The sequence below is a fragment of the Nicotiana sylvestris genome, chromosome 9, assembly GCF_000393655.2.
Source record: "Nicotiana sylvestris chromosome 9, ASM39365v2, whole genome shotgun sequence".
In the NCBI taxonomy this organism is placed as follows: Eukaryota; Viridiplantae; Streptophyta; class Magnoliopsida; order Solanales; family Solanaceae; genus Nicotiana; species Nicotiana sylvestris.
This window is the reverse complement of record NC_091065.1, coordinates 5,241,841-5,313,608: the sequence shown is the minus strand read 5'-3', so window position 1 is coordinate 5,313,608 and position 71,768 is coordinate 5,241,841. Positions and strand designations below refer to the sequence as shown.

General features: G+C 37.3%; 4 protein-coding genes across 6 annotated transcripts; 2 read left to right on the top strand and 2 right to left on the bottom strand.

Moving 5' to 3' along the window:
• The first annotated feature begins 9,992 nt into the window (after window positions 1–9,992).
• LOC104214196 (BTB/POZ and MATH domain-containing protein 4-like) lies at window positions 9,993–18,713 on the top strand. Its single transcript, XM_009763840.2, has 4 exons — window positions 9,993–10,601; window positions 14,235–14,580; window positions 14,838–15,114; window positions 18,095–18,713. Exons 1-4 carry the CDS (start codon window positions 10,195–10,197, stop codon window positions 18,280–18,282), a joined length of 1,218 nt encoding a protein of 405 aa, XP_009762142.1. The 5' UTR covers window positions 9,993–10,194; the 3' UTR covers window positions 18,283–18,713.
• Window positions 18,714–23,344: 4,631 nt separating this feature from the next.
• On the bottom strand, window positions 23,345–28,385 carry LOC104214204 (transcription factor GAMYB-like). 2 transcript variants are annotated; one of them, XM_009763859.2, is made up of 4 exons: window positions 27,521–28,385; window positions 25,864–26,220; window positions 23,724–24,627; window positions 23,345–23,628 (listed from the first exon to the last, which is right to left on the bottom strand). In XM_009763859.2, the coding sequence occupies exons 2-4, from the start codon at window positions 26,215–26,217 to the stop codon at window positions 23,537–23,539; spliced, it is 1,350 nt and encodes a 449-aa protein (XP_009762161.1). In that variant the 5' UTR covers window positions 26,218–26,220; window positions 27,521–28,385; the 3' UTR covers window positions 23,345–23,536. The 2 variants fall into 2 exon arrangements, with proteins under 2 accessions (XP_009762161.1, XP_009762153.1); XM_009763851.2 differs by having other exon boundaries at window positions 25,864–26,255; window positions 27,521–28,384.
• Window positions 28,386–34,376: 5,991 nt separating this feature from the next.
• On the top strand, window positions 34,377–38,746 carry LOC104214226 (zeaxanthin epoxidase, chloroplastic). The gene is made up of 5 exons (XM_009763874.2): window positions 34,377–34,735; window positions 36,382–36,446; window positions 36,547–36,607; window positions 37,049–37,195; window positions 38,391–38,746. Exons 1-5 carry the CDS (start codon window positions 34,495–34,497, stop codon window positions 38,501–38,503), a joined length of 627 nt encoding a protein of 208 aa, XP_009762176.1. The 5' UTR covers window positions 34,377–34,494; the 3' UTR covers window positions 38,504–38,746.
• Window positions 38,747–39,778: 1,032 nt separating this feature from the next.
• On the bottom strand, window positions 39,779–56,841 carry LOC104214238 (serrate RNA effector molecule). Of its 2 annotated transcripts, none has more exons than XM_009763894.2 (12): window positions 56,267–56,841; window positions 52,799–52,914; window positions 50,492–50,549; window positions 46,686–46,760; window positions 46,453–46,527; window positions 46,326–46,373; window positions 46,087–46,155; window positions 45,198–46,001; window positions 45,067–45,115; window positions 42,819–43,096; window positions 42,531–42,710; window positions 39,779–40,370 (listed from the first exon to the last, which is right to left on the bottom strand). In XM_009763894.2, exons 1-12 carry the CDS (start codon window positions 56,701–56,703, stop codon window positions 40,310–40,312), a joined length of 2,250 nt encoding a protein of 749 aa, XP_009762196.1. In that variant the 5' UTR covers window positions 56,704–56,841; the 3' UTR covers window positions 39,779–40,309. The 2 variants fall into 2 exon arrangements, with proteins under 2 accessions (XP_009762196.1, XP_009762203.1); XM_009763901.2 differs by having other exon boundaries at window positions 52,802–52,914.
• Window positions 56,842–71,768: the final 14,927 nt, after the last annotated feature.

Below are 71,768 nucleotides of genomic sequence, written 5' to 3'. Positions count from 1 at the left end.
TATTTTATTTTGATTTCTTTTGGAGTAGTTTTCGTGAAAGCAAAAATCACGTGCTCATAGGTGGTTCGGAGGAGCCTAGTTCTACAGCCCTGAATGGACAAGATATGGTCCTGGTTGACCCTGTTGGTGTCATCGAGAGTGATTCCCCTCAAGGAACGACCCTACCCCTACGGGAGTGCAAGATGTCTGGCATGAAGAATCTTTCGATGCGGGGGTGCCTATCGAAGGCAAAGATGTGCTCGAAAGGCTTCCAGCTATTCCCGAGGGAATCCCCGAGATCGATGTTCACTCGTCTTCGGTGAGATGAGCAGGTAGTTTTTGCGAATCCTATTTGTCGTTCTGGCCTCTATCATTCTGTCCTTTGTCTTTCTAACTTGTATTTTTCATGGCTTCAGTCCAAGGTGCTTTATAGTCATACTTTCACCCGGTTTCAGGCTGAGGTGACATGTTATGAGCGTGAGAAGGCTTATCTTGCTGAATAGGTTGCCTAGTTCTCATTTGCCATTATCTGAATGCTTGCCAAACCCAATGTTTTAACATCTTGGATCTAATTCGTACAGTTTGAGAATGAAGGTGCCTTGCTGAGGGAGGAGCTCCGGACCAGAGACTCCGAACTCAAACGACATGTGAGAGATATAACTTCTGAGAGGGATGCCCTCCAGGAAAAGGTGGCCTCGATTGGGCATCAGCTTAGTGACGCGAGGGAGGACAGTAAAAAGTATAGAGGTCTACATTTCGAGTTAGTGGATGCATTATCCGGGATCAAAACTGAAGCCGAGGCGCTTATATCTTTGCATAGAAAGGATGTCTTGCGACAAACGCTCAAGCTGGGAGGGCGCCTAAAGAGGCCGAGCTAAAAATGACTCGAGTTGTGGAGCATGCTTGATTAAGATCTCGAAGGCAGGCTCTTGGGGATATAAACGCGGGAGGTATCAACTAGTATGTCGAGCTCGAGAGGCTAAAGACCCTAGAAAAGAAGGATGTTGCCTCGGCTGCTTTCAAAGGTGCGCTGGGCAGTGGCCCAGGAGATGATGAAAATGAAGGCGGAGCCCCCATAGGGGAAGAGGTCATCGAAGGACCTGAAGTTGTAGCCGAAATCGTTGGGGTGCAGCCTCCGGTGGAGCCATGTAGGCTTGATGACAGATTAGGGTTCTGTTTGGTTCCTTCTTTGTAAGGGTTTTTTCGGGCCTTGTAAACATGCCTCTGTGGGCCATATAAAAAGGATTTTTGTTTCCTACCTCTTCTTTTCCCTTTTGTTTTTTTGGAAACAATATGTGATATTTTTTGACAGTTGATCCGAGGCTTCAAATCTTGGGTTAGACCCTCGGTTTTTTGTTGTTGTCGAGTGATCTGTAACGGACAAAGGTTAGTCCCCGAGAGTTTCTCGGGTCAGATCTAGCTTTCATGCATCCGGTCGGCTCGACCTTTGATCTTAGTGCTGGTGATAATGACTCGTACGCATTGGGTCAGTACGCCCTTTTAGTATAAGCTGGCATTTGAGCTCTTATGCTTTTGCTCTTAGGCATTTTTATTTAACTATTTTGCATTTAGTCTTCGAGTCGGGTTTCGACTCTAGCTCATTTGACCCTCAAGTTTAAAATTTCAAGATGGCCCTTAAGCTCTAACGCATTGGGTTGATGCGACCTTTTATGTGGGCTGGTGACAATGGCTCTTACGCCTTGGCTCTTAGGCATTTTTAGTTAACTATTTTGGGTTCAGTCTCCGAGTCGGGTTTCGACTCGAGCTCATTCAATGCTCAAGTTTTTGGATTTGTGGGACCTGGCGATAATGGCTCTTACGCCTTAGGTCGATGCGACCTTTTAGTTAATTGTTTTGGGTTTAGTCTCCGAGTCGGGTTTCAACTCGAGCTCATTCGACCCTCAAGTTTTTGGATTTGTATGGGCTGGTGATAGTGGCTCTTATGCCTTGGGTCGATGCGACCTTTTATATGGGCTGACGACAATAGCTCTTACGCCTTGGGTCGATGCGGCCTTTTATAGGCTTTATTTTTTCCTCGTTAAGGACTTTTTTGAAATAATGTTTGCCCGACTCTTTGACGGTTCGATAAAAACCTCGATTACGAGTCATTATGTGGTGATCATCGAGCACCTCAGGAGGTTTGGATTGGAGGCTGAGTATCTCGAAGCCTATAATTTGGAGCTGACATGGTTGAAGCTCTTTTGCCTTTGTCGAGGGTAGCCTATTTAAACGGTTCTTTTCAAAGTAGATTCGAAGTAATGAAGGACTGTGATTTTGTAGTGACGGTCGGGCATCCCCGAGTCGCGTTAGTTTGGCTGGTACAGCCTTGTGACCATAGTCATTTGTGCTTAGCCGGAGCCATTTTTAATCCCGAGTGAGGTAGTTTCGGCATCTATATCGAGAGTATGCCTTTTTAGGGGTCTTACAAGTTTGATATATAGTCGTAACTTTGGGATCGAGTTTATGCCTTTAGTAAGGTCTTACAATTTTTACATGCCTTTGAGGTCTTACAGTTTTGAATACTTGGTACAAGTACGGTTCACGCCTTGCTTGAGGTCTTACAGATATTTCTGTTGCCTTATATAGGTCTTACGAGACCGAGGCTGCCCGCATGTAGTCTTATGGCCTTGGGTTTTGATAACCCGATGAAGATGGCGATTGTCGGCAATCCCTGAGTCATCGGGGGTTTCTTGGCTCGGAAGCCATTACTTGTGAACTTGGTATTGCCTCATCGAGGGCTTATGATTTTGGAGTTTCCGACCCGGAGGTCGTATAGCCTTGAGTTTTCAACGCCACTCCCCGAGTGTTCGAGATGTTTTTAACTCTGGAGTTGTTTTGTGATATCGTTGATACCTCATTGAGGGCTTACGAGTTAGGAGCTCCGACCTATGGGTCGCATTCTTTAAAGTTGTTGATGCCAGTCCCCGAGTGTTTGGGATATTTTTTGCAAAAATATCGAACTTCCTTGAGATGCAAAATGCTTTTGGGAAGTATTCATTGATTACTTGGTACAAGTATACATGTTTTTGTTGTTGCAGGCTCGGTTGTTCTAAGGGGACATGGTTCGTTCGACCGTTTGGCCCGGTATATTATTTTCCTACCAAGGCCCTTCTTGGCATATCTTGGCTTCTGTGAGTTGGTGACCTTCAGGGGGGATGCCCCCAGTATTTGAGGTTGATTGTAAAAGAAGCCTTGAATACTTGTTGAGTCTTCCTCAGGTAGCATATGGGTGTTGCCTCATTAAAACCTTACCGGTAAAACCCTTTTTGGGATAAAATCCGATCGAAGGAAAAGAGTGCAACGCATGTCTTAGCAGTAGTATCGTTTCAGTATTGATATATTCCAATTGCTTGGAAGCTGCTCGCCTTCTATGGTACCGAGCTTGTAGGACCCTTTGCCGATTACTCCGAGGACGCGGTACGGTCCTTCCCAATTTTGGCCTAGCTTTCCTTTATTAGGGTTTCAGGTGTTGATGGTGACTTTCCTTAGGACCAAGTCCCCAACTCCGAGATGTCGGAGGTTTGTTCTCCTATTATAATACCTTTGATCCTTTGCTTTTGGGAGGTCATTCGGACCAGCGAGGCTTCTTGATTTTCATCTAATAGTTCGAGGGCCGTAGGCATGTCCTCATTGTCCGAGCTCCTAGTGGTGTGTCGGAATCTAGGCTTGGCTCCCCGACCTCCACTAGTATCAGGGCCTCAGCGCCATATACTAGAGAGAAAGGTGTTTCCCTTGTGCTTGACTTTGAAGTTGTTCGATATGCCCACAACACTTCGGGCAATATTTCTCTCCATTTTCCTTTAGCGCTTCCCAACTTCTTTTTTAAGTTTTGGATGATGGTTTTGTTTGTGGACTCGACCTGGCCGTTTGCATACGGGTGGTAAGGCGTTGACAGGATTCTCTTGATTTTGTGATCCTCAAGGAACTATGTTACTTTGCTTCCGATGAACTGCCTCCCATTATCGCATGTTATCTCGGAAGGAATCCCGAATAGGCACATAATGTGATCCTAGATGAAGTTAATGACTTCTTTTTCTCTTATCTTCTCGAAGGCCTGAGCTTCCACCCATTTTGAAAAATAGTCAATCATAAATAAAATGAATTTCGCTTTACCTCGTGCCATTGGTAGGGGTCCGACGATGTCCATTTCCCATTTCATGAATGGCCATGGCGATAAGACCAAATGTAGTTGTTCGCCGGGTTGGTGAATCATAGGGGCAAATCTCTGGCATTTGTCGCACTTTCAGACGAATTCCTTGGTGTCTTTTTCCATGTTGTCCCAGTAGTAGCCTACCCTGATCACCTTTCGAACTAAGGAATAGGCGCCGGAGTGGTTTCTGCAAGTACCCTCGTGAATTTCTCGGAGTACGCAATCCATGTCCCCTAGCCCCAGACATACTACTAGGGGACCATCAAATGTTCTTATGTACAGAGTCTTGTTTTCATCGAGCGAGAACCGAGCTGCTTTGGTTCGCAGGGCCCTAGATTTCTTTGAATCCGCGGGCAATTTTTCGTCTTTCAGATAGTTAATGTATTTATTTCTCCAGTCCCATGTTAGGCTAGTTGAATAATCTCGGCATGACCTTCCTCGACCACTGATTTAGATAGCTGAATAATAGTCCCGAGGAGTAGGTCATCTTCTTCAACTAATGATCCAGGTTTGCGAGGGCATCAACCTCGCTGTTCTTCTCTCGAGGTATGTGGACCAAGGTCCATTCTTTGAAACAGCATAATGTGACTTGGATTTTGTCCAAATACCTTTGCATCGTGTCTTCTCAGACCTCGTAGATCCCATTCACCTGGTTTACAACCAGGAGTGAATCGCATTTGCTTCGATGGTCTCAGCTCACAGGCTTTTGGCCAATTCTAGACCTGCAATCATAGCCTCATACTCGGCTTCGTTCTTAGTCAATTTTGCAGTTTTTACAGATTGCCTGATCACGTCGCCCGTAGGTGACTTTAGGACTATACTGAGTCCAAATCCTCTCACGTTTGTGGCATCGTCAGTGAACAGGGTCCATACCCCAGAAGACGTGCCTGATTTTAGTAAAAGTTCATTTTCTACCTCGGGCACGAGGGAGGGCGAGAAGTCGGCCACGAAGTCTGCCAGAATCCGGGACTTGATGGTCGTTTAGGGTTGATACTCGATATCATACCACCCGAGTTCGATGACCCATTTGGCCAATTGGCCCGACAGTTCGGTTTATACAATATGCTTCAGAGGAGATACGTTGTAAGAACGCAAATATGGTGGCATTGAAAATAAGGTTTCAATTTTCGCGATGCGCTTATTAACGCAAGAGCTAATTTTTCTAGGTGCGGATACCTAGTTTCGGCATCCCCTAGGGTCCTACTTACATAATAAACAGGGAATTACGTACCTTGCTCTTCTCGGACTAGTACACCACTTACTGTTATCTTGGATACAGACAAGTATAGATACAACGTTTCATCCTCCTTTGGCGTGCGAAGCAGAGGTGGGATAGTCAGATATCATTTCAACTCCTCTAAGGCATGTTGGCATTATGGTGTCCATTCGAAGTTGTTTTTACTTTTGAGTAAAGAGAAGAAATGATGACCCCTATCAGATGACATCGATATGAATCTGCCTAGAGCCGTTGTCCGCCCTGTCAGCCGTTGCACAACCTTTACATTATTTATCATCGTGATTTCTTCGATGGCCTTGATTTTGTCGGGGTTAATCTCGATCCCCCTGTTTGATACCATGAAGCCTAAGAATTTGCCCGAACCCACTCCGAAGGCACATTTCTCGGGGTTAAGCTTCATGTTGTAACTTTTGAGGATGTCGAATGTTTCTTACAAATGAGTTAAATGGTCCTCTGCGTGCAGGGACTTAACTAGCATGTCATCAATATAAACTTCCATGGATTTACCTATTTTATGCTCGAACATTTTATTAACTAGATACTGGTACGTAGCCCATGCGTTTTTCAGTCTGAAGGGCATTACATTGTAATAGTAGGTACCATACTTCGTGATGAACGAAGTCTTTTCCCTATTCTCGAGGTTCATCTGGATTTGATTATACCCCGAGTAGGCGTCGAGAAAGGTGAGGGTCTCGTGGCCGGCCGTAGCATCGATCAGACGATCGATGTTAGGCAATGGGAACGAATCCTTGGGACACGCCTTATTTAAGTCTTTATAATCTACGCACATTCTTAACTTATTTCCCTTTTTGGGTACCACTACTACATTGGCCAGTCATTTATGGTTCTTTACCTCTCTAATGGACCCTATTTTAAGGAGTTTCGTTACTTCATCCTTGATGAATGCATGTTTCGTCGCTCAATCAGTGAGAGGTTATTTCCGGCGGGATTCCTGTCATATCTAAGTGGGACCAAGCGAAACAGTCGATGTTATTAATAAGAAATTGAATGAGTTCTTTCCTGAGTTCGGAGGTTAATCTCGTTCCTAGGTGTACCTTCCAATCTGGGAGGTGTTCGATCAAAACAACTTGCTCCATATCTTCAATTGTTGATTTTGTTGCATCCGACTCTTCGGGGGCAACGAAAGTTCGAGGAGCGAGGAAATCTTCTTCATCGTCCTCGGGGGTCTGTACGCTCCCAGACTCATCCGAGGTGGAGCGTATGGGAGTCGGCGTCTCCTGGTAAACCGCGAACATTTCTTTCGCCGCATGCTGTTCTCCGTATATGGTCGTTACACCATCCTTTGTTGGAAATTTTATCATCTGGTGTAGAGTTGATGGCACTGCCCTCATGTTGTGTATCCACGGCCTGCCAAGCAGTGCATTGTACCTCATGTCACCATCGATGGCGTGAAACTTGGTGTTCTGAACCGCACCAGACGTGTCAATCGGGAGGACGATCTCTCCTTTTGTTACTTCGCCGGCCATGTTGAAGCAGTGGAAGACCCGAGAGGCGGGTATGATTTGATCGAGTAACCCAAACTGTTCTACTACCTCTGACCTGATTACGTTAGCCGAGCTGCCTGGATCCACGAGCACATGTTTATCTCGAACGTTGCTTGAAATAAATAAAATTACCAACGCGTCGTTGTGTGGTTCTGCCAAGGTCTCGAGATCCTCTTCGCTGAATGCGAGGGTGTCTTCAGTCACGCAGTCTCGGATCGGCCCTTCTATTACAACAGATATTTTTATCCATTTGATCGTGGGTCCTTGGGGAATGTCGGTCCCTCCGATAATCATATAAACGACATGCCGAAGGATCTCTCTTTTTGCCAAGGTTGGATTTTTTCGAGTTTCCCTCTGACTTTCTCGACACGCTTCTTGGTGACTGCGAAGACCGGTGCTAACGTATTGGGCGTTGTGTGAGGTCGTACCCCTGGAATCAACTCTGGTGCATTCATAGGGTTTTGCGGTGGTACACCGACACCTGGAACATCTATACCCTTTTTTCATGGTTCTCGAGATTGTTATTTACCGAATCAGACATCTTGACCTGAAATTAAAAATCTTGGACAAGAAAAAGCGTGAAAAGTAACTTGTGTTATATAGTAAAACTAGCAAGAAAATAATTACTAATATTTTTAGCCCCACGGTGGACGCCAAACTGTTTACCGCGAAAATGGTAATAATAATTAAATTTGAATATGAGATTCTAAAAATACATGATCTATTTTTATGCTAGTTGCTAGGCAGTTGATACTATGTGAAAGACTTAGAAACTGGATAAGAGTTCAGAACAAGGTGATAACCAAACAGATAGGTAAACAATCAGGGCCTCGGGCTTATCGATTCCGGGGGCCTCGAGGTCGATTCTGATGCTCGGCTGGGAGCTATCGAGGGCAATTGATGGACGACTAACAGTTATAATAAAATCAATAATGGCTATTTATGGCCAATAATAAGCAATAAATGAAGAATAATAATATCAAAAGAACGTGTTAGAGGGTAGAGAGAATGTTCTTGTATATTTAGTATGGAGCAACAACCGTTTACAAAATGGCAAGGACCCCCTTTATATAGGATAGAGGAATCCCAACATAGTACAAACGTATTTATTACAAAGATATGGAGATGGGACCGCTAGTTGATGTTATGATGTGGGCCCAGACTAGCCTGACATACTTTATCGGCTCTAGCTGCACCCCTTGGGAACTCTCCACTTTTCCAATATAGTCGTTGGTCTGCATCGCCTCGAGGTCGAGCGTCGACATCCCTCGAGGGTGAACCTCAACCCTAGTCTTGAACCTTGTGAAATATGTTTACGGGGCATCATAATGACGGAAAATTGGACCCTCCGATTTTACCGTGCACACTCATTAAATTCCTTAAGAATTTTGGTAAACTGTATCAAAAAACATGTAAAATATGAAAACTTTTCCTCTCTTTTCTACACCGTTGCATTGTTTTTCCAAATAAATAAAGTGTCAAGTGTGATTTGCTCCGTTTGTTGAGTTCGCCGAATTTTTGTAATTTCGATTGCTAGTATTATAAAATAGTTATTCTGTTCTATCATGGGAGAAATTAATCCAAAAACTTTGAACAATCGTGAGGGGATTAAATTTCTTAAGGACACACAAACAACTTGTGGGTTCAGAATTATTTTCTATTTTATTTATTGAACTAACGTTTTTATGCTTTTTTGATTTTCTCAGGTATTGTATTCCCTTTTGCTATTATTTGGAACTACTTATCCTTTATCTATCGATTTTCTTTTATCTTCCATCTTTCTTCCTCCCTTGATTTCCTCTTATTCTACTTGCCCTTCCTGAGCCGAGGTTCTATTGGAAACAACCTCTCTACCTGCATTAGGTAAGGGTAAGGCCTGCGTACAGACTACCCTCCTCGGACCCCACTTATTGGGATCAAACTGGGTTTGTTGTTGTTGATTTTCTGTTTTTAAATACAGTTCACCAACAAAATTAACTAGCAAATATTATGTGATACTTATTAGTAATTTTTTTGGTTATGTATCTGATGTCTTGTACATCAAAAAATCTTATATTAGGGGACAAAATGCTTTCTAGCAAATGAATTTCATACTCAATACTTTAATTTAATTTTTTTAATTATGAATAAAAGAGTAGTTATCACTCTGTTAATAGGTCATTTGCTACGTATGATAAGGTGAGATAAAGAATGGAATTAAATTTATATTGTGTTTAGTTGACGATATAAATTTATCCCACGATAAATTTTACCGCCCGTATTAGAGAGCGTTAATATGGCGACCCCAAATAACATATTTAAATAGAAAATAAACAAATCTTATTTTTTAAAAATCCTATTTTGGGTGGATTTAAACTGAATTAGAATTAAGAAATAGGATTTTAGTGATAAGGAATAAATTAAACAAACAAACCATGGATAAATCCAAGCGACCTTTTCTTAAATTCAAGCGATCTTTTCGTAGGCGTTTGCCCCCGATTCAATCGGGGGATCGAATTGATTATAGAAACATGAGTTTAATTAGTCGATTTATTAGTGAACAAGGAAAAATATTATCAAGACGAGTGAATAGATTGACCTTGAAACAACAACGATTAATTACTCTTGCTATAAAACAAGCTCGTATTTTATCTTTGTTACCCTTTCTCAATAATGAGAAACAATTTGAAAGAACCGAGTCGACCGCTAGAACTACTGGTTTTAAAGCCCGAAATAAATAGGCTTACTTTTTCTTCACTTGAATCATAATTACAAGAATCTAGATTTGAGTATCGTGTCGTAAGAAAAAAAATGAATCGGAAAAAAAGATTTCTTTTTTTATTGAATTGAACGTGTTCATTCATTTTGACTACTTTAGCATATTTTCTCATAGAAATTTCTACTCTACCTTCCCGGAGTTCATTCTCCGGGGAACTCCATTTAAATTATTCTGGTGGATTCTTTCCAATCTACTTCCTTTATGATTTCGTTCGAAATCATATAAAGACAATTCCTATTTGATATAGCTATTTGTGCAAGTATTTTACGGTTAAGAAGCAACTGTCTCTTGTACAGATCGTGTATTAATCTACTATAACTATAGGATACTCCCCTTTCGCGAATTACTGCGTTTATCCCAACGCCACCCAATAATTATTGCCATCTTCAATCTTTTTACAGAACCCGAAACAAAAATACAAAAACCCTAACAAAATTTCTTCACAATCTTCCCAAATTTTACCCTCACAATTCCGATTAATTCCCTCCAACTCCTTTTCCTTTTCCCTCCCATGAACTTCCCCTTTCACAAACCCTAAAACCCCAAAAAATCCCCAATTCACACAATGTCGGAGCAGCCAATAATCACTCACGTCTCCGATACAAGTCCATTGAACCGGCCGACGAGCTCCCGATCCGTGACAGAAACTGTAAACGGTTCGCACCGGTTCGTGATCCAGGGGTATTCGTTGGCGAAAGGAATGGGAGTGGGAAAACACATCGCAAGTGATAATTTCACCGTCGGAGGTCATCAGTGGGCGATTTACTTCTATCCGGATGGGAAAAATCCCGAGGATACTTCGACGTACGTGTCGGTTTTTATTGCGCTTGCAAGTGAAGGAACGGATGTTAGGGCTTTGTTTGAGTTGACGCTTGTTGATCAGAGTGGTAAAGGGAAGCATAAGGTTCATAGTCATTTTGATCGGTCGCTTGAGAGTGGGCCTTATACATTGAAATACCGCGGCAGCATGTGGTAATTTTCTTTAACTCCGATAGTTTAGTTTTATTTCGAGGGCGAACCTCGGTACAATGTTTAAAAATTTGAAGCAATTTGTCATTTCTTATGTAATTTGGGTTGAATTTGAAGTTTTCATGCTTTATTGCTGTGTTAGTTGTTTCGTTCTTTTGGTTTATGTCAAAGATTGCTTTTGCAACTGCTATTTATGAGCATTCTGGAAAGTATTAATTACCACTTTAACTCCTGTAATTTAGTTTTAGTTTGAGGGCGAGCCTTCGGGCTATGGTAAATTGGCAGTTGCAAAAAAGGCTACTAGCTGATTTCTGTCTATCTGCCTACGCCTGCCTTGATAGGACAATTACCCGATATTTGTGCTGGTGGGAGATAGCGTGTACCCGGTGGAATAGTCGAGGTGTGTGTAAGCTAGTTTGAACTTAAAAGAAAGAAGAAAAATTGGCAGCATGTTGTGATTTCTTTAACTTATTTAGTTTAGCTTTAAGCATTGAACAAGTTTTCATGCGTTATTGTTGAGTTTACCTGTGTCATTCTATCGATTTATGCAAAAGGCTGAAATTTGTACTGTTGCAAGTGCTATTTATAAGCGTTGTGGAAAGTTTTAAGTCAACTTGTGTTAGTTGGAATTTTGTTCAATCAGTAAGTACGCCTCTATCCTTCTAGCATCTATCCAAAATGATCAAATTCTGCGTTATGTGAAGTTGCATGAGAAATTAGTTGGGATAGGCTATAATTTTGTTTCATTCGGCTTTATTCAGGGTTCAGTATTAAGAGGACCAAGTATAGTTAGATAATTTTATGCTGACTGTCTATCTACTGTAACTCTCCTTTTTATAGCGAGCTTCAGAACAGGCTATGCTTTGGCAAGCTTCCATATGCGGTGTTCGATTGAATTTTTTAAAAGTCAGGAAAATTTGTGTTTAAGTATTAGATGCATTTCTGTAATTTCATGGTGGACACTGATAATGTGTGCAGACTTTCTGTTGTAAGTAAAGCTGAGCACGTTAGTTTGTTTTTGCTTTTCTCTGTCTGAGAGGAAATTGCAATTATCTTGATAAGTAACAGTATGATTTTACTGGATATGTCTAGCCAAAATGTGGGTGATGGGCAGAATTTGAGGACCCGGTGCATATTTAATTCTGACATGAAGACATTATGGGGTTGGAAAGGGAAGAGCTGTAAGGCTAATAGAACTTTATTATGATTTGAAACTTCTTTTTCTTCCTTTAAATATTATATAACAAGTTCTGCTTAGTTATATAATTGGAATACAACCTTACCTTAATGTTTAAGCAGCATGTTGGATGCTTCGTTTGATATACCGATTTGATCTGAGCTCTTGGAAGACTGGTATGATTCAATTTAACATTTTGTTCGTTCGGGTTTATTGTGTCGTGGCTCTATAATTTGGATTGATTTCATTTTATCTAGTTCACTTGTACTGGATTTACGGAGCCTGCTTATATACAACATTATTCGGACTATTTGTAGATGGAGCTTCGATAACAGTTAGGTCTAGAGGGAAGTTGTGAGCATTACATTCATGCATAACTTCCATACCAAGGTTTTTCTATTCCAAGGCGGGAAGTTTCATTTTCCCCATAGACCTATTTGCATAATTCAATTAAAAAATTAAAAAATTCTATATTTCCATTGTATTTCCTAATTTAATTGAGCTGCTTCATCGTCTGTTATTTCCAAGCTATACATGACTGGTTAAAGGATGAAAAACAAGGACTAGAAGAGAAAGGAGCAGTTGGGGCAAAAACCTTGATATGGGTACTACACTAATCAGTAACAATGAGATGCATGTTGTGCTCTAGTGCTCTCTGTGTTTCCCTTAGGCATATAAAACATTCATTTAACAATATCCAACAAGATAAGTTGGTTTTATTTTAATTTTCTGTTCATGTTTTTATCGTCTTGTTCAATTTTTATTGTCCTTATAAACACACACACACACATATATATATGATTGTATTACCAATATATGTTTATACTCTTATTGTGGTGTGGTGTAAATGTTTGTGGGATGAATCACATATGTGTTGATAGGAGGGCCACATTAGCAGTGAAAGTTGAAACGTCAGTTACTATAATTAATAATAATTGTGAAAACATCAACAACAACAACAACGAACCCAATGTTATCTCACAAGTGGGGTATGGGGAGGATAGTGTGAACGCAGACCTTACCCCTATCTTGTGAAGGATTAATTGTAAAGACATAGTTTAATAAATAAAAGTATCTCCTCTTAAAAGCTTATGTTTTTACATGAAATGTTTCGCGCATCAACATGGTAAGCGCGTTCATTCTCGTAAGTGCATATCAAGTCCACATTTGAACTCCAAAATTCGACTTACACGTGTGGGGAGATGTTGATATGTATACAACCCCCACATTGGTTGTAAAGGGCATCCAAAATGTTCTATAAGGGTCTTGTGTTACTTCATCCATTGTCATATATTAAATAAGCAAAAAGAATCTGACTCATAAGTGAGAGAGTGTTTGAAGGGTCAACTAGAGACACTCTCACAAACTTGATGTTTTTGATGATGCGGGTTCTCTTCTTATTAGAATGTCTCACATTGGTTCCAAGAATGAGTCATTGTCTTCTTATATGGTCTTCGACAATCCGTCTTTTCTTCGGCAATCCTTCGTATATGGTCTTCTTAGAATGTTTCACATTGGTTGGGTAATATAATTTTATTGATGTTAGTCTTCGGTAATGCTAATTTTATGAGCTAGCTTTTTGGGTTAAATTAGGCCCAATGTCCATATTTTTTTTTAATATGGTATAACAGCTAGACCCATTCCAATTCTTAGTTTACCCAATTTGGGTCCCCATTTTACATATTTCATGCTCTAAATGTCTAGGCCTAGGTTTGTTGGGGGTTGTTAGAATGTCCCACATTGGTTGACGAAATGGGATGTCTCCTTAGACAATCCTCATTTCACGAGCTAACTTTTGAAGTTGAGTTAGTCCTATTTTTTAACTCAGCTCAAGGTGAACAGCCTTTTAAAGTAATTTGGATAAAGTGATCTGCTCAAGTATTTAACTGTTTTGATACATCATGAGGGTCTTTTCTGTTACCAAAGTTGCCCTATGCATGTAGTAGTTGATGCTTGCTGAGCACTGGCTACATAAATTGAGAAATATTACATGAGCCATATGTATAATGTTATATAACAGTAAAAAAAATATAATATAACAGTCGCTTGGATAATTGATACAAGAAGAAATGAATGGGAGGTAGAATGCTTGAATGTAGTCAAACCTGATCATCAAGGTGCACAGCACTAATTATCCTCTATATAATAAATCAAGACGTTGGCAGTTATCAAAATTTTGAGACATCTTATTTAGTCAGACATTATTTGTGGGCGATATTTGGTACTTGCTAACAAGTGGTGCATCTCCTTGATGGCACATGCTCTATTGTTAGGTTTTTTCCTTTCTTGAATTTTTTGATTCCTTGTCATGGCATTAATGTGAAAAAAAAAATACAAACTAGAACTAGTATCTAGGAGACCGTAATGGAACTTTATTTTTCCTTTTACTTTAAGCTTGATATGGTCTTTTACAACTGAAGATAAAAAAATTTATACTTGTTTATCTGTGTGGTATGCAGGGGCTACAAACGTTTCTTTAGACGAGCGATGCTTGAAACTTCAGATTTTCTCAAGGATGACTGTTTGAAAATCAATTGCACTGTTGGAGTTGTTCGATCTACGATTGACTGTTCGAGCTTACATCCAATCCAGGTTCCAGATTCTGATATTGGATCACACTTTGGCATGCTATTGGAAAATATGGAAGGCTCTGATGTTGTTTTCAGTGTGGCTGATGAAAAATTTCATGCCCATAAGCTGGTATTGGCTGCTCGTTCTTCTGTATTCCGCACTGAATTTTTTGATGAACTGGAGGGTGATAAGCAGGAGATTGTTGTCGCCGATATGGAACCCACTGTCTTCAAAGTGAGCATCAACATCTTTTTCTTTTTTTACTTATTTTAATCAATTTATTTTAAATTAGGTTTTCTTGTGCTGTCGAAGTAGACGATATTTTTCATTGCTTCAGATAGTGGCATTTTTTTCCATCTCTCTTGCTGTATTTGTTTCTCCAAAGTAACTTTTGTTTTTTTGGCAGAAAAGATTAAAATTCTCTTGAACAAAAAAATGAGATTCTCGCTCTCGCCTTCTTTGATATATCCTATTCTTGTGGCATGAAACAGGCTATGTTGCACTTCATATACAGAGATTCTCTTGTAGAAGAAGAGTTAGAAGATACTAGTTCTTCTTCTATTCCTTCTGTGACTGATACATTGACAGCAAAACTGCTAGCAGCAGCCGATCGGTATGATTTAACAAGACTCAGGCGGGTGTGTGAATCTCATCTTTGCAAAGATATTTCCGTGAACTCTGTTTCCAGAACTCTTGCTTTAGCTGATTGTTACCATGCCACAGAACTCAAAGCAGTCTGCCTTAGATTTGCTGCTGAAAATCTTGCAGGTATGAGAGATGTTATTTGTTGCAACTTGTCCATACACTACAGTGACTTCTGCAGAGTGTCCTGAACTGCTTAACTGAAACTTGTGCATTTTTCCTTGTCTTGGATTGAAACAAAATGAAAATTAATAATTGTTTAGCAAGAACCTTGTATATGTGGCCTTGTCCTTGGTGTTTTCTTTTTTGGGGGCGGTGGGCGGTAGGTTGTTTGTCATCTTTTTTGCTCCTTTGGAGCAGCTGTGAAGTAAAGTAGACTTTTAGGCTTGTAGCATGTTCAGAGTATCTATTGAATCTATCTTTGTCTGTATAGTTAACCATTTTCCATGTCCGTCCTTTTGCTGAATGTCTTGCCTCTTCTCTTCTCCAAAACATGTTTAGTAGGAGTTATGCTTCTTTACTGAAGCTGTCAATATATTTTATGTCTGATAGGACATAAACTGAGCAAAGAAGATAAGTCTTTCTTCTTTTGCTGGGAATACTCTCCTTTTTCTTTTTTTATTCTCATGGAAAATACTGAAAATCCAAAAGTGCAGCCCTCAGGGGGGTTAAGAGTGTTCTGCTCCGAACTTTACCAAATTGAAGCTGCTTTTGATATCTTAAACCACGACAATAAACAGAGCAGATGCCTCATTCCCAGCTACTTGGGTTGGTTATATGCATGCTAACTATCCACCTCGCTCTATTTGGACCCATTTCATTCCTATGTTCATTAACTTGGGATTCTCTCCCACTAGTGTTTCTCTAGAGATATTTTTATCAAGGAGTTAGACTTTGGTATAAAGGACTTCTTTCTATAAGTATTCCTCTGTCTTTACCTCTTTGGTTTTCTTCACTGCCTCCCTTTTTCTTACAAACACAAAGAAGCTGCATGTCATCCTAGGCCATATATCTGATCAGTACCTCTAAGACAATGTAACAAGCCCATAATAAAAAAGTATCTATAATCTCCGACCTATTCACTTCTTTTTTTATGACGGTGGTGCCCGGGCCAGCTTGCGCGCACTTCGACTAATTCCACGGGGTACCTTCTACCTCCCACCAACACAAGTACGGGTAACTCTGTTCACCAAGGCTTGTACAGATAGGGTGAAATCACCTAGTATTTTTGCCTCCGCCGTAACTTGAACCTGAGAACTCATGTTTCTCAACCCACTTAACCATTATCCATTTTCTATGAGATCTAGAAATCCAGAGATGGGAAGCAATGGATCACTATCCTGACCTGGTGAAGGATGGAAAATTGTTGTAACTGGTGCTTGTGAATTTGGCATGGACATCTTTGCCACTGATGTTATTGATGCCGAATTCAATTCCCTTGAACACAAGTTCGCCTGACGGTGACTTCAACAGAACGTCTATGGATCCATTAATCTCCTTTTGTTGCACCAGCAAGGCTACATGCAACCATGCACCTCAAGTCTTAAGCCACACACCACACAGCACCAAAAGAAGTCTGATTTAACTGTCAAACTCCAATTTCCATTGTTCTGTCTGATAGCTTGCTTTTTCTTCTAGAGCTGTTAATGGATGCATCATGGAATCCACTCAAGTGAAAATGAATTCCTACTTTGGAATTCAAATGAGTTTTCTGCATATGAACATAAAATTACAATAAGATTTTCTCTGAAGTGAAAGAAGTATTGTACTTAGCCATGCCGCTGTAAACTCTTAAAACAGAAAGCGTCTATACTTAGTGACAGTCTGCTATTAACTTAATCACACTTTGATTTTATTTGACTATGAGGGACAAACTTGAAGAATTAGATCCTATGAAGCTCTGTCTACCATACACATGTTTCGATTATTAGATGACTGCAATATATGTGTCAAGTAGTCCCCTTTTTTGGTGCTCATATTTGGTTTGTAACGGTGTATGCCTCTTTTGAAGATTCTAACTTCAGAAATTACATGAGTAAATTGAAAAGTGATCTAAAATGGTATGAGAAATGTTTTCTTCCTGGAATTAAATGAAAAAATGTTTCTCACTAGTGAGTGCTCTCAGATGGAATATTTATTCTGAAATGGCTATTAATTTATAGTGACTGATATACATGTATGTATTTGGTAGTTGTGTCAGTTGTGATGCTGTAAATGGGTGTACTATAAAGTTAACCCCGCGTAAAGTAGATTCCAATTAATGAAATTTAACTACCTTTCTGGAAAGAGACAGAAAATTATGTACTTCCCTAGAAGTTGAAAAAAATTCTTTTACCACCAAAGAGGCTCTAACTCCCACGTCCTAAATTTTGGAATTCACCAAGTTAGGGCATTTCAAATGTGTGTCAAAGACACAAGAAAAAATTACAGACCTATGTGACTTTTCATTTTTCTGGTATTGTGTGCTTTTGGTAGGGACCATTTATTGCTGAAATTGATTGAGAATTTGGGTTTGGTGAATAAACTGAAAATGATGAAGAGAATGAGATAATTTGCTGAAATTGTAAACACGTTCTATCAAATGGGAAGAAGTCTCACTAAGTCATGTTACCAAGTGAGATACTGCTATAGAACTGATCCAAAAGGTAAAAAAATAACATAGTGCTATAGCCCCCACGACTATGGTCTAGTGGTAAGAGCGTGGCGCGTGTTGTGTGGGTTAGTCGCATACTTCACATACTCAAAGGTTCAAACCCTGTTGCAAACTAAAACCTAGTCTTTAATTGGAGAAGAGTGGAGGAGCCGGCTCATTATCCATCGAGTTTCGAACCATACGCGACTAGCCCTCGGGGATTTCTCAATTATCAAAAACAAAAGAGACATTGCACATATCCCTTTGGATGTCCAAATGTCTCGAGCATTTTGTTTGATGAGTTGCTGCTCCATTCGGGAGTTTGGCTTCGGCTTCTTTAACTAGCAGCAGAGTGCATTTTGGGACCTTTCTATGTTAAAAACTATGATAGACATGGAAATCTGCAGGTGTTTTTTTGTATGCTTGCTTTGCATTGTAGCGTTCTCTCATCTATTAGTTGGCATGTTTTCGCAGCTGTCATGCAATCGGATGGATTTGAATACCTTAAAGAAAACTGCCCCTCTCTTCAGTCAGAGCTTCTTAAAACCGTTGCTGGTTGTGATGATGATTGTAGCAGTGGAGGTGGAAAGTCTAGAAGCGTTTGGGCCCAGCTTTCAGACGGTGGTGATACCAATGGCAGGAGGGTAAGGCAACGGACCTGATTTTAGGTAGAAAACCCCGATGTTGTTCTGTATATTGGAGGACAGTGTTTGAAAATGTTGATAGGAAGGTAAAATTGTACCATAGTTTCTGAAATATCGATGATTAGTCTGTTTGTAATACCAGTATCCTGGAAGTTGCTGCGTACTGAGTTTTTTTACCTTCAAACTGACACCAAGTTGGGTTGTCAGTAGGCTATTCAGGGTAAGACTTGATCCAGAAAGCCATTACCTTTGCTTTTGCCAATATAACCTTGTAACTTTCCCCTAATCGGAGGATACTGTTGTTTGTAATTCACACGTGCTGCTCTGTAGAAAAAGGATGCTGTCTTTTGAATTTTTATTGCATATTGTCTAAGCTGGCAACGGACCGTTGCTCGGGAATTTTGTAAAACTCTTTCATAGTTTGAAAATTTTACTGGTTGTGTTCTTTACATTCATTGTAAAGACAGGAGTGGTTGATATAGGGAGAAATGCTTTGCTTTTTCTGTTGATTTTGAGTTGAGGCGCAGTTGTTGCCCGTTTCTTTTTGTTCCAATCTGTTTGAATCACTGAAATAGTTATTTCAGTCTTTGAGTTGTTGCTTTATTCCAATTTTGGTTCTTGTGTTATTTTACATTTAACCTTCAATTTATCAAATGTGTGATTTTGGTCTTTGAACCTAATGGAAGGTGAAACTATAACGAAACCATTATTAAAAACTGAAAATAAAAGAAAATCAGAGATTTTGAACTTCTCCGAATGTTAATTCAATGCAATGAATTTGGTAGGCTTAGTAGGATATATAAAGGGGAGAAATTCAAAACTAGCAAGATTTACAACCGGTCGTTCAAAAATAGTCCAGTTTCAAAAGTAATTGAAATTTAGTCACTTTTCATGTAAAGATAAATCTGAGCGAAAACATTGTTCAAAACTCGGAAAATATGCTATATTATACTGGAGTTTCAGCATAAGTATGCTTGAACTCCAGTATAATATACTGGAGTTCCAGCTAGTATAATTGTCCAGTATAATATACTGGAGTTTGGAGCACCGGTGCTCCAATCTCCAGTATATTATACTGGAGTCAGCAAAGTATACCGGTCCAGCATAATATGCTGGAGTTCATACACATGTGCATCGAACTCCAGTATATTATGCTAGACCGGTCTCTGTTGCAGTAAAATAGTGGCTATTTTTCATTAACTTCTTAAACACTGGCTATTTTTGAATGACCAGTTCGAAAACTGGCTATACCGTGCTATTTTTACTATATAAAGACTACCTGCAGGCATTATTTACATTAAACAAAATAGTTTAATTTGAGCAGTTAAAATTAAATTAAAAATACGTATCATTTAATCAAATGTGTATATGAAAGAACATATATCTTGCATTCATTCTTTGGTTTAAATACTGTAACGGCAAAATGTGGATTATATATATTTACCGGTTCAAATTCTGCTATAGATAAAAGTTTAGTATTTAAGTTGAGATGTTAAATTTTTATTTTTATTTTTTGGTGCGCGCCTGAAGTGGACTTTGTATAGCTTGAATCAAGATTGTACCCTCATTTGGATCAATTATTCCTCAAACTAGGATTACAAGATCAAAACTTCTCCTTCATAAAGTGCCAATAAATATTACTTCAAATAACACAAGAGATGTAATTTCTATGTGAGAAACAAATAGCTAATGAGTTTCTTTCTTTTTATTTTTTCCTCAATAGAGTGGATAGCTAAAATAGCAGATTAGTTTTCCTCCAAAGTGCCAACAAATGTTACTTCAAAGTTTCATAGTCCTCTAGTTCAATTTCTCTGAAGTTAAAGGGGTTAACCATGAATAAATAAAGATCAAATCCAGAATTTTTATGCATTTATTGTTAAAATATGGCCCTTGACAGGGAATTATGGAGGTCGAGCATTAAAGTTGTAGGTTAAGGGGAAAGTTGTGAATATTTCTACAGCACAATAGAGTGAGACTAGCCAGTTAGGGGTTAGACTAAGAATGTCATTGGTCGGCTATTGATGCAGGGCTTTACCTGCTAGTTTTACTATACCAGCCATCTATTTCGTATTTTGTATTCTGTATTTCATATCTCTTATATTGCTGTTATTTTATTATGCATTTTTATGGCACTAATATATCGGCTCCTGTTGCTTTTTTGAGCCGAGGGTCTCCTGGAAACAGCCTCTCTACCCTTCGGGGTAGGGGTAAGGTCTGCGTACATATTACCCTCCCCAGACCCCACTTGTGGGATTATACTGGGTCGTTGTTGTTGTTGTTGTTGTTGTTGTTGTTGTTGTTGTTAAAATAAGAGAAAATACATAAGTTGCCCATCAAACTTGTTCGGAAAAATCATTTACACACCTTAACTTTACGGGCGACCTATGCCCCCCTATTCTTGTTTGGAGTGAATTTAATACTCCATTGGTAACACATAGTCAGTCTTGTGGTGGGATGTGTAGTACACGCGCGCCACGTGTCAAAAGCTGCTTTATTTTTTTCCCACTTATTTCGTTACTTTTTCTTGAACTCTTTTTTTCCATGTCATCTTCATCATCGCCTACACTACCATGGAAGATCTAACACTTTCAGCTTTAAAAAGTAGGGGAAAATTCCTCGTCGAAAAACTGAAGCCGGCAAATCCCAAACTTTTTAGCCAGTTAAAATCCCGCAAGCTTCGGCAAAATTTATGTCCAAACAGAAAAGCACTTTCAAATTTCAATAAATTGTAACTTATCGATGGCTTCAAGGCGAGCTATTGATCCGTAGGCCATTCTATGCTCTTCCCTCTTTCAAAAGACCCTTTTGTGGGAAATATTTTACAAAAATCTCAAGCTCTTAATTTGACGCTAAGTAAACTAATCTGTATCATCTGATTTCAACATCTGCACTATTACTCCTTTAAGAAAAAAACCACAACAATATTTTAAAGAGGCCAGATTACACTATTTATTCAATTTTTTCAACGAAATATTACAAGAAATAAATTAGAAATACAGGATTGTTTGTAGCTAGTACAAGTATATATGTGTCTGTATATATATATAGGGGTGTGGAAAGTACACATGGTATTGCTATTGCTGAAAGATGGTGGAGAGTATTTCTACTCGGGTAAAGAAAAAGTAGAAAGAAGAGAAAAGGAAGAAAAAAAGAAAAAAAGTAGAGGGGATGGAGGCCGATACAATGGCGGAAAATGGAGATACAGTAGTATCTTGGATGGGAAAAGGGAAATGGTGATACGAAGAAGAAAAGGTAGAGAGAGAAAAAAAATAAGAAAAGAAGAATTAAAAGAAAAATGGACGCAGACAGTAAAAATATATGTCTATTTTTAATCATTTCCCTCTTACACGCGAGTTTTGGAGAGTGAAACTACTGCCTTTGTCATGTCACCATTTAGGGTGGTATTAAATTCACCTCAAACAAAAATAAGGGGGACATAGATAGCCCGTAAAATTAAGGTGTGTAAATAATTTTTCCGGATAAGTTTGATGGGTAACTTATGTATTTTCTCTTAAAATAAAATTGAATTTTATTAAACATTGGGGAGCATTAGTTGTGACGTAAAAGGGATCATCAATTAGTCTCCAAAAGAAGATGAAAGTATAGAATTTTGGGCAGGAAATCATTCACGCATCTTCATTTGCACATAGAGAGACTTTGCGTGAAGGCAAAAGCCATTGTAAGAAAAAAGGATGTCTCCTTTTTCTTCTCTCTATTTCCCCCTTCCATTTCCTTTTTTTTAAATAATGAAATAACAACTAATTAAAAAGTTTTTGGATGATTTCAAATTAATTGCCTGAAGAAAAAGCCCTGGCGCAACTGCTCCCTATGACTAGGATCTCACGTAGGGCTGTACATTCAGATCGGATATCCGAAATCCGAACCAATTCATTCAATTTTGAATTTCGGATTTCGGATTGGATCGGATTTCGGATTATGTTTATTAAAATTTTGGATTTCGGATCGGATTTCGGATTGGTATATTTTAATCCAATCCAACCGAAATCCGAAATTACTAGGACATGTATAAATACTACACTTTAATTTACATCAACCTCCAAGTTATTACCTTTACAATTGCTAGATTTAGCTATATTGGCACCATACTACTCTCATAATTGCATAAACATGATTTTTTCTTAATGTATTGCCTCTTTTACGAAGAAAATATACATATTAGTTTAACTTTGAGGCATAATAATACGATCCGATATCCGATCCGATCCAAACTTTAAAATCCGATCCGATATAATTCGGATCGGATTCGGATTACATTTTCTAGAATCCGAAATCCGAAATTCGAATCCGAAATATGCTAAATCCGATCCGATCCGTGCACAGCCCTAATCTCACAGATTCAAATTAATTGTCTGAAGAAAAGCCTTGGCGCAACTGCTCCCTATGACTAGGATGTCACGGCTTCAAACAGTGAAAATGACAGATCTAACGCAGTTCAGCCAAGCCTGTAGCATGTTTGGCCAAGCTTTTCCAAGGCCAAAACAATTTTTTTTTTCTTCATATTTTTTAAGTTAAGGTTTTTGGTCAAGCTTTTAGAATAAAACAATGTGCTTTTGAGTAGAAGCAAAAGCAATTTTTAAGAAGCAGAAAAAAATAACTTCTCCTAAAAAGTACTTTTGAGAAAAATACACTTAGAAACATTTTTTAAAAGCTTGGCCAAATACTAGTTGCTGGTGAAAAGTGCTTTTCCAGAGTAATTAGCCAAACACAAACTACTTCTCACTAAAAGTACTTTTTTTTAAAGCATTTCTCAAAATAAGCTAAATTTAGACGCTTCGCCAAAGAAGCCAAATAAGCAGGTTTTAAGGACAGTCTTTCATGCTTCACCTACTCATTTCATGTTTCTACACCTCATGTAGTAGGGCATGAGCTACAATTTACTGTCCACACAAGTACATGCCGCAACTCCACCAAATCGCAATTGATTTACAACAACAAACTACACCTCAGTCCCAGACTAGTTAGAATCGGCTATATGAATACTCACGGTCCACATCATTTAATTAAGCCTGTCTCAGTCTAATATTATAAAAACTGAAATCAATTTGATGCCACATAAAAAGAAGTATCAATGTATTTGTCTTTAGATTGCCTAAACTCAATGCACTCGCAACATGCAAAAGTGTTTCCAGCTAATGGAAAATGTTACATTGTATTCCACTATCATATATTAACTGAGATAACCAAGTTTTGTCTCAAAAAGAAAATGTTCTCATAGCTTTTAAAAGTACCATAATCGCGTTCAGGTCATCGACTACACAGTGGACATGGCATCCCACGTACAAGAATCGCGTCCACAAGCTTGCCCTGATGATGTGGCAACATTCTCTTGCTTTACTTTGCATCCTTCAACATCAAGAAATAATCCAATTATATTAAGTATAACCACACTACACTTAACCATGAATATAAGGAGAAGCCAAAAAATTCACCATTCTCACCTGGCATTGTGGCTAACGACGGGAACTCATGTAATGAGCTTCCGTCGATAGGGGCATATTCGCTAAACACTGATGCGGAGAAATGACTCAAAGGAGAGATTGGATCGGCATAAGAATTGTCGACTGCATCACCAAACGTCTCCTTCTCTTGGTGTGAGTTATCGGTTGAAGCTTTCATAGTATGTGATCCGTAAAGCATAGCGTCCAATAAACCACTGTTCCTAGGCGACAGATCGCTACCCGATTCGCTGTGTCCAGCCGGAGGGGAATGAATCAGAGTATCAATGGACTCTAGTGAAGGAAGAGGGGAAGATGGTGGGCCCCAATTCGCCGTCTGATTTTGGAGTGAAGGGAGCTCCTCCGAAGAAGAGGAATTGCCATTTAAAGGGGCATGGCTGCCTGGAATTACAATACTCGAGAATGGTAGGTGATCATCATATGTTACATTATGATTATTATATGAAGAAAACCCCAAGGGCTGACCAAGCAAAGAACCACCATTTGAACCGAACATGGATTCTGATCCTCGTATACGCTTAGATGGATGCATTGTCGAAAGGAAAGACGTACTATTGTAGGGAGGACTATGACCCTGGGCGAGAAAGCTACTTACCGTAATATCGAGCAGGCTATTAGAAGGAATTTCAAAGAGTGGTGGTGGATATAATGGCCGATTGAGTTCCAAATTTTTGAACTCTACAGCAGGAATATCAAAATCATTAGTTCCCGAGACATCAGGATTTTGTGCATCTGCAGAGGAGAATGCACTCAACTCCTCATTTTGTTTGTTCTGACTTGCCAAGAAACAAATATCTGGAGGGTAAACTGGCAAGCCGGCACGCTGATGTCGCTTTATCCTGGTGTTCCAGTAGTTCTTTATCTCATTATCTGTGCGGCCAGGCAACTGAAAAGGTAAAAAAGAGCATAACGAAAGCTAATTAATGAATCATATACCACCAATCATCCAATTGAAGTTGAAGAAACCATACTCCTGATTATTTAATTAGTACTACCTCCTGTCAAATATCCTGATTCTTTAAAAGTTATCGCAATAAGAGTTGAAATTTCTATGGTAATTATATAGATGTGGATCTAAATGTGGAAATAGATAGATGGTTTAAAGAAATTGAACAGCTAATCTGGGGCCAAATAAGCATTAAACTTCATACAATGTCATGAAAGTTACAGAAATAGGTATTAAAAGGGATGAAATTCCACATTTGCTAATCTGTAAATTTATAAGTTCTAACAAACACAAAAGCACTATTCATTATCGCAACGAAATATACTGCATATATTATCCAAATCAAAATCATGTGTACCTAGATAATGGAAGAATGAACTTTTGACTATTATAAAAAATAGCAGATAGTATAGAGAAAATCATCATCGGGAGGAAGTGGCTCGGACAATGTGGTGTTCATTATTAGTAACTTCACTTCTCACCTTTTTACCAGGCAAAAACTTTTGTTCACCCAAAGGAAAACAAAAGATAGAATTTGAGATATTATTGTTACAAACAGGGGATACAGGAAAGAAAAGCTAAATCTGATTCAAAATGATTTGCACAAATCAAGATTCCCCGACACAACTGAAAATATATAGCAGAAACTCACAATTAGAGGACGAACAGATCAAAATGATACTAATTACTTGGTCAAAATTAAATACTTATATAAGGAATACTTATCCAAGACTACTCGACATTGTTTGGAAAGAGTTAGGAATAAGTATTAATAAGATATGGACTGCGTCCGTAGGATTAGCAGTGACCTTGAATTTATTGTTGGCTGGACGCCAACTTAAATAGGAATTAATATGAAATAAAATCATCAAATGAAGGATGCCAGTTATTTCCTAGTAGTGTAACAATAAACTAATGCTTAATCATTTTACCTGAGAAAAATCAGTTTGACGATTTCCGCCAACTTAACAATAAACAATGATGCTTTTAACCAAAACCAAATCTTGAACAGTCATTTTTAACAAATTCTAGATAATAGTTTAATAAAGACGGGGAAGGCAGCAGGCATTTATGCCTTATTATTAACTAAGCAAAGATATGGAGCAAAATAAGACAGCTGCAAATAGTTGTCAGTAACCATTAGTGACAGAAAAAAGATTGAGAGATAAAATGAACCTCAGCAGCCATTCGTGCCCATTTGTTTCCCATCTTAGCATGCAACTCAACTATTCGCCGCTCTTCCTCTGGAGTAAATGCACCTTTCTTTAAATCTGGTCTCAGGTGATTTGCCCACCGCAGACGACAACTTTTACCACAACGAGCAAGTCCTGATTGCTTCTGGACGGCATTCCAATTCCCCTCACCATGTTTCATGACGTAATCCATTAAAATTGCATCTTCCGCGGAAGTCCAGGGACCTTTTTTAAGTGGTTCACTTCCACCGGCATTTACTCCACCAGTAGCTTCGTCGGGCGAATCCACGTCTACTTTGGATGTCATCATGTCATCGGTTTCAACAGTGATGCTCATATCCTAAAATGTTAAAAAGTCCGTCCCAATAGTTTAGCCTGAAAAGATAATAAATAAAAAATAGCATGTAACTGCCAATGAAAGGAGATGTGAAATTGTTTGTTATAAAAGTCAAGGGAGAAATAAAGGCGACATGTCCAAAAGGAGTGACATAATTCATGACGAGCCAATCGAGGTTACTAAAGAAACAGCCAACCTTTTTTATTTCTTTATTTTCCTTTTTGGCTTTAAGTAAGATTTTTATTCAAAATAAAAGTAACAAGCAAGTGCTGAAATTACAGAATGCGATGGATATAGATGAACCGCCAACTTCAGAAAGCAAGATTGACATACCTTCTCACACAGTACCAGAAAAGGTAAAAAGATAAATGATGAAAAAGGATAATCTATTCTGAATTCCCTGACCACATTATCTCATCTAACTACCAAAATAACATGACACAACCAAATCTTAGGGGTAAAATGAAGTAAATAGAAAGAAGGAAAAGGGTATATGCAAGTCCACAGAGAAATTCACTGAGCTCAATCCTAGGTGTATAAAACAACTTAAAAAATTTGACCAATGCAAATAAACATATACGTCATAGTTGTCAAATAGAACAAAGAAGACGCGAATAATAAATAAAACAAAGAAGCCGCTAACAGTATTGACCAATCATTTAGCTTCGAAATCAGCATATAACAAACACGACGATTTAGCTGCTAAGGAAAAATGCAAAAAAAATGTTAAGTTAATTGCATTGCACAGCATGACCTCAGCCTAAAAATCATTAAAAAGACTTACTTGATGTTTACACCATATAACTAATAAATGCAAAGCTCAAAAATGAATGTGAAAGATCTCTTAATTAATGTAATAGGAGCTCCTAACTTGAAATTACAGACTTCACTAACAGTCTAACACCAATAAGCACCCATTCATACCCCCTCCCCCACCCTCACACCCTAAACCCCCACCTCCCACCGTGAAAGATCTCTTAATTAATGTAATAGGAGCTCCTAACTTGAAATTACAGACTTCACTAACAGTCTAACACCAATAAGCACCCATTCATACCCCCTCCCCCACCCTCACACCCTATCCAAACACCCCCCCACCCCCCAAAAAAGATAATCTATTAATATTTCATAATGAAGAAACCAATTAAATCATGCTAGTGTAAACTACTTCAACAAATACAAAATTACTCAAATAGAGTATGCTGAGCAATTAACAGTTCTAACATAAAATCTAAGAAAACCAATAAATACAACAAGCTCAAACTAAAAATTTTGTAACACAAAAATTATCATTAAATGATACCTGAATAATGAAAGCTAGTGAAGCAGCCCACAGAGTCTCGGAGCAAGTGGTCCCACTAATCAATTTCTCAAAAAAAAAAACTCAAATAAATAAATGAAGAAATAACAGAATCCAATTGAATTTAACACATAAAAAGGCTGAAAATAAGCTTAAAACCCCAGTATACAGAAACAACCCCAGAAAATAAATCACATAAATTAACAAGATCAAACCTTTTAAAATTTAACTCCAACCCCTAAATATGTATCATACAAAATCCAAGATTACAACTTTAAGAACCATAAAAAAGCTAGAAAAATGAAATGGGAATGCAAAAAATTTTAACTTCAATTTTTTTATTTTTATTTTTGGTAAATGAACAAAAAAAGATTAAATCTTTGAGAAACACAAAATATGAGGATTATACAAAATTCAAGATTACAACTTTAAGAACCATAAAAAGCTAGAAAATGAAATGGGAATGCAAAAAATTATAACTTTAATTTTTATTTTTTTTTGGTAAATGAACAAAAAAAAAAGATTAAATCTTTGAGAAACACAAAATATGAGGATTATACAAAATCCAAGAAAAGAACTTTAAGACTCATAAAACAAAGTTAGAAGCTGAAATGGGAATGCAAAAATTCTAACTTTAAGGAAAAAAATTTATTAAATGAACAATAAAAGATTAAATTTTTAAGAAACCCAATTGTGTTTAGTGAAGAAAGAAATCAAGAACAGTGAGATCCACTTATTATTGAAAGAGTTTGACAAAAAAGAAACACTGAGAGAAATAGCTAAGGTGTCAGCTGCTTAAGTAATTTCATTTTTAAAAAAGAAGCCAAAAGGAAATAAAGAGAGAGAGAAAGAGAGGGAGAGAGATCTGGGATAGATAACACCAAATATCATTAAATTAAGGGGAAAAAAGCAAGCTTTTTTATGCAATCATTTGCTTGTTTAATTGGGTTTATTAAATCTTTTAGGGGTTGTTTGGTTGGAAAAATTATGAATTATTTAGGGATAAGTTATATCGTCAGTTTTATTCACACTTTCATAAGGATAAAAATAACACTACAATTTCGGGATAAGTTATTTCAGAATTGGTTGTACTGTTAGGGCTCGTTTGGTATGAGAGATAAGGAATAATTAATCTCAGAATTAAATTTAAGAAGAGTTTATCCCATGTTTGGTTGGCAAAAAATTACAGTATAACTAATCACGGGATTGTAGTATTTTTTATCCACGTGAAAAGGTGAAATAACTAATCCGCAATAATTAATCCTAGGATAACTTCTTTCCAACCAAGCGATCCCTAATTTTATCCTAACAAAACATATGATAAACTCGTCTCAAATATAATTTCAGAATTAATTATTCTTTATCCCTCATACCAAACGAGTAGTTAATTTGCTCCCTTTATTTTTCGGTAAAAGTTTATCCGCCACCAAACTATTGAATACATGACGTATGTCTTCACATATAATATTATCACTAAACCGTAGTTAATGGATACATATTCTCACTTTAATTTATCTTTTAATCATAATAAATTAATATCAGTTAGTAGATGATAAATACGAGTAGATTTTTATATATTTTCTCTTTACTTTTTTCTAACAACAACAACAACGATCCAGTGAAATTTCACTAATGGGGTCTGGGGAGGGTAGTGTGTACGCAAATCCTACCCATATTCCGAAGGAGTAGAGAGGCTGTTTCCGAAGGACCCTCGGCTCTAGAAGACTCTCTTTACTTTTATCCATTAAAAAAAAAGAGGGGGGCTTCTAACATATGAAGATTTAGAAATAAAGAATCATTTATCTCTTATTTATGTGATGTTTGGAGTTAATCATTAAGAAATGATTAAATAATTAAACAATAAGAAGAAATTTGTAGGGTATTCTATAGGACCACAAGAAGGAATCTCAAGAAGGTTTATGATCAAGATTTAGTAAGTTTCAAATAAAAATTACTACATATGTCAAAACCTGAGTTTGATTAAAAAGGAAGGAAATTTTGGCATTACATGTTTTAAAGGAGATATTTAAAAAGTATAATTAATTAGTACGAGAAATTAAATGTATTAAGCAATAATTACTATAATAAGAAATTTACATTAGGAGTTTGGTGAATTAAAAATGGAATTTTTTCTCATAATTCTCCGGTGGGAACCCCAGCCCCCACCCCACCCCCACCCCCATTCATCTTTAAAACATAGGCAGAAGAATAATTATAAAGTAGTGTACAATTTAAGTCAGTGACATTAATTAAGAAGTATACTGTATATTTTTGTAAGATTGTACTTCCTATTATTCCCCACATATCTTTTAATGCATACAAGGGATTTGTACTCTCTGAATGAGGACTTTTTTTATTTTATTTTTACCGGTGTTCGGTACTTACTTTGGGATCCACTTATTGAAAGATCTCATTTTCGGAGTAAACACACTTAGAGCTCGTTTGGATGAGTTTGTTTTAAGTGACTTTTAAGTCAAAATCCATAAGTTAGGAATTTTAAATTTTAGCTTTTGAATTATTTTTATAATTTTAGCTTAAAAATAAGTATTTAAAAATAATTTTTTACTTTATTCAAATATTACAAAATAATTTAAAAGCTATTTTCACTTAAAACACTTAAATAAGCCAATCCAAATGGGCTCTTAGTTGGCTCGAAGTGAATAACAACTTCTTTTGCTAGTTGAGAAATTTCATACTAGCTACTTCCACTACTGTTTGGGAAATCCTTCAAGAAGTTATGCAGGGACATCCTGTATTGCTGAATAGAGCACCCACTTTGCATAGATTAGGCATACAGGCATTCCAGCCCGTTTTAGTGGAGGGGCGCGCTATTTGTTTACATCCATTAGTTTGCAAGGGATTCAATGCTGATTTTGATGGAGATCAAATGGCTGTTCATGTACCTTTATCCTCTCTAGTAAACCAAAGTCATCGTTTAATAGCTATTTTGCTTCAATTTCTTCTTTACAAATAAGAAATTGAAGATTTAGTTACGATTAGAAATCAACTTTCTATCTTCATCCATGGATCCTTTATTCATACTTATTCAATTGGAAGTATTGATCCAATTCCAAAATTATGTTTCGCAATTTCATAATCCAATTTTTCAATGTCTTCGCTTCCTCCTCGCTTCTTTCCTGGCCGGTCGGTGTCGGGTCGGCCCCTAGGGCACTATTCGCCTTGGGAGTGGTTCGGCCATCAAGCTACTTTGTGGGGTAGGGGACCAGACTGGTGACTGCTGCGTTATCCGCTCCGCACTTGGCTACCCAGCGTTTACCGTGGGCACGATAACTGGTACACCAGAGGTGCGTCCTTCCCGGTCCTCTCGTACTAGGGAAAGGTCCTCTCAATGCCAATTTCATTACCTTCTCTGAATATGGTTAAGATAAAATAGTTAAAATAGCATGTGCTAGCTAGTTTTCGAACTGGTCATTCAAAAATAGCCAGTGTTTGCCAAGTCATTGAAAAATAGCCATTATTTTACTGCAATAGAGACCGGTCCAACATAATATACTGGAGTTCGATGCACCTGTGTATGAACTTCCAGCATATTATGTTGGACCGATATACTTTGCTGGCCCCAGTATAATATACTGGAGTATTTTTCGGATTTTGAACAGTGTTTTCGTTCAGATTTATCTTTACACGAAAAGTGATTAAATTTCGACGACTTTTGAAACTGTGGCTATGTTTGAATGACCACTTGTAAATCTGGCTATTTTTCCGATAAAATAAACTAGGGGAAAATACCTATCTCTCTCACCTAATTTTAAAATATAATTTCAAAATCTTTTCTTAATACTAACATCAATTGAAAAACAAATGTGCAAATATGTGCAAATTTAAATACCTAATATTATCCAAATATGTGCAAACAAACAAAAGTTCAAATGAAAGCATGTCTTTTATGGTTACTTTAGGAGAACAACAAATGAAAGACACGTGGACTCAACTACTAAAATGAGGGGATTGAAAGTGAAGTGATATATTTTAGAATTAATTTCTTAAATGATCATTCAAGTTGATGAAATTATTAAATAAAGTTATATTTTTTACAATAAATTTAAAATTTAAATCCCTTAGTTTTCTGCCATGTAGGCATCTTAGTGGGAATTTGGACATAAAAATCATAAAATTTCAAAAACAAAGTGGAAAAAAAATTCAAGTGAAAATGATATTTGAAAATTAGAGTTGTGTTTGGACATGAATATAATTTTGGGTCTTTTTTGAAGTTTTGTGGGTGATCTGACTGAAAATTATGAAAAATAATTTTTTGGAGTTTTTAAAATTTTCAAAAAATTCCAAAATTCATTTTCAAGTGAAAATTAAAATTTTTATGGCCAAACACTAATTTTAAAAAAAGTGAAAAGTTTTCGAAAAGAAATAAAAAAATTCTTATGTCCAAAAGGGCTCTTAATGTAGCAGAACGTTTTCTTTTTGTGGACCCCGCCTAAATTCAACCAAAATGTGATTATTAGCATCATAAACAAAACTCACCTTCTTTAGGCGATAGTCTATCGGAAACAGTTTCTCTGTCCTTCCAAAATAGGAGTAAGACTGCGTATATCATACCCTCCACAAATTCTACTTGTGAAATTATACTGGGTGGTTGTTGTTATTGGTGTAGCATCATAAACAAAACTATGAAAATTGAGATATGCACAAACGAAAAATATCATGGGTTGTTTAAAAAGAAAACTTATTTATTATGCGGAAGACATGTATTGAAGAATAAAAAATAAAAAATAAAAAAAAAGAATCGACCGTTCAAGTATTTTAAATTTAACGGCAAAATGGCAGGAAAGAGACATATAAAGCCTGTTTGGATTGGCTTAAAAGCTGGTCATTTTTAGATGTTGGGAGTGTTTGGTAAAAAAGAAAATAGCTTAAAAAAAGTTAAAACCGACTTAAAAAAAAGCCAAAAGCCACAAGTTGGCTATCTTTGACCAAGTATTTTACCCTCTTATCCCTAATAATATTTATTATTCCAAAAATGTCCTTCACAAATTTTTGAAATAATTATAATATCCAACTCAAACTTTTAAAATTTGTTAGAACGTGAACTTACTTTGAAGTTTAGCTTTGCTTTGAAAGGTGAATACGACATTTACCTAATGAAGTTTTCTTACTAAATAATTAAAACATGAAATAGGAAATAGGACTCCTAACTTAAAAGGAAGGAAAAATAGTCCTAAATATTAATATAAAAATGATTAAATATTTATTAGAATGTGATAGTCATTTCATATGTTTTCCCAGTAAGCTTGGAATTTCAAGAAATAAATAAAAAATTTACATGGTTGAAAGAAGTGAAAAATAAGAGTTCAACAATTATATTTATAAAAATTATCTTAGGTGATCAGTTCAAATATTAATTATTTCGTATTTATATCAATAAGTTTAAAATAAAATATTATAGTAATAAGCTTTTTTATAGTATTAACAGATTTAAAGATATTTCAGTCATTTTAATAGAAAAAGTGCTTACCAGCACTTGTTCACCAAACATTTCAACAGTTTTTTTTCCAGCTCCAGCACTTTTATCCAAACGCATAAATGCTTATTTATAAAACCAGCTCCAGCACTTAAAAAGTGCTTTTAAGCACTTGTGCTTAAAAGCTACTTTTTAAGCCAATCCAAACGGGCTCATAGTCACGAGTTTTTCAATCTACTTATTTATTTAGCAAATAATTAACAATTCTTTTTATCAATATGTATGGACTTGGATTACCAATAATAATTTTTTTAGACTTCGGATACTTGATCGATCCACTCACTTTTTTTCGTTCATTCTTATAAGTCAATAAAGTACCAGGATTAAATAAAGTACACTACTAGTATAAAGTTTTTTATACTGTTATATGTCAAATCCTTTAAACCTCTCATTTTATCCTTAACAAGAAGTTTTTATATCTATAAATATATAATGGTATTATAAATTTCAAAAGTGTTAAATATAATGGCATATTTATGATTACAATTTTCAAAAATTCTTCCATATCTTTCTTAAACTCCATGCTGGCTCAAAATTATATCAAATGAATTAGAATAGAACAAGTAGTAAAATTTTAAATTATACCGATTATTTAAAAATTTATTTACACTGTCTACTAATATAAGATAATTAAATCCAAAAATAAATTAGTACTATTACTTGACATTTTGGAGCCAAAAATTTATCCAAAATATTTTATGACAGCATTTTATATAAGCCAAATCCTCAACCACATTTTTGTTCTCTAGCAATTTTATCCACAGAATTCATCAAAAAAACAAGAAGGAATTAAGTAAAACATTAAAAAAGAGGAAATTTAATTTCTGTGTACCGACGATGTAAAAATTGTTAAACTATCAAGTCATGCTTAAGGTGACTTTTTATAATATATCTAATACACTACTTAGGTAAGCTTTCCAAATTAATAATTTATATATATTCAATGAAATTTTAAAGATGAATACAGGATTTGGACTAAAGTTACGGGGTTCGAAAAATATCCCGTTTTGCTTTTGCAATTAGATTCTTTTGTTTCATTCCTATTCTCCTTTCTCAAAAAAAAAAAAAAGGGCCAAACCCACAGGTCCTATATTAGCTCCGCCTTTGGCCGGGGTGGCAGTGGGGTGGGGTGGGGTGGGAGGATAGGTAGAGTAGGGGTGAGTGGGGTGGAGGGTGGACTGTGGAAGTGGAGAGTAGGGTGCGGAAGGTTGGAAAAAACTTTTGAAAAATATTATTATTTCTTTTGACGGGAAGTTATTAGGAAAATAAGTTAATAAGGAAAATATTTCGAGACAAAATTAATCATACCAAACACACCCAAAAAGTAGTATTACTTGACACTTTGGAGCCCAAGATAAGCATTTTATATAAGCCAAGTTCTCAACCACATTTTGGTCTATAGAAATTTTATCCACAGACCATATATATAAATATCATAAAGAGTGAACAAAAAAAAGACAGGAAATTCCGTTTAAAAAAACAGATGGATTTAACTACAATTTCACAGTCTATTTCCTATGCTAATCTCCCAAAATTACCATCTTTGTTTCATTCAAGAGCTACCCTTTGTTCTTCTAATTCCATTAATATTCTTGGATTTAATTGCATACCCAGAAAGCTAAAATGCAATGCAAGGCAACTGAGGCAATTTGGAGCTATCCATGCTTCTGTGGCTGAGAGCAATTCAACTAATGTTTCAGTTACATGGCTTCTTGAATTTATAGGTATGTGGCAGATTTTTTCTTTTTTTGAGGGTGGGGTGGGGGAAGGAAGGGGAGTCTTGGATTAATGATAACGTTGTCTTCACGGGTTCAAGTGACCCTTCCCCAGACCCTGCATGAACTACGGATACTTTGTGCACCGGGCTGGCTATAAAAGTTTCTGAATTCTGATCATGAGCTAATAGTGCTGAATTGCAGAATGGGAAACAATTAATGGGGTCAAATTTGCGAGAACTAATAAAAAAATGGCAGCCCGGTACACGAAGCATCTTGCATTCACGCAGGGTCCAGGGCCGCACTCCAAGAGGATGAGCCGTAGATGGTCTACCCTGATGCAAGCATTAGTGGCTGATTGCGCGACTCGAACCCGTGACCTATTGCGAGAACTAATACTTGAATAAAGAAAAGGGGAAATGAAAAAATTCCAGTAGAGAAAAAAAGTTAGGTGATTTCTTCTTATATGCCTAAATTTTGGTGGACATAATTATTCGTACCTACACTCGTAAGAAGTAGCAAGTATCCGAAGAAATGATGTACATAAACTGGTCCGACACTACCATTATAAAACTTCAGGGACCAAACTCTTACACTTTTTAAATTAAGAATTTAACTTATATACACGTGCATTGCTTTTTACGCTGTGAGTGCATTTATAGCTGGTCATTTTCTTTATTCTCCGTATTTGATATTTACAATTAAGCTTATTATAGAGAATTATTTGTCGTTGTAGATCATTTTAACATGACTATAAAATTATACTGGAGTGCATAGAGATTAAACTCTTTATAAAGGGTAAATATGCTCAGTCAAAAAATATGTAGGGATCAAACCAAGGTAATAACTCAAAAGCTAAAATCACTATTTTCTCTTATAATTTGTTGTTTCCTTTGTCTTAACTTAATCACTGTGAACCACATCAGGGGCGGACGCACGTTGAACGAAGCAGTGTCACGCGACACCGCTTCGTCGAAAAATTTTGCTAATCATATGTATTAATACTGTGGGAAAATAATAACAAGAGAAAATGCCACCACTTAGACACGGATCATCGTCTAGTATGCTGGTTAAGTGCCTTATTTTGCTGTAAGAGGTCGTCGATTCGAACCTCAAGTAGAAAATATTTTTGGCAAATATTTGAGAGAGCCTCTAGTTAAAAATCATAGGTAAGTAGAATTGGACTCGGAACCTCTTTTAAATTAAGACTCAACAAAATCAATGCACTAACGCTATTTCTTGTATAATTAAAGTTATTTATTCTTCGTTCTTCTATAAATATTGACGCCACTTATAAAAAATCTTGCGTACGCCCCTGAACCACATGCTAGTTGATGCTTTAAAGCAAGGACCTGAATTTTTGTTACTTGCTTTCTTCTTTCATAATGAATGTGTTATAAGCTGCAGAGTATAGCAATCTCTAGATATGGTGAATATATACTTGTGTGGATGTTTGGAATGGGGCCCAAGAGGCTCGGGTGAGCTTCATATTGGTTTCGGACTGATTTTGCTAGACTTGGCAGATAGTAATCTCTATATATGGTTGAAGACAAAGGAGCTTTAAGCATTTTTGTGATCTTATCTATACATGTTCCCTTTAGCTTAGAACTTTTAATTTAAATATCAATTATTGAATACAACAATCCTGGAAAAAGGTGATGGAGACGCAAGGCACATCGGTTCTCCAACTGCAAAGCCAGGCTCTCTTGAAATACCTTCTGTAAGTATTATGATGTACATTTCTTTTTGCAACATTGGATTCACCATTTAACATACATATGCACATGTATGTTAATTGCACATTCTGCAACACGGTTTAGGGTGCAGTTACTGTCGGACGTGTTGCTGAGAAAGCAGATATGGTCATTCCGGTGCCTACAGGTAATGAAAGCAGTTTTCTGAAATAATTTTACTTATAGAGCTATGGTTACTACTTGTTGTTTCTGCTTCCTTTTTAGTTTTTTCTTCTTGAATCGGAGGTCTATCGGAATCAGTCTCTCTACCTTCGTAAGGTAGGGGTAAGGCCTGCGTACACTCTACCCTCCCCAGACTCCACTTTTCTGAGATTTCACTGGGTTTGTTGTTGTAGAATTTGACTTGTAGAAATTGACCGTGTAAGTAATGTTTACTCTATGTAATTTAACATGTCGAAAAAGGTTGCCAATCTTACTTTTCAAGTAACTTGTTCTACTGTTTAATTATCTTTCTTTTAGATGATCTGATGGTATAATTGGTTTTACGTTGTTAGTTTATAGAAGTTAAACTCAATTGAAATGCTTTGTCTTTCCCGCACCAGCTGAATATCTGTTAATGTACAAACAGTATCTGCTGTACATGCTCTGCTACAAAGCATGGAGGAGTATCTCGTAGTGACAGATTTAGACAGCACGAATGGCACGTTCATCGGTGAGAAGAGGCTTAGACCTGGTGTGGCTGCTGCTGCATTACCTGGAAGTCTCTTGACATTTGGTACAGCTTCTGTAATCAATCCTAATTTTACTTTCCGTATCCTACTTTCCTTTGCTGAGGGTCTATCGGAAACAGTCTCTCTGCCTTCCAGGGTAGGGGTAAGGCTGCGCACATCCTACCCTCCCCAAACCCCACTTGTAGGAATAGACTGGTTGTTGTATCCTGCTTTCCTTTCCCTTTAAACCGTAGTTATAATTTCGTCCGTGTATAATTAAATCAGGGAATATAGTTAATTAGCCCAGAGTCCACAAGATTGACCCGCCTTAATTAGGTACGTATAGTCTGCTTTGGTCCAATGGATCTCATTGATTTGTCCCTTGGACTATGCCAAATCGATGTACTTTATAAACTTGTGCTGTCTTATATAGCACTTCTCTTTTCTCTCACTTTCTGACGTGGGATTTGTTTAAAGCATCATACGTACCTCTTCTTCGGAAGCTTGACAAGTTAGAAGCATGTCAGTCCACTTTTATCTGCCCTCCGTCATGACCGACATTAGACCACGTGAGCTTGTTGAGAGGAAAACATGAGTCAATGGCCAATCTCTAGTATGGATATGGAGTACATATGTAGCATTGACCAAATGAAATGTTTGGTGTACCTTGTCTTTGATGATATGAGAAACATTAAAAATTCATTAGATAAGTAAAACGGGAAGAAAAAAGACAAGGAAAAAAAAGAATTTTGAGACTATCTAGGGGGAAGTTGGGATGTCATTACTTAGAAAACTGGTATACAAGATTAAAAGAAATGACAGTCTGATGCACAAAGCATTCCGCATTCGTGAAGGAAACATCTACTCAAATATGCTGAAAAAGCCTTGTTGCATCATCTTGTAGAAATAGCATACTTACAAGTAGATGTTCAAGCTTTTCATTTCCATCATTGAGTTTTTCTCACACTTCCTTATAATTTTTTGGTTGGCAATGTAGAGAGAAAGGATCATTCCTTGTCCATGGGATGGTTGTATTGCTTATGCTATCGTGTCAAGAATTTGATTTATATAGGCTGACAATATAAAGAACTTTTGCGCTATCAATTATTTCAACAAGTTACCTTCCTTATTTTTTCAGGTTACTAATCCCACTTATTATAAACAGTTGCTTGTAATTATCTTTTAGGTGATCTGATTGTTTATACTGTCAGTATATAGAAGTTAAACTCGTATATTAAATGTGTCAACTTTCTCATTTAGGGGACACCAATTTGGCGATATTCCGGGTAGCAAAGCTTGAGAAGATGGAAACTCCATCTGAACCAGAAGAAGCTGAAGCTAATACAGAGGAAGAGAAGCCAAGTAGCAGCTAAAAGTTCAGAGTTCTTATTATCTGCAATAATTTTGTAAATGCGGCCTTGGGGTGCGATCCTTCCCCCGACTCTAGTGAACGCGAGATGCCTTGTGCACCCTACTGCCCTTTTTTTTTAAAATTTTGTAAACAAAGGAAATTTATATATGTGACTTGAGTTTTGTCTCCTTTTCTTTTCTACTAGAAGACTACTGTGTCATTCTGTAACATTTATAGAAAATATGATTTGCCTTTTCTATGCTCACTTTTACCTAAAATGAAAGGGAAAAATTATAGAAAAAGGAAAAGAGTTAGATAATTATCCAGACAGTTTTATATATAAAAGGCTAACTACAAATACTTTACTTAAAGGTTTAGATCTAATAACTTATGGCTTCTCTCTTCTATATTCCAATTGATACGTTTACTTGCCTAATTTCACTTAATTTGTGATCAATTTTTAACCAAACACGAAACCAGGCTTAATCAGGCAATACGGGTAAAGTACATCGGGTGGAAAATGACCAAAAAATTTAACACAATGAATGATGGGATATCTCTGTCCTTTGACCCGAGGATTTATTGAATTGCGTACAAATTACCCTCCTCACTCTACTTGTGGGATTAAACTGGAATTTTTGTTGTTGTTTGTAATGATGAGATATATTGCACAAGAAGGCCAAGTTGTTATCATCTTTTATTTATCTTTTCTTATAAGAATGGCCTTGAAACCAATATAAGGTCTATATCTACTAATCTCTCTCTATCTAAGGACTTCAAATAATGGATTAATCCATGCAATGCCTCTAATTCGTATATATTAAAAACTACAAAATTCAGAAGCTGCCCGTTTTGTGTTTTCATCGATTATCTGACCTTTGCTTAAAATTCACTTCATTCATCCAGCCAGTATTGATCGATAGTGGTTTTCTTGATATTGACCTTGAAACTCTCGCTAATTTGGTTTCAATTAAACTGTTGTTACTACTCATGATTAAGTGATAAATATGTTAACTGATAAATCTTAACGAAAGATGGATGTCATATACTCGTGCACTCCACTATTCCACCGGATACCCGCTACCTTCCACCAATATAGATACCGGATAACTCAACCCCCACGACAAATGGAACAAAAAACACCTAGTGTTTCGTCTCTGATGGGATATATACTAGATAACTTACATTCATAAATCCCTTATAAATTGGAAATACCTTCTTCTGTTTTGGGACGACCGTAACAAAATAATTGGCTAGGGAAAACAAAAGAATCACCAGATCCTATGACCATTCACAATCAAGGTAACTGCTCCATGTTATCAGAAATCTCAACAGCTACATGGTTTTCTTCCATTTAAGTTTATGCAACACCAAAAACAAACTGACAACTCTAGTCCCATTTTTGTCGGATGTCCCCGAAGAAGCAACTGACAACTCTAGTCACAAAATATATTTTACATCAGCATATTTTAGTATTTGTAATTCTCTCATTTCAAATTCTTATCAGCAAAGTTCCTAAATTCACCACATATCAAGTGGGGAGGAGAAAAAAATTGGATATTCTGCGAGCTTAAACGCTAATGCAGAAACTGGAAATAGCTAGCAAGCGGACACTACTGCACCAAGAAAATCTAATAACATCCAGCCCCCACCACATTTTCGCTTTCAACCAAAAGACCAACTATGCATGTCGATGCAGTTGGTTCCTCATAACTTCAAGACGGTGAAGTACCCGCTCTTGCTTCGACATCAACACAGTTGCATGTGCACCAATGCAGGTTGCCTTCTACCCACTTGAAGAAATATTACACCATTCTCCATGTCTACTCTACAAACTCCTGTAGTCTATTACAGTAACTTCATCTTCAGGTGCATCAAGATCTTGATAGCTGCGAAATTGTTGAAATGTAGGTCAGTATAGATTAATAAAGAAAGTATGGATAGGTTTCTTTCCAAAGAAAGCACGTATAGTGTCTGATTATTATATATTAGATCACGAAATGGCATAACATGTATTCAGGTCAGTCCCCTTTTTATTCAAAAACAAAACTACTACTACTACTACATATTAGGGTAGAAATTCCTTGAATGGAACAAAAATTCTACCAAGATATAACCAGGTAATCATTAGCTGCTCGAGCAATATAGATTCTGAAGGTAGATTCAGATGCCTCCAGCATATGTAACACCAACAAAGTGCTGCTATTTCTAAATCCTTGTATATCTAACTCAACTTCCTATTCAACGTCCACAAAATATCCCATATGTTACATGGAAACAGACATGCATTTTAAAAACATTGTAGGAGTGATGCCCTACGCAATCTTAACAGGAGATGTAGGTTACTTATTACATAACACATGACAACTAAATGCATGACACACTGGTACTTAAGCATATTCATTTTTGCGTAGTTACTCTTTTGGGAAAAGGTGTGCAATTGAAACTCTCAAAGAAAAATAGAGCTAGCAGATCAGGAATAACTCAGCTTTGGTACTTATAGCATTCCTCCATCTACTTGAGCAGCAAATAAGTTTTCTTGATTCCGAATCTTGCCTTGAGAACATAAGCAGAAGAGGTGAAAATTTACACAAACTGGACTCCATCTGTCTTATTTTCTGTCTTTTTATCCCTCTCAACATGGAACCCATGATCAAAATTCCACTTCAACCTAGTCTACAGACACAGAAGAACCAGCTTACACCGATTTATCTTGAACATGTGCCCCTCATGTCCAGTAGTCAGTAGTCACAAGAATTGCTTTTTCAAAGTAGTGCATAAACGAGGCAGTAGCTCCAAGTCGTAGCATAAGTATCTTGCAGTCCAAGTATCATGGATTTCTTCTCTTTTTCCTTAATCAAGTAAAGTATAATCTTACTGATAATGGTAAAGTTCCCGTATAGAAGAGGTGCACCACAAAACAGAGAATCTACAGAAACATATGATTCTCTGCAAAGACACCGAATCTTCTATACAAATAGGAACCTCATATTTTCCCTTAAATCAATAAAATTACACTTTACTTGATCAGAAAAAAACAGAAGCTCATTAGATTCAAAAAGACCTCATATTTCTTTCCCTCCATACTACCTACATAAGTGCTAATGGTCCATGGAGAAACATCCCACGCTCAGCATCTTTGCTTTCATCCTCTAAAGGCCCAATTACACGACGCAGCATTTGCAGAACCCAGCAATGTACATTGTATCTCAAATTTTAAATTTTCATATTTTAAAGTAGATACAAAAATTAACTTACAAAACACATCTAAATAAAAATATACCTAAATAACCAGATTCAAGATTACCAAAAAGAACATATCATATAAGTTATAACCACATACCAAAATGAAAATATAAGAAGAAATCTTATTCGGATTAACAGACATCGCAAGGCCTAAAACATGCACAGGATGTTCTAGAGAGTAAGGGGTAGACAGCTAATAGTGTTAAATTACACATCATATTGTCTCAGAATGTTACATAACCAAGAAAATAGGAGATAATCAATATAAAAAACATCAAAAAGAAGAATCTGAGCCACACCATAAATTTAAGATGGTTAATACCTATCAATACGTTGGAGTTGGGACAAAACGTTATGTCAATGTGGGTGAAACCCATACCCATTTATATTTTTAGCACAAAGCACTACCCACTTTCCAGGAGCCATTTATAAGCTGATCCAAGGCCTTACCCACACAACCTACAACTCAGCCCTTCTATTTCCTGGTTGTTTTTAGTGCGTCTACACACCAAACAAGACAATGCAAAGCCTATATTGTAATCTAATATCAAACCCATCCAAAGAGCCATTATCTAGATTTTATTGACATACTTTACAAGTTATCAAAATACAATAGCAACACTTGGAAAAACCATATTATGTCTTCTCGCCAGAGAGAAACCAATTTCCCTGGAGCTATACAAACATAGTGCCAAATTCACAATCGACTATTTCACAGATTTTAGTGAGATGGGACATTTGAATGATGGTAACTAGTAGTTTCACCATTTATCAATCTGAAAATACTAGAAGGCACAAAATACCTTCGCAAACGACGAGGATCCTGCCGAAATCCGGGAGGTAAAGCAATTATCGGGGCCCCCCCACTTATTGCAGGCCCAGACATCCCATTTCTACCACCTTCAAAAGGACCAGGGCCTCCTTGTTCTCGCATCATCCGCATTGCAACATCAGGAGGCGCGGGAATAAAAGGCCCAAGAGGACTGCACTTGCAGTGAAAAGGCATAATCAAAAATTCAAGAGCAATACACTAGTCATAGCTGAGACCTAGTTTTGAAAATATAACAAGTGGGAGAATCATTTTAAGTTACCCAGCTCCAGGAACAGGCATCAACACTGGTGGAGGAGCCATGTCTGAAGGGAAAGGAGCAACTGGGATCCCTTGTCCGCCAAAAGTATCAAACATTTCTTCATCAGGATTTCCCCCACTGGCACCATCATTATTAGATTGAAAATCCCCAGATTTTGGGTTGTCAGACAAATCAAACCTTTCACCACCATTAGCTCGACCATCACGATCTCTACGGCTACCTCTGTCATCCTTCAGTCGGCCATCTAGCCCAGGCCGGCGCCTTAGTGGCTTCTCTATCTGCATAGCATCATGCTGTTAAAATCATCACAGATTGAAAAATATGATAAAAAGAGGACTGGATTATATATGAGATCACAATGCTCGCTTATCGAATCAACATATTAAAACGGACTAGCTCCTTCAGGACACTACGCCAAGATCACATAAGCAAGAATACAAAAAAGAAGATAAACAGCATTGAAACACAGATGACAAATAGCAGAATTTAGCCTTATAATACGGGTGCTAACAACAAAAAGAACAATCTAGCTGGTTTGAATTTATCTCAGTAATAAAGACGTCAGAGACCGAATTACTCAGGTTAAACCAATCATGTTAAACATCTCTAACTGCCATCATGTGGAGGCAATATTGAGGATTCAAACATGCAATCATCAATTTTCTGGCTGGGATGATGTGTGATGGTATTTTTTGCATCCAAACAACTCTTTGCTTACTCTTATGACAAGGACAAATCAAACATTTACTTCACCATTGTTAGAAATTTTCTCAGTGATTTTAAAATACTATGAGGTACTGATGCACACTTGTCCAAACCACCAGGGCGATCAGTATATGGTTTTCCCAATAACCGAGGAATCCGTTGTTTCTAGCTTCGAAACCCAGTGGTAAATGAGCCCATTCCTCTGCCCTTCTCCACTTAAATGCCAGACCTGGTTCAACTCATGAGGTGCGCCTACCACCTTTTCCATCATACTACATTTACCATTGAACCAAAGCCCTGGGGACAACAATCAGAATATGTTTCCAATTATTTTGATAGGCTAAATTCAGAACTTTGATTTCAGTTCCATGCTCTTTACCATCAGGACAGAAGAGAACTGAAGAATGTTGAAAAGAACAGGCTAAATTTACTAGCTTTTTATGTAAATAGAGGATCATAGAATCCAGCCTAACAATTCTATAACAAGTTTCTAGAAGACTATCAGTTGCGACTTAAAATATCCAGTATCACAATATCTATCATGTAGAAAAAATGCTTAAATCATTAGCTACGCCTAAATAGAAGGTCATGGATTCCAATCTAAAAGTTCTTTGTCTCTTGGACAAGTTCAAAGGGGTTGTTTCGTTACTCCTGTAAATGAAAATAATCCCGGTATCAAAGTACAATTTAATAATCAGGCATTTGGAAATTTACAACAGCACCCTTCGTGTTATTAATGGAATTTCAACCATCTCTTGTTGTCTCTCATTTGTTTCTTCTAGTAGTGTTTTATGGCATTATTTACTTACAAGAAGGTTTTCCAAAATTATTTTCATGTGCTTAAAAGAGGAATGCAACATTTATAATTCATTTATCTTGTGAAGTTATTATACTTCATTTTAAATTGTAATGGCAGATCTTTATGTAAGCTAATAAAAAATTTGATAATGATACATCTGACTAAGCTCTTTATTGTATTATGCTAATTATATTATTGCGTAAGATAATGGTCAATCAAGAAATAAACTACACCTCAATCCCAGACTAGTTGGAGTGTGCTATATAAATCCTCCATACACACTACACTCTATTTGGGACAAAGGTATTACTAGAGAAAAATCTGTATCTAACTCGAATAAAGCAGCCACTCAGACTATACACCATATACGTCTTTTAATACCATTAACCAAACATCTGATGACACTACACCTAAGCCAGCGGTTGTTATTCACGGCACTAAAATCCTCTATTACAGTCCATGAATAATTTGTCTGGAAACCAATCGACCATAAAATTAACATGACAACACCTTCCAGCTTGTTTTTTCTGAGATTCTTGAACATGAAGATTAAAGAAGAAAAAAGTAGCAAAATTCACAAGACATAATAGCTGGACACCACAGCATTACTTAAGTAACATTATTAGAAAAAAGTATGAGAAGAAGCCTGGAGTAGAGAATTAAAGAGGTTCAAACACTTGTATGCAAAGTAAGAAACACACGAAATGGTGAACAAAATAAAGAAAGGAGGCATAGATGCTTTACCGGCATAGATGGCAGCATTACAGGAGTCCCACCAGGAGCATTTTCATCACTGAGATCATTTAAAGCCTTTAGCCTTGTGACTAAAAATAAGGAAGGTTAAAAAACAAGATACTACTGTGTACTGCACTTACTTCATATAGTTCTGGAAGTACAAATCTTCACGCACTTTAGTAGTAACATCCACTGCCAGATCAGGGTGTTTCAACTTTAAATGTTTATGGACAAATTCGGCAGCATGGAAGAGCTTTGTACAACCCTTGGCTCCACAACCATATTTCCAGCCATACTTCTCATCCCTAATCTTACGTACATACGGATCTAAGGCTTCAGCAGCAGCTGCATCAATTTTTTCTTTTGCAGCCATTAGCTCCAAAGGATCCTGACCCTTCAGCCTGTCTTGCCAATGCGAATCTAGTTTTGTTTCCCATTCTACTCCACTGCTTGTTGCATCAGAAGTCTTGCCGCCATCCACTCTCACGTGCCGAAGACCCTTAGCTTCATTTGTCTCTGTCGTGCCATAATAATCCACCCCGTGAATGCGCCACAGATAGGTTAGAAGCGTATCAAGCAGCTCAGTTCCCTCGAGACCTTTTACTGAAGTTAAGCCCCTTATGATAATAACAGGGCCAGAGGAACCATGCGATTTGTCTCTGCTTCCCCTATCATTATCAGATCGAGATAATATGTTATCCTCTATTCCTTTCTCTGAGTCAAGCTTCCTCACAAGTGCCTGTGCTTGTTCAACATCAATCTGGACTCTTCTGGGATCAGAACTAACTTGGTGAGCCTTTGGAGCAGCTGAAAGTAAATCAGTTTCTTTAGTGGGTCCCCTCCCATGCCGCCTCCTTTTCCCACCTTCATCGGCTTCTTCGTCAGAATTTGGGTCACTTGACTGCCCTGACTTGTTTGCAGAAGCAGGTGTAACACCAGGACCTCTATTTTGTGCAATGAAGAATCACTTCAGTTAGCAGTACATTATCTCATCCTGCATATCGATATACAAAGAACAACAGATCTTACATGTCTACAGTTCCACTCTGCAAATCAAGTAGGAAATCCTTCGCCAATTTCCTTGCGAGCTCATTCCTCCTACAGGACATTAAGACAGAAAGGAAGAGATTAACAGGACCAGAATTATACACTTGGTTAGAAATTAGAACAATAGGTGAAAGGTATAAAAGCAGTAAGTCCAAGTAACAAACAAGAGCATCTCCAAAGCTCTCCCTACAAAAATTCTATACAATGGCATCAAAGCTTACCTTTCAATAACAGAAATTAAGTTTGTGGGATGGTATTTGTCCTTCAACCTGCATAGACAAAAAACTTCTATTAGAGAACTGCAGCAAGTAGAGATAGCAGGGGAAGCTAGCTGAGCTGGAAGTGTACCATTCTTCATTTTTATGTGCATTAAAATAAGCTCTTTTTTGTGCTTCTATATACCCACACTTGTATTCTTGGTACCTGCATACAAGGAGAATTAGCTCAGTTATTTTACAGCGACACATTTACATATACACGCGAAAAAATGTACTCAAATCAAAAGACCTGCAAGTTATACCAGAGGCCAAAAAATTAAGCTTAGCTGAAACATCTAAAGAACAAGACTTTCCCATTCTGACCTGCGCTCAGCTTCAGCTGGCAAAATATCATCTTCAAGCTCCTGAATGAATTGCTTATAAGATTTCAATCCCTCTCTGCGACATATTCAAAAGAGTGCATCAATTATTCAAACCAAATGCTTTGATGTTTTTAAGAAAAACTGATGAAACAATACAAGTGCGATGTCATTTTCATATAACAATTCAACTAAAAGAGGAGGGTCAATATAGCGTGTCCAGGAGACTAGGTGGGTAGGGTCGAGGGCAAAGGATGCGGACGGGTATAAACTTTGGTACTCAAGAGCCCAGAGAGGTAAGAATGGAGTGGGTATCTTGGTGGATAGGGAACTTAGAGAGTCTGTGGTTGAGGTTAGACGAGTGAATGATAGATTGATGGTTATTAAGTTGGTGGTTGGAGAGTACACCCTCAACGTCGTTAGCGCCTATGCGCCGCATGCGGGCCTAGATGAGGAGGCTAAACGACACTTCTGGGAGGGGTTAGATGAGATTGTGCGCCAGGTTCCGCCGGCTGAGAAGCTATTCATAGGAGGGGATTTCAATGGTCATATTGGGGCGTCCGCAGGTGGCTATAGCGAGGTGCATGGAGGCTTTGGTTTTGGGGAGAGGAACGGAGGAGGTACCTCGTTGTTGGACTTCGCTAAGGCTTTTGGGTTGGTGATTGCGAACTCTAGCTTTCCGAAGAGGAAAGAGCATTTGGTTACTTTTCAAAATGCGTTAGTGAAGACTCAGATTGACTATCTCCTCCTCAGGAGGTGTGACAGCGACTTGTGCAAGGACTGCAAGGTGATTCTGAGTAAGACACTCGCGACGCAGCATAGACTCTTGGTGCTAGACGTTGGTATTAGGATAAAGAGAAGGAAAAGGTTTGCTCGGGGAAAACCAAGAATCAGGTGGGGAGCTTTGACTAAGGATAAAGCCCAAGAGTTGGAGTGTCGGTTGTCGGCTATGGGAGCTTGGAGGAGCAGTGGGGATGCGAACACTATGTGATCAGCGACAGCAGACTGTATAAGGGAGTCCGCGAGAGAGGTGTTAGGGGTCTTGACCGGTGTCTTTGGTGCGCACAAAGGAGACCGGTGGTGGAATGAAATGGTTCAAGGTAAAGTGGAAGCGAAGAAGGCAGCATACCTGAAGTTAGTGGGGAGCATAGGTGAGGAGGAGAGGCGAGCGTGCATTGAGAGATATAAGGTAGCTAGGAAGGAAGCTAAACGGTCGGTCACGGAGGCTAAGACAGCGGCTTATGGTCGAATGTACGAGGAACTGGGGAAAAAGGGCTGGGAGAAGAAGTTATTCTGGCTGGCCAAGTTGAGAGCGGAAGGCTCTAGATTTGGACCAAGTGAGATGCATTAAGGACGAAGATGGTAGAGTACTAGTGGAAGATGCCCAGATCAAGAGGAGATGGCAGACTTAATTTCATAAACTTTTGAATGAAAAAGGGGATCGTGATATTGTGCTAGGCGAATTGGAGCATTCCGAAAGTCATTGTGACTTCAGGCACTGCAGGCGTATCGAGGTCGAGGAGGTCGTGAGAGCTATGCGTAAGATGAGTAGGGGCAGAGCGACCGGGCCAGACGAGATTCCAATGGAATTTTGGAAGTGTGTAGGGAGAGCAGGTGTGGAGTGGTTGACTGGGTTGTTTAAAGTTATTTTTAAGGCGAAGAGGATGCCGGATGAGTGGAGGTGGAGTACGGTGGTTCCATTATATAAGAACAAAGGTGATATCCAGAGTTGTAACAACTATAGGGGTATCAAATTACTGAGTCATACCATGAAAGTATGGGAGAGGGTGGTTGAAGCGAGGGTGAAGATGACAGTGTCTGTATCCGACAACCAGTTCGGGTTCATGCCGGGTCGCTCCACCACAGAAGCTATACACCTTGTTAGGAGGTTGGTGGAACTGTACAGAGAGAGAAGGTTTTGCACGTGGTGTTTATTGACCTAGAGAAAGCGTATGACAAGGTTCCTAGAGAAGTTCTCTGGAGATGCTTGGAGGCAAAAGGTGTGTCGGTTCCTTATATTATGGCAATTAAGGACATGTATGATGGGGCTAAGACTCGGGTTAGGATAGTAGGAGGCGACTCTGAGCATTTTTCGGTTGAAATGGGGTTACACCAAGGCTCTGCGCTCAGTCCGTTCTTATTCGCCCTGGTGATGGATGCGATAACAAACCATATTCAATGGGAGGTGCCATGGTGCATGCTATTCACTGATGACATAGTTCTGATTGATGAGTCACGAGCCGGTGTTAACGAGAGATTGGAAGTCTGGAGACAGACTCTTGAGTCTAAGGGTTTCAAGCTAAGCAGAACAAAGACGGAATACCTCGAATGTAAGTTCAGCGCTGAGCCGGGGGAAGTGGACGTGGATGTGAGACTTGAGTCACAGGTTATCTCAAGTAGAGGCAGCTTCAAGTACCTTGGTTCGATTATTCACGGGGGAGGGGAGATCGACGAGGATGTCACACACCGTATTGGGTTAGGATGAATGAAGTGGAGGTTAGCATCTGGAGTATTGTGTGACAAGAGAGTGTCAACGATACTTAAAGGTAAGTTCTATAAAGCGATGGTTAGACCGGTCATGATGTATGGGCTGAGTGTTGGCCTGTTAAGAACTCACATATCCAAAAGATGAAAGTAGCAGAAATGAGGATGTTGAGGTGGATGTGCGGGCACACTAGGATGGAGAAGATTACGAATGATGTTATTCGGGAGAATGCTCCAATAAGGAGGTGTGAGCGGCTGGTTGTGGAAGGCACGAGAAGAGGTAGAGGGCCGGCCTAAGAAGTATTGGGGAGAGGTGATCAGGCAGAATATGGCGAGGCTTCAAATTTCCGAGGACATGACACTTGATAGGAAGTTGTGGAGGTCGAGTATTACGGTTGTAGGCTAGGAGGTAGTTGAGTCTTGCGTTACTTTGTGCCTTTGTAAGCCTAGTACGGTAGGGTTTTGTCTAAGATAGCTAGGGCCAATGTCGTGTCTTACTATTTCTATTTTCGACGCAGGATCCATTTACTAGCCATCGTTTTTGCTTTGCACTTTTCTGCATTTTATGTTCCTATGTTTCCTATGATCTCCGTGGTGAATCTAATATTCTCTACTTTTGTCTTTTTATTATCTTAAGCCAAGGGTCTTTCGGAAACAACCTCTCTACCCCCTCGGGATAGGGGTAAGGTCTGCGTACACATTACCCTCCCCAGACCCCACTTGTGAAATTTACTGGGTTGTTGTTGTTGTTGTTGTAATTCAACTAAAAGAAAATCACAAAATCCTTCTTAAGTCTCACACTCTGATGCATAAAGGTACTATTTAGTTGAATGGAAAAGGAAAGAAGGTGCATGAGAGCTTATCGTCCGGCATTTAATGAGGGAGAGGACCACATTTACAAACTGTGTTTTGTTGGAAAAACTACATGCCTCCAAAAAGAGTTCCTTTTTTTGGCGCGCGGGGGAGGGGGGCAATAGACTTTTATAAGTTGTAAAAGAAATTCATTTACCTCAAGAAACACAATTTTCTTGTTACTTTATTGATGCCCAAATAAAAACCAGAGCAAAAAATTTAGTCAGCAAAATGTGACATGACAAAGATAACACGGAGCAAACAATTTCACTCAAGTGAGAATAGCAATCTCCATGCAGCCGAGCTCGCTACTGCAGACTAAACACTCACTATGGAATGTCTAGGACTTAGTTAACTAGATGGGAGTTATGTGGGAAAAAATATGCGCCTTTGCAATTATAGAAGTTACAAGGAACTATAAAGGCAGAAACGAGACTATTGGAAAGAGAAATGCTTAATGACACAAACTCGTACCTTTGACTGCTCCCTGTGCCGAAAGTATCTGCAAAGCCTCCCCGGCCTTTCCCCCAGTCTGGCAAAAAAATATAGGTCAAAAGTCAATACCTAGAAATGCCAAATGCCACAAAAAATTTGGACAAACAACTTGATCATGAATAGTATTTCTGGATTAAAATCTTAGAACGTAAAACTGAATGCACATTAACTAATGTACCTAAAAGAGTGTCAAAAAGGTTCAAATATAAAAATTTCTTCTCCCTCAAGTTTGCTGGAGACATCAGTGGATTATAGGGGAATTCAAACTAAGAGCCTGTTTGATTTTGAATTTAAGTAGTTTTTTAGCACCAAGTGTTGGAAAGCACTTTTATTAAGTGTTGGAGCTAAATTTATGAATAAGCATTTACTTGTTTAGATAAAAGTGTTGAAACTAAAACTAGGCCATTAATGTATTTGGTAAAAGAGCGATGATAAATATTTTTCCTATTAAAATGACTGAAATACCCTTAAAGTTATTTTTTTATGAAGTAAGGTATTTCATTAGAAAGGCATCAAGTGGATGCAATAGTTACAGAATCAGAAGACAAAAATATAGAGAAACAAAAGTTTGTAAGCCCCTTTAGGATGTGCTAACCTATAACTAAGGAGCTAACAAAGTGCAAAAGGTGGTCGGTGCTAATTACAGGGGTTGACTTGACCCAGCTAAAAAGGGTGAGCAAGCAATTAGCTTTAAGAGTGTGATTTGAAGTTGAGATTCCATCAAAGCATATCTTTGGTTCCTTTCATTCCACAAACTCCAAAAAATAATTGTAGGAATCATTAATTCAACCGAAATAATTAATTTGTGTCTCAATTCATAAGTTATAAATTGATTGGATAAGATTATTTAATAAACATAAATTATTTATGTAAATAACATACATTCTATCCATCCCAATTTATGTGACACTCTTTACTTTTAGTCAGTCTAAAAAAGAATGACATCTTTCTATATTTAGTAACAATTTAAAGTTAAAATGCCTATTTTACCCTTAATAAGATGATTTAAAGCCAGACAAAGATTTATGGCTAATTTTAGACCACAAGTTTCAATAGTTTTTCATTCTTTACTAAACTCTGTGCCCAATCAAACAACAACAACAAAAAAAAAACGAGTGAGTTCCCACAAGTGGAGCCTGGGAGAGGGTAGTGTGTGTGCATATCTTACCCCTACCCTGGGAGGGTAGAGAAGTTGTTTTCGATAGACCCTCGACTAAAGACAAGATGAAAAGAATCAGTCGCTTCGTGCCCAGTCAAACACCGCAAAAAAATTGGAACAGAGAGAATAGTAATTAATAATTTGACTATAGCTTGTAAGAAAAATTCAAAGACATACTTAAATAGTGCAAAAGAAACTCGTATAGAAAATTAACAGTTCAACATTACAAATATCATTAACAAATAGTTATCACTTTGATTCGCATATTCTCTACATTTACACAGTTAACCCTTGCGAATATGCAATATCAATTTTTCAGTTTTAGATATAACGAATCTCCCATGCAATCATCAAATCCTATTAGTTTAGATTCATCTCATAGTCTTATAGTTGTACTTAAGGCAATTTCTATCTCGACTTACCCATAAAGGAAGGTGGTTCTCTCTTCCAGGCTTTGCACTTGACACTGAAAGTAAGGCTACAAGTTCTCTGATGTATGCTTTTATTTACTTCATTTAATAAATGACTGAGCTACAACTTCAAGGTTGATCAAATTATGTGAATTTCTAAAAAAAAAAATCAAGATTCAGTAAGTCAACAAGCTACAGTTGTACAGTCTATAGCCAAGTAGTCTACAAAGGACCCATTTGCAGACCAAGAAAAGTATCTGCTATGGCAGAAAGGAACTAGCAATGTGAGACAAAGGAAAAGAAAGAAAGCAGGGTTGAGCTTTTAGTGAGAGAAGGGTGCTTTGGAATTATAAAAACAAGTAAGAGATAATAGGTTTAACTACCACTTTTGCTTGTTTTAGCTTGTTTTGTTTTAAAAGCACTATTGGAGTTTACCAAGCACAAAAATAAGCCAATAAAGTGCTTAAAAGCTAGTTTGACGAGCTTCGGGCTAACCCAAATAGTCAAACACTCTCTAAGATGACAAAGTAAAGGGCAAGACATAACTTGTTTGACTTATCATAATTTATTTGCTACTTACCCGATAAAGCAAGTAGTGCTTTAAACAACATATTAGTCAAAATAAACTTATAAACTTCTAATAGCATAAATACTACACATTTAACACGCCCACTGAAAGCCAATACTCCAAGAGGGTAAAATATTAATGAAACTGACCACCTCGATAGCCACCAGCCGAGCGGCCTGCGAATCGTCCGTGACGCCTCTCATCAGGATAACCAGGTCTACCCCCCATCTCACGCTCATAACCGGGTTGATAGTCATAACCAAATCTGCAATAGCAAAAAGATTTTGAGAGAACCATCATAAAAATACTTGCAAGAAAATCGACAACAGGAAATATGAAATATGTAATGCGGAAAAATCGTAAGTTCCTCGGGTATAAAGGACAAGAATTATCCTGAAGGACCTAGTGTTCTTGGCACCTCAATTTATCAATCAATTATCTTGCTATAGCCGCTTATAATCAGTTTGTCCGCTTGAAATGGCCCAACTTAAGGAAAAGTTCCACCGAAGAAATAGTGATTCCACAAGCAGCACCCAAAAAATTAACATGGAAGCCTCTTTTGTCAAAAGAAACCCATTTTTGAAAAGCTTGAAGTCGTGAACCAAGCTAACTGAAATTAGAAAAAATGAACTGAACCTACCAACACGACCTCTACCAACATGACTTTCAAATAGTGGGTATCCCCTTTATTGATCTTTTGTTTCTATTGTGTGTTGTTCCTCGTAATGTCCACATGGATTTCAAGTAGGTCTCTTGAAACTTCTCTAAATTTGATTTTTAGTTTAGCGCGAATTTTTGACACCTTCAACCATCATATTGGCACCTCGGGACATGCGTTTTTGGAGGTCTAAAAGAACATGGACAACCCATCTCTGTGGATCTTGTCTCATTTTATTTTCTTTGTGTGCTACCTGTGCCTTCTATTAGATATGGTTATTTCTATTTTTTGTTAAATATTTTATGCCCACACATTCAACTCAACATCCACATTTTAGCAGCACTCGTATTGTGGATGATACATTGGGCCTTAGAAGCTCAATGATCAACCATTGGCTAAGTTTGCCAATCATTCTAGATCATGCAGTGAGACCAGTGTTTACCACCAAAGTTCACAAACCAAGGTGTCCCAGTGGGTGAATACCAACAAAAGACACAAAGTTCTGATTTCACTAAAAGATTGCGGACTCTTCACCTTCAAATGTCTTCATATTGATATCATTGTTTAGTTACTTCATTCCTCTTACTGATGATCCAACATTCAATCATAAAGATTCAGTCACTTATTTCACCGCTAATTAAATTCCACAAATCCATCACTCTATAGTCAATACTAGAAAAGTTATAGTGTTTACATACTTGGTGCTTATCCAACTACAAAAAAACAGCATCAAACAAACTATTGAATCTAATTGCATATTAGCACATGCGAATAAGAAATGGCTGTTTGCCATCCAAATACAACAGAAAATAAACATGATATCAACTATGGCCAAAGAAAGATTCTTGAACACTGGCAAAAGCAATGAAAGTTTCGTAAAAAGGGGAGGAAGCAACCATGTACAGATGCAGCATTATGACATCCTCAATTGTAATAACAATGACAATGTTAGGAGAATCCACAAATAGAGTCCAATCATGAACTTTCTGGAAATTAAGAGATCTACGCTTAAATTGAAGCAAGTTCTTAGTGATAACCGATAGGTGACTTGTTAACAGTATTTCTATCTATCTTTTTTTGTATTAGCAGTATTAATATCCCTATCCTCCAATCACGTTTATATACATAAAATGATGGCACCTCAACATGTACGCTATGGGCAGACAGACATAAATGAATCAATCTTAAACATGTAACAGTGCATGTGAAACTAAATAAAAGGTCTGTCAGTCTTCAAATAATATTTATCGAGTGTTTGAATGAAATGATCCAAAGAGGGTGGAATGGTACAGAGGATTGATATTACCAACCTGACGTAATTAAGATGAAGTTGTTGTTTGAACAACAGATAATATGAACATTATACTACCAATCAAGACTGGAACCACACAGAAGCTAAACTTTCCAGCTTAACATAGTAACATCTATGTTCTACTAGTAAATCCGCAAAAACCCAACTTAGGCAACCCTTGCCAGTATTTAAACATTTTTATTACGAGTTTTTATCAAAAATGAGCAACGCCCCGGAAAGTATACTATATTGCATCGTTATGCTATCCCACCAAATCCAGCTGAAATACACTAATCTAACATGCTGAAACCAACAATGTGCATCACCATATTAATTTTGGTAAGTGTTCCTTCTACTTTTTTCTTGTTTGTAGCCCGGAAATTTGTTGTTTTCAGCTTAGAAATGCGGTGAATCATTTGGGTCTGCCCCTATACCCAATGGCAGATAGAAGTGTGTTGTTGAATATTTGCAGTAATTGAAATAGAGAAATGCATATTAAATGTACTTATAATGGTGTGCAATTATCATAAACAGAATTTCCAAAAAATTGGTCGAAAGATGGGATTCGGATCTAAGATTTTATTTCCCTTTTGTTTGAAACCTTGGCATACATCTAAACTGTAACCCTCCCGTGGAAAGCTAATGAAAAAGAAAAAACAAAAAGATAATTTTGCTTTTTTAACAGTTTCGGGAACGAAAGTTGAAGTTCACTTTGGATCTCCCCGATAATGCTCTTCCTTTTGTAGCCCATTTTTAAGGGTTTTCGGAGAGATAGGAAATGAAAACTATTGCCCCACATAAAGTTTGTGAATAAGTGATTGTATGATAATGAGCAATTTTCTGTTAAACAAGATGGGTTGAACTCATAATTCATTATATGCTTTTTTCAATAGAATCCACCTTGTGGAAAAGTCACACTATATAAATAGGGTAAAAACAAATATTTTCATTTATAAGGTTTATATGTGAATTGTTAGGCAGTACTAGTACTAGTCTTATTTTACTATTCTTAGTTCCTTGTTGGTACACAGTGTGTCATGTGTCATTCTTACCGGTAATATTAGCACTATTGTATTTTCCTATTCCTAGATCTTTGTTATTACATGGCCAATTGCTTTTTTTGCCCAGATAACTTGTTGATGCTATTGTTTGTTTATTGCTCCCTTCTCTGTTCCTGAGTCGAGGATCTATCGGAAACAGCCTCTCTACCCTCGTAAGGTAGAGGTCTGGAGGTCTTCCAGACCCCACTTGTGGGATTTCACTAAGTTTATTGTTGTTGATGTGAATTGTTAAATCCCCAACATAGTTAGTGTATTCACCATGCAAGTTTGCATTTTTCGAATCCCATTTTAAAATATTTGGTTCCACCACTGTCTCCACTTATTTATTTATGTAATGTAATTCCTACTACTTAGCTACAGCAGCAACAACAACTAAACCTCAAATCCAACCTTCTTTATCACGGTACTATTACAGTTACCAAACAACTTTGTTTTGTCCAGCAAGGCTTAGGTCTTTTTTTTGGCCTCCGCTAAGACATCATAGTTCTCTGCCTACTTCATTAACCACTAGGTACAATTCCTATCGGTTAGCTAATTTGACTAATTATTGAAGATCTAACAGAAGATTTACGAGCATAACCAGAGAAAATGAAACGTTACGGCTTACCTTCGATCACCGTGCCCGAAACCACCTCTAGGGCTTCCACGGCGGCCGCCATCATAGTCATCTCTACGCGAGCGCTTATAAGGTGGAAACGGAGGCGAACGGCGGTGAGGAGGAGAATATCCACCACGGCGGTCTCGATAAGGAGGAAGAGGAGGAGGAGGGCTAGGACTAGGCCGTCCACGTTTGTACTCCCGTTCTCGAAGAGGTGGAGGAGGAGACCGGTTACGGTCATAATAGTCCCCACGACCACCTCGGCGATCAAAATCTCTGTCGTCTCTCCGTTCCCGTGAATCTCTGTCGCGGCCGCGCCTCGGCGGCGGAGGAGGAGGAGGCGGAGAAGATGCCGGCGGATCTTCGACGGAATTGTTCTCTTTACTTCGTTCACGGTCACGGCGGCGCTCTAAGCCGTCTGCCGGAACGTCCATTACTTCGGCCATAGACGGTGGAGGTGGCGGGGAAGCTCGGAAAGTGAAACCCTAGCTAGCTCAGTTTGTACTTTGTAGTGTCTGTATTTGTGTGTTGGTTACTTGGTTTGTAGATGCGGAAATTAGAAGTGAGAAATGGAGAATTGAAGATTGGTGAGGGGTGGAGAGTAAATTTTAGATTTTGGAGTTTGGAGGAGATAAAATGTTTTCATTTACCCCCAAAAGTATTCTTTAATTACTTAAAGTTCCCACATGAAATGAGCTTTTGCTTTTTAACCTCTTTACTCCAAGTCTTATCTCTCCCAAATATATTTGTAGACAATAGTTGCTAAAATTGTCTATTATTTATAATGGAAAAGATACTTATATATCCCTGTACTATAGTAAATTATTTAAAATTATCCCCCGTTATACTATTGGGCCATAAAAGTCCATGCCGTCCAACCATCCTAACAAATTTGCCCTTAGTTAGACGGAGGTGCCACGTGGCATCCATCCTTGCCTCTTTTAAATCTGGGCATATAAGAGACGACCCGGTTCATGAAACCTACCAACCCATAACCCATTTATAAACCAAATAATACCCCAAAGCCATTGTCCAACGATTTATAACCCAAATTAAACCCTCAACCCTAATTTATAATCCTATTGCCATCTCCATCAAACCCTCTATGCTATTAACTCAATCAAGACAGCCCATTTCAACAAATTTCATCATAAATATCGGAGTCTAGTGCTACATCAAAGAGGAGGTACCATTGTGGAGAGATTGCCAACCAATTCCGATCGACCATACCACAAAATCCTGGAAGAAGATTCTATAAATGTGCAAAACCTGAAGTAAGTTTGTTGATTATTTGTACAAAAATTAAATCTTTATTCCTTCTAACCTAATTATTGTTCATTTTTGTTAAAATGAGTCGTGTGGATATTGGGAATGGCAAGACGTACCTTTTACGGACCAAGCTTTGGTAGAAATCAATAAGTTGCAGCGTAAATATTGGAGTCGTGCAAGATAGAAAGAGACAAGTTGTTGGAAAAAGGTTGAAGATTTGGAGGTTGCAAAAAATATTGAAATAAACAAAGTAAGGAAAATCGAAGATAAAGTGGTTAAGATGAAGATGTTTATTTGGATTTCAGCTGCACTTTTTGTTGATTTTGTTGCGGCAACGTGGATGAAGTAAATTGCGTTTGCTAAAGATGGCCTATGGTCCATATTTCACTTGTTAATGTATGTTCCTAAGTACTAGAGTTTTTTTTTTTTTTTTTGCCATTGTAAAACAATTAGATCAATTGTTAATGTATGTTTCCAAGTAATAGTATTTTGATGTTCTATGTTTCCAAGTACTAGTGTTTTGATGTTCTATATACTGACTTGAATTAATATCATATATACAAGAGGACGATGGACAACAAGCCAACACTATTTTCCAAACACAAATGCTTACAACACAGTACATCACCAAAAAACAACACCCAAAAAATTGAAATTACATCACCAAAAACACAGTAATTTCAGTAGTAATTTTTTGAAACAGCACCAAGAAATTGTAATTACATCACCAAAAATGCAGTAATTCTAGTAGTTACATCACTAAAACAGCACCAAAAAATAGCACCAAATAACTGTAATTACATCGCTAAAACAACACCAAATAACTATAATTACATCACCAAAGAAGACAGTGACTCCAGTAGTTACATCACCAAAACAACACCAAAAAACTAAAATTACAGAATACTAAAAGGGACACAACTGTCTATAAGTTTGCAGTAAATACATCCCACACAACAAAAAAATATACTTTTTTCTTTATTGTTTTCTCCGTGATTTCAGCTTCTCAATTCTTTCTTGCCCTTGTTTTTCCAAATAATTTGCACTTACATCAACCTTCCCATTCCACTGTAATGTTGGGGCTGAATATGGCAGATGTTGGTACAGTAACACCACTATGATCACCTGTGAAGTTGATTGACCTTGTTCCACCTGGTATTTGTACCTGTTGTCTCATCCTAAGCCTTGTAGTTACTTCTGATATAACTTTTGGCCTAAGAACAACATCTTCTTCATGTCTAACTTTAGACCTAAGCATTCTTCCAGGTGTAGGCATGAACCTAAGCCTACTGTCCTGACTTGGTTGAGTGGCTTGAGGTGCTGAACAGTTGATATCATTTTCAACTTGAGGTTCAATTTCATGTTCTATCAAACAACTTGGCATCTTCCTCTGCAGCTTACCTTTTGATTTTTTTTGCAGCAGGTGCTGAACTGGTGATAGCCTGCTCAATTGTGGCAGCAGGTGCTGAACTGGTGGAATCCTGCTCAGTTGTGGCAGCAGCCTGCTCAAGTGTGGCATCAACCTGCTCAACTCTTCCTCTCTTACTTTGCTTCTTTTCCTTGATTAAAATAGTTAAAAAGACAAGTTAGAAATATTCATATCTAGTATTTAATACTTTGAAGTTAATGTAAAATAATTATCTGACCACAAGTCCTTGCATTATGAGTTGTTTCTCCACATTTGCTACAAGTCATGATTCTTTCTTTTCTGGGTTGTGACCATACTCCTTGTCTTTTAATTGCCTCATCCTTCTGCCTATCTCTCTTAACCTTAGGTCTACCAGCCAATTTCACAAGCTCTGGAGGCTCCATTACTTGAGATGGTTCAATCTTCCAAAACTTTTCTCCCCTGACAGGCTGTATTTTGTGCCTATAAGTCAGCAGAAATGCCTCCTTGCTATACCACCAGTTGATTTCAGTCATTGGATCACCAGAGTCATGAAGTATAGCTCTAATAACATGTGGACATGGGATTCCTGTAAGGTCCCATGACCTGCAAGTGCACTTCTTCACAGCCAAATTAACACAATACTTGTCAGATCCTTCTGTTACTTCATAGTCATTTTGACCATTTGCATTTACTTCACAAGCAGTTTGTGCAATCTGCAGGTACTCATTATACAAGTCCATGCATTTTGGACCGAAATCATATCTCCAGCTCCTAACTTTTTCTTCATGTTCTCTTAACAAGTTCATGGTCTTGATTCTGGTGTCCTCTAGCATCTTGATTATAGGCTAATGCCTTGCATCCACAATCCACTTGTTAAATGACTCAGTCAAGTTATTATCAACCGATTGATTCTTGCATACATTGTCCATATATGCTCTACACCAAGACTGAGGTGGGTACCTCAACAAAGCCCCTGCAGCATCTTTGTTCAAGTCACTTAATTTTTCTAGTTGATCCTTGAAATCTTTTGCATATGTGCACCATGCACACCACCATAAAAACTTCTTGTTTTCCCCAGTGTTGTACTATTTGCACTAGTTAGACTCAATATGTCTAACACAATATTTGTGATGTGCCGGGGGAAGGACTGTTTTGACTGCATCAAGCAGTCCTATCCCTGTAGAACAAACAAAGATGTTCAGAATTGATTATCAATTAAAAAGTAATTAGAAGATTGAATAACAAATCAGAAATCTCAGAAAACTTCAACTTTTGCATATCTGACATGCAGGTGATTCCTTCCCCTTCCTTGAGATCCAAAGAACATTGCAGCAGCTGTAGGAATCAATTCCAAGTATTTTTGTTCTCATTGTCAACAACTGCCCATGCCAAAGAGTAAAAATAATTTTGTGAATCCTGTCCAACTGCCACTAATAGTTGGCCTTTGGCTTTGCCCTTCAAAAAGGTACCATCCAAACCAATAAAAGGTCTCAATCCTAGATTGAAACCTATATTCAAAGCATGAAAACACACATACATTCTCAAGAACCTTCTTCTTCCTTCTTCAAGTGCACTATTTGAAAGTGTAACAACCACATCACTACCAGAGTTACTTTCCCTCAATTTATTGGCATAAGCCTCTAGTTTATTGTACTCATCTGAAAAACTACCATCTAGTGACTCCAATACCATCCTCTTTGCCCTCTTGCACTTCTCATGACTAACATTTAGCTCAAAGTTTCTCTTCAAATCTAACATCATATCCCTAACATTGTACTTAGGATTATCCTATAACTTCTTCTTGAAATATTGTGCAATGGTACTAAAATCAACAGTCTTGTTATCAAATGCAGTGACACAATCATGTTCAGCAGATAAAGTCTTGATTTTAACCCCACCAAACTTTTCTTTTGATATTAAGCACACAAAGGGACAACCAACAATATCACAAGTATACCTAAGCCTTTCTAGGTCACTCTTCTCCAATTTCAATCTTTTCTTATTAGCCGGAGAATATAACTTCATACACTTCCTAGCTTCTGGTATATCCTTAAAGGACATATCTTTGTATAACTCTTTGAAGTCACTAAGTTTTTTATTTATTTTCCTTTTCTTTTTTTGCTTTAAGTGCTTCTAATTCTTTATAATTGTATCCTTCAGAATCAGTACTAGAGTTAGATCCTACATCACTTAAGCTACAACCAGTACCAACATCATCCATAATTTTATTATATTCTTCTATATATTGTTCAATATTGGAAATTGAGTAAATAGGGGGCTCACATTCATCTACACCATATAGGTTCACTACATTGAATTCATTGCATAATAACCTTTATAAATGTCTAATACCATCATCCCCCTCAATCACATAAAATTTACCAGATGGGGCAGCAACTATAAGTTGTTGAACCCCTAAAAATCCTAGCTTATTTGTGAATTCATTGACTATGTCTATGTGTGAAAGTAAGTCGGAGTCATAACATGTCCAAGTCTTCACCAATTTTCCTGTGTAGACAACTTGAGGCTCAAAAACCCAATCACCATCGTAATTGAATATTAAGTCAACTAGCACAATCTCCAACAACCTATAAAACACAACAGAAAATATATAATTAATGTAAAAGTCAGCAGTGGAAATGGATAATTAATGCCAAAAGAAATAATTTTTTATGACAAGAAGTCCCCCCCCCCCAAAGGAATAATCTAACATACCCGAATACTTTAATCAAATGGCCACACAATTGGGGACCATCGTTGTTAATAAACAAAGGAAAAATTCAGAATATTCAGAAAACAGAAATATACTTTACGGGAAAGGACAAACAAACAAACACCACATAATCCCCACAAAATCCCACAAAACAAAGAGTCAGAACTTATTCTCACAAAACCCCAGCAATAAATAAAGAACAAAGGCGTAAACCATGCATGCAAACGCTAAACACAGACAAGAAATAAGGATATATCAATGAAATTTTAGAAACTTTAGTTAGATGTAGATGAAATCTAAGAAATCGAAACCCTAGCATAAAAACCCTAAAATACAAAAAGAAAACTAAAAAATTGCAATACTAACATGAATAATATAGCAAAGACGAATTATTTTCATGGAGGAAGGTATTACCTTTATGGAATTTCTTCACTTCAAATCGGTTATCAACAAAGTTGTGAGAGTATTTTCATGTTCTAGATAGTTAGTGAGAGAAGAAAATGAAACGGTAAAAATGAAATGGACGAAATGGGTATATTTGGTTTATAAATGACGGGTCGCGGGTTATGGGTTGATGGGTTTCATGGAGCGGGTCATCTCTTATGTGTCCAGATTTAAAAGAGGCAAGGATGGATGCCACGTGGCACCTCCGTCTAACTAAGGGCAGATTTGTTAGGATAGTTGGACGACAGGGACTTTTATGACCCAATAGTATAACGAGGGACAATTTTAAATAATATACCATAATACATGGATATATTAGACCCTTTTCGCATTTATAATTATTCTAAACTCAATGGCCCGATTGAACTCATATTAAATTAAATTTCTACTAAAAGAAAAGAAGTCTTTAGTAGGCAAAAATCGAGACTCAGATTCAAAACTCTAATTCATGATAAAGAAATTTTATCCATATCACTACACTCCTTGATGATAACTTCTAAAAAATATTATAAAGATCTATTTATTTTTACCAAAGAGTTTGTGGAAAATATAAATATAAAAAATTAAAATATGCACAAACTTATTCGGACACCATCATGATTAGTATATGAATAGATAAATAAATAAAATAATGAACATGAAGAAGTGATAGGAGACAATTTTACTAATGTAATATTCTTTTGTTTTGTAAAGGCATGTCAACTAATACATATTATACAAGAAAATTAACAATGCAAAGAAATATTATAAACTATTTAAGAAAATTAATCGAAAATTGAAATGAGTTGGATAAAATGAAATATAATTCCATAAAAGACTTATATCTTGACAATTGGGTCGAGTAAATTTTTAAATGATCTATTTGAAAAAACAATACCATCAAGTGAATGCATCAAAATTAATAAATGTGAGAATAAAAAAGAGTAACAAAATATGTTGGATTTCATATTGTCTTGATACAAATTACTTAGAATTGGAAACATTACATGCTTTCCTTGTTAGTTTTTTTGTTGTTGTAATATTGTGAATTACCATTAATAACAATAATGAATTATACAAAATAAAGAGCACCTAGCCACCCAACAACAGTGAACTAGGTCTCAGAAAAACAATCTACTAATTACACAAAGAGTCTCTATATGAATCTCCTACTGCAATTCATTTTTCTAGACTTGTTAAGTTTTTCTATTCTTCCTAAAAGTTTCATTTTTAATATGTGCAATTACCATGCTCTTTTTGTACAGTTTGACCTCTAAAGTTCTCCAGTTTCTAGCTCTCCGTATATGGTATATAATCGCTTTCCATATTGCAGTTACCACTTCCTTTTTACCTTGCTTCTAGTGCTTCCTTTTTATGTTGGCCAATACCTGCTGATAGTTGCCAATTGAGATATGAACATCAGTCCACTAGAACATGGGATTACGAACTGCTGTTGCCCAATTACAATCCACAAACAAGTGTTGATGAGATTCCTCAGCATTATCATCACATAAACAACAATTAGTATCTGTCTCTGGAATATGTAGCTTAAGTAGTCTCTCCTTCAACAATAGTCTACCTTGTTATGCAAGTCAAGCTATGAACCTGTGCTTAGGTTGATGTAACGACCCGACCGGTAGTTTTAAGAGTTATAGTCCCGTTCCATCATTTCCTGCTTCTTTTTTGTTCTACATCTGTATTATGACTCATGGAGTTAGTTAGTTTGGGTCTGGAATGGTTTTGGAAGTAAATTGAGATACTTTTTCTCTTAGCTGAAAGCTTAAGATGGATAAGTTGATCGGATATTGACTTATGTATAAGCGATCTTTGATTTGAATTTTGATGATTCTGTTAGTTCCTTTAGGTGATTTTGGACTTAGGAGCACATTTGGAGTGTGATTTGAAGGTATGTAGTAGAATTTGGCTTGAATTGGTGAAAGTTAGAATTTTGGCGATTTTGGTCGGCAGTGGAAATTTTGATATTAGGATCGGATTGGATTTCTGGAAGTTGGAATAGGTTCGTGGTGTTATTTTTGACTTGTGTGCAAAATATGAGGTCATTCGGACGTGATTTGATAGGTTTTAACATCGTTTGTGGAATTTGGAAATTTAGAGGTTCCTTAGGCTTGAATCCGTGTGTAATTTGTATTTTTGAGGTTGTTCTAGGTGATCTGATGATTTGGCTAAGTTTATATGATGTTTTGGGACGTGTTGGTATATTTGGTTGAGGTCTCGAGGGCCTCGGGTTGATTTCGAGTAATTTATGGAACAAGTTTGGAAATTGGAAGGCTGCTGGAGTTGAACTAAGCTGTCATAATCGCACCTCCGGAGTGGAAATCATAGGTGCGAGCCCGCAGAAGTGGAGAAGGAGCCGCAAAAGTGACCAAGGTTGAGTTGGGCAGAGGACGCAGGTGTGATGGCATTCTCGCACCTGCGGAGGTCGCAGAAGCGGACCCAAGGGCGCAGGTGCAGGGTCGAACTGTAAAAGTGTGATGGTTTCTGCACGTGCAGAAGCACAGATTCGATCTTGAAGTCGTAGGAGCAGGGTAAGGATTTTAAGTGAAATCCGCACTTGCGATAGAATTTTCGCAGGTGCGGCCTCACAGAAGCAACACGTGGACGCGGTATTGCTAGGTAAAAACATATAAAAGCGAGACTTTGAGATTTTTCACCATATTCACATTTTGGAACTCGGATTTTGGAGGATTTTGAAGTGATTGCTGAGGTAAGGTCCTTGTGCTTATTTATTTTTATTAACATTATTTTCCCATTGATTTTACACCTAGTTGATGAGTTTCTGAGGTGAAATTTGGGAGATTAGGGCTTGGAAATTGGAAAGTGAATTTTGGGGTTTTGAATGGGATTTTGTTGTCGGATTTGAGTAAATTTGGTGTGGCTAGACTCGTGAGTGAATGGACTTTCGGTTTTTGTGACTTTTAATGGATTTCGAGACGAGGACTCAAGGGTCGGGTTTGAGCCAATTTCGGGATTTGAGTCTAATTTGGTAGTTTTCTTGTGGAATTGATTCCTTTAGCATATATTAATGGTATTGTACTGCTTCTAGCTAGATTCGGGGCGTTTGGAGGCCGATTCGAGAGGCAAAGGCATCGCGGAGTAGGATTTTGCTCGGATTGAGGTAAGTAATAGTTGTAAATCTAGTCCTGAGGGTATAAAACCCCAGATTTTGTGTCGTATGACTATTTTGGAGGTGATGCACATGATAGGTGATGGGAGTGTGGGCGTGCACCGTAGGAATTGTGACTTGGTCCGTCCCGTGAGACTGTAGAATCGATTAGCCTACTGTTTTACTACGTGTTCCCTCTATTTTTATGGAAATTGACTGCACTTTATGTTAGAGATCATGTTTAGGCCTTATACTATCAGTGTTGGATTAACTGCTATTTGTTGTTTTGTTCTCAGTCATGATATTACTTGCGTATCTTACCTCCATCCCTTCCTATTCATCATTGACACTTATTATTATCTCTGTTTGGGCTAAATTATATGCTTTCTGAGAGCCCGAGGGACTGGTGAGGTTGGTGACAGAGATAGGGCCTAAGTACCGAGTTGTGAGCTATATGAGTGTATATGGATCGGATTGCACGCCGCAACGAGCCTCAGGGATATATGTATAATGTTGGATCGGGTTGCACGTCGCAACGAGCCTTCGGGCTAATTATCTATATTGGATCGGGTTGCACGCCGTAAATAGCCTTATGGCTGTTTATATGTTGGATCAGGCTGCACACCGTAACGATATAGCGCTTGGGCTGAAGGAGCCCCTCCGAAGTCTGCACACCCCAAGCGAGCGCAGGTACCGATTGAGTATGATTACTGAGGGCTGAGAGTGGAGTGATTGAGCTGTTCAGATGAGTTGAGTGACTGTGATCTTAAGAGACTATACTTGCTTTTAATTATTTGTTGCACTTAGTTGTTATGTGTCCTTGTTGTTCAAATTTTTGGATGACTTGGTATCTGTTTTACTTGGTCACGAAGCAATTTGGCTTAAGTTACTAAATTTGAAAGCATGATTATTCCTTATTTGAAAGTTATTGAAATAAATTGTTTTGTATAGCTCGTCACTGTTTCTCAGTTCCGTATTTATTTCTATTACTTACAAAGGTGGAAGTACTCACATTACTCCCTGCACCTTGTGTGCAGATTCAGGTGAGATCGGTCGCGGAGGTCGTTGAGTTCGTGCGCAATTGGCTATTGGAGACATACGAGGTAGCTGCCGGCGTCCGCAACCCTTGTCTCTCCCTCTATTATTATTTATTCTTTCTGTTTTGGCATTAGTGGACTATTATAAATTTTGATTCTATACTGGTTTTAGATGCTCATGACTTAGTGACACCCCGTCATCGGGCTATCTTTTCCGCATTTTTATTTTGAGTTCAACTCTCTTATGAAGTTTCTATTATGAAAAAGTTTTGTCTCAACTTTTAATGAAATACCGAAGTGTTTTTGAAAGGTGTCGGCTTGCCTAGTACCGCGATAGGCGCCAATACGATAGATTAGAGTTTTGGGTCGTGACAGTTGAGCTACAATAGTCCAAAGAAGTCCTGCTGTCTCCATTCTTCCATGCACCCCAATAATGGCATTATAGCATCTCGAAATATAATACTCACTGGATTTCCTCCTATTCGATCCTCCATATAAGCATAGAATTGAAGTCACCCACAACCATTCAAGGTATAGTACTGTTGCCCAGGAGATTACTCAGACCATCCCATAGCTCCTGCCTCTCTTTCCTTGTTAGTTATAGAACATAATTCAAATAGAACTTTAGTGCTTACGATGACATTAGTAAACCCTTTTTCATAGTCGTTACTTTTGTTAGGTTTTTACATTAGAATCAATTCTTATTATATCATAATGGTCGTTTACAAATAAACTATAAACAAAATACTACTCTTTGTTAATTACAAGAGATATGATAGTTTATTATCTTTAAACGTTGCTCGAATAGTATACAATTTTTAGTTTTTCTTGTAATTATTTTGAGTATAAACATTAGTATTGTCTTCCTAGTTTAACAAATGAATACCAAACTAAGTATAGATTTTTTCGAATGCTAAGAATCTAGTGGATATGATTAACAAGAAAGTGGACACTTTTTGGGAATTCAATGCTATTCGTGAAGATATTTGGAGCTTTATAAAAGGTTTTTACTTGAAACCTATCATGATGGATTTAAGATTTTGAAACAATAAGTACTCTATTATATTTAGCGTAGGTAGGCGCATATAACATATAATTGATGGGTTTAACTAAACTCAATATTTCGGGTACAGATGATACGTCTACATAGAAGATCACCAATATATTAAGTTTTTCATGTCTATATTGTTGGATGCTACTTGCGAGACTACTTTCTCAAGCTGATTTGTAATTAGTGTTTGATCCTTTCTTTGAATACTTATATAATTTAATACGCTCTTACCATATTGCTCGTATAATTATTTGAAAACAAATGTGTTCCATAATGGTAGTGGATTGACTCTCTAATCTTCCTTTTTTTCTTTATTCTTGTAACAAAAGTATCAATTGTGTACATACCTTGCATCTAATTTTCACTTCAATACGAGATTAATTTTATTATGCAATGCCGATCAAATGGTCGTTGCTTCAGCTTTTAAAAAATAGTGATTTCATTTGACAATATGTAGATGTATACATGCATGGCGCATATATGTACGAATTTGATTTTTACTTATCAGATTAAGTAAAAATTAAACACACATATCATTGTGATTTTTACTTATCAGATTAATTAAGTTGTTGGGGCGGGGTGTGTGTGGGGGAGGGGAGAGACAAATGGATCAATTTGGCCTTCAAGCCCATTTTCTCATGTGCATAAGACTAAATTCAATATTAAAGAGAAAAAGATAACTCTTCATAATCCATATGGGACTTTAATCTTTCACATAAGGCAAAGAAGCAGCAGGAGAAAGAGACGCACAAAATAATATTTAACTTGTTCCAACATATAACTACTTCAACTAGCACCAATACCCAATTATAAATAATCTCTACGAAAATAAACATAATCCTTGCTCAATACAGAGAATCAACAACTTAGACATTCGTAGCAGTTATTTAAGAACACAACAATTTCACTTTAAGACTCACGGTCATGCTTGACACTAACGTATAGATACTCGTCACCATGCCTATACGTCGTATTCAATAAGTAGCACGTAGCAAATAGGACACAAGTCCTAATCCCTCAAGCTAAGGTTAGACCAAACACTTACCTCGAATTTCCACGGCCAACTCAAGCCTTAAACACCGTTTTTCCCTTTGAATTTGGTGCCAAATCAATTGTATCTAGAAATAATCGACTTAATAACATCAATAAACGTTAAACAATTCAATTCCAATGCTTAATTATAGATTTCCTATCATTCTTCCCAAAAAGTCAAAAATCGACCCCAGGCCCGCTTGGTCAAACATGAGGTTCGGACCAAAACCCGATCATCCATTCACCCACGAGCCTGAATATGTAATTAGTTCCAAAATCCGACTCCAAAACGAGGTCTAAATCCCAATTATGTAAAAAACCCTAACTCTACCCACATCCCTAATTTTCTACCATTAAGAGCATGATTTATGCCTAGAAATCTAATGGGTGTTAATGAAAATTGAAGAAAATGAGTCTAAGATTACATAACTATGGATTTGTGGTGAAGTTCTCTTTCAAAAGTCGCCCAATTTGGAGTTTAGAAGAAGAAGTTATGAAATTTTGGTTAAATCCTGTTTTTGCTTTTGTTTTAAAATCATTGGACAGACCTTCATCGCGTTCGCGATGGGTCAGACCCAATTAACCATCGCATTCGCGATTATAGACTCGTGTTCGCGGATCTTTGACTCCTCGAGCCTTCGCGTTCGCGGGCCAGTTGCTGCATTCGCGTAGGACAAAATTCCCTTCCCCCTGCCCAGGCCCAAAGGCCTTCGCGTTCGCGATAGCAGGTCCGCGTTCGCGTCCTGTGTCTCGCGTTCGCGTAGAAGGAGATTTCCTTCAGCCTGACTAACCCTTCGCATTCGCGAGAGTCCTTTCGCGAACGCGAAGAACAACACACTAGAACACCAGAACTGAAAACCTGCAATTTTTTCCAAGTTCAAAACCTTCCGAAACCCATCCGAAACTCACCCGAGCCCTCGGGGCTCCAAACCAAACATGCATACTAACTCAAAAACATCATATGAACTTATCCGTGCGATCAAATCGCTAAAATAACCTCTTAAACAACGAATTTAGCATAGAAATCTAAGAAAAATCTCCAACTTTCAAAATATCAATTTTCACAACTACGGGTCCGAATCACCTCAAACGACTTCCCTTTCTTACCAAATTTTACAGACTAATCTTAATTCGCATATAAGACCTGTACCGAGCTCCGAAACTAAAATACGGGCCCGATACATCAAATTTTAAATGTATTTCATTTCCAAAACTCATAAATAATACCAGAAAATAATTTTCTTTAAAAATTCATTTCTTGGGCTTGGGACCTCGGAATTCGATTCCGGGCATACGCCCAAGTCCCATATTTTTCCACGGACCCTCCGGGAGCGGCAAATTACGGGTCCGGGTCAGTTTACCTAAAATATTGACCGAAGTCAACTTAAATTCATTTTAAGGTCAAAATTCATCATTTTTCACAGATTTCACATAATGGCTTCCCAGCTACGCGCCTGGACTGCGCACGCAAATCGAGATAATATTGAAAAAGGTTTTAAGGCCTTAGAACATAGAATTTGTCTTTAAAACAAGTGATGACCTTTTGGATCATCATATTGTAATTCTTCTTATGTAAGTGTTGAATTTGTGTTTTATTTTCTTCTTATAATTTATTCATTATTTGTAGGACAGAACGATATTCTTTCCTCTCTTTTGGCGATAGAATAAAAATATACCCAAACATGTTTTCCTTATATCTTTTTATTCTTCTAGAAATATATATTGTAATTAGAAACACTCAGTTATGAATATTGTGTTTCATTTACTTCGTTGAATTGGATTACTCATTATTTTTTATTTTTTTTGTTTTGCAGGTATGATACAATTGATCTGGAACAAGCATTTTGAAGAGAAGTATTCTTTCCTCATAAAGTTTGATTTTTTTAGAAGTATTTTGATAATTATAACTTTTTAGGTATTATTTGTTAATTGTTAGTAGGCAAAAGAAATCATAGCTCTTAGTAAATACTACTACTTCTCGAAGTTCGTCTTTTGTTGTAGGCCCTTATATTTTCCTTTTTGATCAATTTTTATGGTGACAATAATGGTGTTTTCATACCAACTGTTGAGATGATCAACTAATTACAAGAGAATAATGACACCTAAGAATTTATGACTGGTTAATTGATGAACTCTATACATGAGTTCACGTAGAAAACTTTAATATACATTAGAGTTAGTGAAAAGCAAATAAAAAACTTTCTCTACCCTCTAATTTTCATAATTTTAAACTCATCATTATTTTAAATTCGCTTTATAAATTCTCTACCTTATTGTTTGGTCATTTCTCTTTCTATTATTAAATACATTACATATTTTTAATGCAACGGTATCCAAACATTATCGATCATTTCAGTCACACGTAATATAAAAGAAAATGTATCATGCTTAGCAAGTACTTGACATGTGAGATCTCACATCCAAGTCAGACAATATAATAAAATAAAAATCTTTTACACGGGCTAAGTATATAAAAGAAATACTGGCTACAGAAAAATGTCCATCCTTATGTTGTTAGTAGCAACTTCTTATATATATATATATATATATATATATATATATATATATATATATATATATATATAAAGATCTTTACAAAGTCATTTAAATTTATTATTATAGTTATAATTATTATTATCATCATCATCATTCTATGTTTGGAGCCTTATATTCTGTAGAGACTTAAAAGTTTTGCTTATTTATCATTTTTTTTTATTGTAGCTGACATGATATATGGTTTTCACTTAATTATATATATATTTTTGGTTATGTTATGGACTCAACTAAGAGCCTGATACATGGATAAAGTTTCCATCTTCAGATGAAGCATTATTCTGCTCTTAAACAATTTAATTGAATCGCCATTGACTAAAGAAGTCACAATCAGGCATTTTTACATCATCTTTCTCTCAAGCTGGCACTTTATTGGAAGTATTGGAAGTTACTAGTAGTTAGACTTAGACTAATTAGTTAATTAATCTAATTAGTTAGGACCAAAGTGTGAATATTAGAACTTAGAGAGGTCTTAGTTATTATTTTGTGTGGTTGTATATATCAGTTAGTTACTACAGTAATAAAGTAGTTGGAAAAATTCCCAAAACACTGTCTTCTTCTTCTTCACGCTAAAGCTCTCTCTAATGGCAAACTTTTGACATGGTATCAGAGCCATGGAGACTGATTCATGAAGCTTTTTACCATCATACGACCAATTTCCTACTGAACTGAATTGAGCAGTGTTAATTCCAACAATTCTGTGCTTAAATCGTGAAGATCGAGATCTGAAACTTGTGCGTCAATGGCGACTGAGAAAATCGACCATACACATCCTCTTTTCCTTCAACCTTCTGATACACCTGGATTGATTCTAATTCCAGTTCAGCTCACAGGTTCAGAGAACTATGGGATGTGGAGTAGATCGATGTGACTTGCTCTCAAGGCCAAAAGGAAGCTAGGGTTTGTAAAAGGAAAATGT

What these genes read in the sequence shown, in the direction of transcription:
- LOC104214204 (XM_009763859.2), bottom strand. Translation starts at nt 26,217, where the DNA reads ATGAGCATCACTGTTGAAACCGATGACATGATGACATCCAAAGTAGAC. An exon ending in GGGCACGAATGGCTGCTGAG is followed by an intron (nt 24,628 to 25,863) that starts GTTCATTTTATC and finishes TTACCTTTTCAG; the next exon opens with TTGCCTGGCCGCACAGATAA. An exon ending in GTCGTTAGCCACAATGCCAG is followed by an intron (nt 23,629 to 23,723) that starts GTGAGAATGGTG and finishes TTGATGTTGAAG; the next exon opens with GATGCAAAGTAAAGCAAGAG.
- LOC104214226 (XM_009763874.2), top strand. Translation starts at nt 34,495, where the DNA reads ATGGATTTAACTACAATTTCACAGTCTATTTCCTATGCTAATCTCCCA. An exon ending in GCTCTCTTGAAATACCTTCT is followed by an intron (nt 36,447 to 36,546) that starts GTAAGTATTATG and finishes AACACGGTTTAG; the next exon opens with GGTGCAGTTACTGTCGGACG. An exon ending in TGGAAGTCTCTTGACATTTG is followed by an intron (nt 37,196 to 38,390) that starts GTACAGCTTCTG and finishes TTTCTCATTTAG; the next exon opens with GGGACACCAATTTGGCGATA.
- LOC104214238 (XM_009763894.2), bottom strand. Translation starts at nt 56,703, where the DNA reads ATGGCCGAAGTAATGGACGTTCCGGCAGACGGCTTAGAGCGCCGCCGT. An exon ending in CCAGCTGAAGCTGAGCGCAG is followed by an intron (nt 46,528 to 46,685) that starts GTCAGAATGGGA and finishes CCTTGTATGCAG; the next exon opens with GTACCAAGAATACAAGTGTG. An exon ending in TACTTCCAGAACTATATGAA is followed by an intron (nt 45,116 to 45,197) that starts GTAAGTGCAGTA and finishes AAATGATCTCAG; the next exon opens with TGATGAAAATGCTCCTGGTG.
- LOC104214196 (XM_009763840.2), top strand. Translation starts at nt 10,195, where the DNA reads ATGTCGGAGCAGCCAATAATCACTCACGTCTCCGATACAAGTCCATTG. An exon ending in TGGAACCCACTGTCTTCAAA is followed by an intron (nt 14,581 to 14,837) that starts GTGAGCATCAAC and finishes GGCATGAAACAG; the next exon opens with GCTATGTTGCACTTCATATA. An exon ending in TGCTGCTGAAAATCTTGCAG is followed by an intron (nt 15,115 to 18,094) that starts GTATGAGAGATG and finishes ATGTTTTCGCAG; the next exon opens with CTGTCATGCAATCGGATGGA.